Consider the following 60,948-nt stretch of genomic DNA (forward strand, 5'->3'; position numbering starts at 1 on the left):
GTAAGCTGATATAAATTATTGGAGAGTTTGGGAAGGTAGCTGGTTTGAAAATTAATAAAGATAAGACAAAGTTAATGACTAAAACTATGCTGAAAAAGCAGAAAGAAGAATTGATGGAGATCTCCAAGTTGCAGGTCACAAACAAGGTAAAATATTTGGGGATACAATTGAGAGCAAGGTGTAGCTGACTTAAATAAAATCATTATAATAAGCTTAAGCAACAGATAGGACAGGATTTGGTGAAATGGGGAAATATGCAGTTATCTTTGATTGGTAGGATTGCAACTATCAAGATGAATATTTTGCCTAGAATTCTGTATTTATTTCAGACAATTCCAGTTAAATTGGATAAGGTTTTTTTGCAGATTTGAATAAAATGATTTTGAAATACATTTGGCAGGGAAAGAAAGCTAAAATAAAACTTAAGCTGCTAAAAGATGCTAAAATGAGAGGTGGTTTTGGCCTACCTAATTTTGAACTTTATTATCAAGCAGCTAGTTTAATGTAGATTAAAGAATGGATATCTTTGAAAAATACTAGACTATTGAATTTGGAGGGACATGATTTATTGTTGGGATGGCACACCTTTTTATCGTATAAAGGAACTAAAGCACAGGGATATTTTCGAAGATATCAGTTACGGGAAGCCTTATGGTTGAATTGGGAGAAGATCAACATATATCACTATTTGAAGATTCCAGTCTGGGTATCTACAATTGAAGCTTTTTCATATCCAGTGACATTTAGAAGGGAACAAATTATTAGATATAGGGAATTATTGGATGAAAAGGGTGAACTCAAATTAAAGCAGGAAATAGAAGAACAAGGATGTAAGATGGATTGGTTTTCATATATGCAAATATTTTCTAGATATCGAGAAGATCTCAAACAAGAAGGTTTTTATAATGCTTTGACTAATTTGGATAAGATCTTATTTGGTTCTGATGATCATGTAATTAGAAAGTTATATGGATACTTGTTGGAGGTAAAATTGGAAGATGAACAAGTTAAAGAATCAATGATAGTGTGGGGAACAATTTTGGCTTTGGTATTGATTTAGAGAAATGGCAAAAATTGTGGTCACATAACTATAAAATTTATTTTATTTATTTATTATTCGAATTTCTATACCGCCCTTCTCCTTTCGGACTCAGGGCGGCAACAGCCAAAATAAAAACATTTATACATAAATACAATTAAAAATAGATTTAAAATATTTAGATTTGGCCCATAGTTTAAAATTTATCAATTTAAAATCCATATCAAAATTTAAAACCAACCATAAAATCATAAAATCAAGAGAGACCGGCTAACTGAAAGAGATGAGTTTTTAGGGCCTGACGAAAGGTCCGGAGGTCGAAAATCACTCGTATCTCTGGGGGTAGATTGTTCCAAAGGGTAGGTGCCACCACAGAGAAGGCTCTCCTCCTGGGGGTCGCCAGCTGGCATTGTCTAGCCGACGGCACCCTGAGGAGGCCCTCTCTGTGGGAGCGAACTGGCCGCTGGGAGGCTATTGGTGGCAGAAGGCGGTCCTGTAAGTACCCTGGCCCTAAGCCATGGAGCACTTTAAAGGTGATCACCAACACCTTGAAGCGCACCCGGAAGTCCACCGGAAGCCAATGCAGCTCGCGCAGGAGAGGAGTCACATGGGAGCGCCCAGTCGCTCCCATAATCCCCCGCGCATCCGCATTCTGCACCAGTTGGAGCCTCCGGGTGTACCCCAAGGGGAGCCCCATGTAGAGAGCGTTACAATAGTCCAGACGAGAAGTGACGAGTGCTTGAGTGACTGTGCATAGGGAGTCCCGATCCAGAAAGGGGCGCAACTGGCATATCAGGCGAACCTGATAAAAAGCCCCCCTGGCCACGGCCGTCATATGCCCTTCTAAGGACAGCCGTGCATGATAATGTTTGCCGCCTCTAAGGAGAATTTGTATAAGATGTTTTACAGGTGGCATCTACCCCTGATGAGGATAACAAGGATGTTCCAGAATAATGCCCAGAAGCAAAGAGATATCAGACTAAGATACACACGTGGTTGGAAAAAATGATAAAGAGACATATTGACTTGAAACCAGAGATATTTTTATTAGGGATCTTACCAGAGACATATAACAAAGACTTGCAATATTTAATTGTGAACCTTTTAACAGCGGCTAGAATTGTATTTGCCAAAAATTGGAAAGGAGAAAAGATCCCTATTGATAAAGAAATTATTAAGAAAATGATGGAATGTGCTGAAATGAGCAAATTGACATTAGAAATAAGAGAACAGGAAGATAAGCAATACTATTTGATATGGGACTTATTTTATCAATGGATGGACAACAGAACTTGGAGATAATTATGAAACTATTTATAATTTTAAATAAGTGGAAACTGAGATAAAATAAGTGAAAAAAGTTATATGGAAATAAGTTGAGATGTTTAGTGATACTGTGAAAAGAGGAGGAGCACAAAAATGTTACCAATCGACATACTGTCTATAATTGTTTGAAATGACAATGTTTTTATGTTTTGTTTTTGTTTTAAAAATAAAAAAGTTGATATTTAAAAAAAGGTATAAATATGAACATGGACATGAATGAAGGAAATGAATACAAATAAATGGGGACAGTAGGACAGGGATGGTAGGCACGCTGGTGGGCTTATGCAAACCCCCCTTACGGACCTCTTAGGAATGGGGTGAGGTCCAGGGTAGACACTTTAAGGTTGAAGCTGTGAGGGTTTGAGGATGTAACAACGGAGTTGGGTAGAGCATTCCAGGCGTTCAAGAATTTTTCATGTCTGTTGCTGCAATTTAAAATTATTTTAGCCATAATGATAAACGTCAAGTGTGGATCATGGTGGGAGTAGATAAAGATTAGACCTCAACAAATAAATATAAAAAACTGTCTTTTGAACTTTTAAAAGGAATGGCAACAAAAGCTCATGGGCTGCAGGATTTAAATCAATTCATACATATTTTATCTTGTTCTTGGTTACTTATTGCCTACTACTCTGATTAGGGCTCAGAATCATAATCTAGCATTAAAAAATAGATTAAGGGAACATTTTTAGGTTCTGAAGTGAACTTACAATTATTGCTTTGTATGTACCAATTAGGTTTCATTCAAGGGATATGGTGTTATAATCAGTTTCATTTTTTCATTAGTTGCTCCTTCTTATTCAGATTAGGTCTCAGAACAATGATAAAGCATTTGGGGGAAAATATGCACCCCAGTAATCCAGCTGCTGAAGCCAAAATGGAGAAGATCTCCACAGCCACCATGTATTTTCCCTTGGTACTCAAATAGGTGGGAACAAATGACACCCAGACACTGCAAAAGACCAACATGCTGAAGGTGATAAATTTGGCTTCATTAAAGGTGTCAGGCAAATTCCTGGCTAGGAAGGCCACAGTGAAACTGACAGCAGTCAAGAACCCCAGAAAGCAAAGCATTGTATAAAACATGGAAGTGGAACCTTCATTACATTGTAGAACAATTTCTTCAGCCATGGAGTGCATGTCGGAATCTGGGAAGGGAGGAAAAATTGTGAGCCACACTACACAAATGCAGAATTGTGTCAGGGAGCAAGATAGGACAATAGAGATAGCCAGCCTTTTCCCCACCCATTTTCTTATTTTGGATCCGGGTTTGGTGGCCATGAAAGCAAGGACCACTATGATTGTTTTCCCCAATATACAAGAAAGAGCTACAGAGAAGATGATGCCAAAAGCAGTTTGTCTCAAGAGACATTTGACTTGGTCAGGTTGCCCAATGAAGAGCAAACTGCAAAGAAAAGAGAGCAGGAGAGCAGCAAGAAGGCTATAAGTGAGGTTCCTATTATTGGCTTTCACAATAGGTGTGTCCTGATGTTTAATGAATATCCCGAGCACCACAGCTGAGATGACAGAAAAGGAGATTGCAATAACTGCCAAAGAAATCCCCAAAGGTTCTTGATAAGTTAAATAAATTATATGTTTTGGAAGGCAACTATTCTTATCCTTGTTTGGATGTTGATGTTGATCCTCTGGACAAGGGAAACAGTCATCCAAGTCTGAAAAAGAAACCATTCATAGAAACATTATGTCATCATTTCATTTTAAGCGTGCTCCAATTTTACAGCATTCTGTAGACTTAATGTGATCCCAATTTGATTACTGGTATGCCCTTTATGTGGTGCTGCCCTTGAAGACCATTTCAAAAGCATAAGTGGTTTGCAATGCAGTGGACATGCACTCAACTCACCTAGTTCAATTACTATGCTTGAGCTATACTGGCTCCTAGTTGCTTACACTATACCAGTGATGGTTAACCTTTTTGGTGCCGAGTGCCCAAAGCGCGCACATGCATGTGTGAATGCCAGTGGTGAGTTCCTCCCGGTTTCGTCTGGTTCTGCCAAGCCAGTAGCGGTGACCGAACCGGTTCTCCCCCCGCCCTCCCACCCACCCCCACCCCCCATGTTATTCTTACCTTTTATTTGGTCCCACCCTCAATCTATTGCTGCCTCAGAGTCCCAGCTGATGACTAGAGGGAAAAAAACTGTTTAAACTCTTGCCGCGGGGCTTCAAAGGGCCGTCCTACAGCTGATCGGTGTTAAAAGCAAACAAATGAGTCGGGTCGTAAGTGCGAGGACTTGTCGTAAGTGCGAGGACCTTCCAGAAATGACTCTGACCAGCTAGCCATGCCCACCTAGTCACATGACCTCCAAGCCACACCCACAAAATAAGCCACGTCCACAGAACCGGTAGTAAAAAAAATTAGAACCCACCCCTGTGAATGCATGAGCGTGTGCCCAAACCCCCAAAATGTAATGTGAGCACCCCCCCTGCACAAGCGCCCCATCCATGCATGCGCCCTGCCCCACGCATATACGCATGTCCCCCACGCATGAGCCCCAGCTGAACCCCGTTTCCCTGCATGTGCGGCAGAGACCCAAAGATCACCATCACAGCTCTATAAAATTCAATTTTCTGATTATCACCATTGTCTGATAGATGTGCATGCTCCAGATCTTTTGTGTTAAATGTTGTCATCTGAGAGTTCAGTGTTGTATCTGGTCTTTAGTATCCAGCCTTTTCCAATACTTTTCCATCTAAATTATCCCTAACCTTTTATCCTTATAGCAGGTTTGGAAAACTTTATTGTACCCCTAAAGTATTAGAATACAATGGGAGTTGACTCAGGAGTCTGATTTGTCTGATACCTGGTGGCAACAGTGGTTTTTTAAATGATTGTGTTTCTAACTATTGTGGTAAGCCACATAGGTTTATTATGTGAGATAGGCAACCATATACATTGCAGAAGTCAATCAGTAAATTAATCAATAATCTGGGTAGAAGAGGAGGTAAAAACTTATAGAAAACATTGAAAAAAAACTTACCAATTCAAAATTACCTCTATTTCCAATAATAAGGAACAAAAGTTTCTGGAAAAAATTGTTTTTAATTTTTGAGTAAAATATAACAAGGAATAATTGAAATCTGAGACATCTACCAATACTCCAAGTTAGAATGAAGTGATTCGTTTTATCATTAAGTAGCTCATTGAAATATGGAAAGAATTTCAAACGTCTCATTGGTGTCAATATGTTGTAAAGCTCAGCCCGCATTTATGTTTATTGTATCATTGATACATTTAATATATGACTTAGAGCAGTTCATTAAGTAACTGTTGGACATTACAATGGCTCTAAAAAAAGTGACTTATGGCCGTTTTTCACACTTACGATCATTGCAGCAGCCCCATAATCACATGTCAAAATTCAGAACTGACTTGTTTTTTTATATTTACAGTGTCCTGGGATCATGTGATCACTTTGTGAGACCTCCTGGCAAACAAAGTCAATCCAGATTCCCTTAACAACTGGTTACAAACTTAACAACTGCAGTGATTCCCTTAACAGCTGTGGCAAGAGAGGTTTTAAAATAGGGCAAAACTCACTTAGCAAACATCTCATTTTGCAACAGATGTTTTGAGATCAATTGTAGTCATAACTCTAGGACTTCTTTGCTTACCCAGTTGGTCAGCTATCTTCCCTTCTGGACATGGTTTACAGTCATAGCAGCAGGATAATTTTCCTTCCACTTTTATCTTGCTATGGCCAAGAGGACATTCCTTGTTACAGATGGAAAGAGGTAATGCCTGCTCATAAATAAAACCAGAATTTACATAGAATTTATTTTTTGTGATTATTCTTTTCACACACAAACTCTTCCTATTTAATCCAAACATCCATGTGGCAATTTGCAGTTTTCTCCCTGAGGTAAACTCCCTGCTGTATCTTTAACTGCTTATTTCAAACCTATTACATTAACCAATTGATTAATCATTCCCAATAATTGTATTCTAAACATCAGTTTGGGGCAATATACCAGAAGCTGATTTGGGAAAATCTTTAAATCTGGCTCCCCTCTGAGTATGCCCTCCTTGAGGTCCCATTTTGTTGTGGTGTCAAATCAAATTAAATATCTATATTATGGTCTTTGAACAGGCTTGATTAAAAAAAAGGGAATGCTGTAAAATGGATAGTTTAACATAGCAAAATTATTAGGCCATGAAAAGGGAAAAATGAGACATACCTGGTTAAACATGAGAGGCCAAATGGCTTCCTTGGCAGAAATGGTGAGTAGCTTTTCTGGGGGAGCCTGAGGGTCGATCTTTCCAATTTGGACTTTCAGAAAGGACTTGTTTGGAAATGTGGCCCAGTTGAGAATATCAAATCCAGTTTCTAATTCCCCATTGGGGCCAAATGAAACCTGTTCTCCAGCACTGTTGTTAAAGGAGACTTGTTGCAAAAAATGGTGGAGCTAACGGAAGAAGAAAAAAACAGAAAAGTTATCAGGATTCTTTGAAGGGAATGTGAAAATTTCAATTTGTTTCCTTCAATTTGGCCTAGGCTTAATGAAAATTAAGCTGTTCAATTTTGCATCAGTCCACAAAATTTCCACCAGCAAAAAAATAGTTTTCATCAAATGCATTTTCTATTTAGAAATGAAAAACTGTCAGATGAGAATTCCAAGAGAAAATGAAGAAATTGATAGATCTGAGAAATCACTGCTTTGATTGAGCATTTCAGAAGTTGTGAATTCAGTTTTCTGCCATAAAGAATAAGCAAGATATAATTCACTGAGATAGACAATTCTAGGAGAAGATCGGTTTTAATTCCATCAAGGGGTGATTCCAGGTGTTGCTTTTGAAAAAAAATAATAAAACAAACTAAACTTGAAATTTTCTTCATGTGATCCACTGACAACTTTTACTTGATAATTAGATTTATATATATTTTTTTACTTTCTTTGATACGAAAATTTCTATTTTGGTCTCTATATTTAAGCATTAGATTAATATCTATTTTTTTTATTTTCTTTCATATGAAAATATCAAGTACTTCCATATAGGTTTCAAAAATATCTGTAAAGCATTATAATTGTTAAAGCAAAAAATGACAAAACAAAAAAAAACCCAAATTATATTTGTTTTTCCCCAATTTTTCATTACACAACATTACTTGCCACGGTGCTTGGAGGAAGAGCTTCCATCTCCTCTCATTCAGTTTTCGACCCCCTTGGAGTTTGGAAGAGCGCATGGCCTTCAGAGCATGTGCTACAGTATAGACTGCATTGTAGACACTGTAACTATGTCCATTCATGGTGGTGTCAAAGACAGAATTAGGAAGAGTCTCCAGCTTCTCTTCTCCAGTGCAAATCCTTTCAGCATTCTCATCTCTAATATTACTGAAGAATGAGCATTCAAATGCATCTTTCCAGAAATCCTTAATAAACCCATCACCTTTTTCTAAGTTTGGGTTTCTCTTCTGCATAAATTGTTGGAATCCGGTCAGCTCCTTTGAGTGAATTGCAAAAGAAAGTGCACCATGGAGAAAATCAATGGGCAATGGTCTTTGCATTAGAATGGATGTGAATTCCATCTGGGCTGTCATGATCCAAACTTTGTCCTTTCTCTCCTTTGAATTATTATCATAATTGAAAAAAGACATCATTACTCTCAAAGGCACCAAGCCTGCACTTAAGACAACTGCAATTGCTGTACTATCCATGATCACTTTGAATATTTTACCTGCATTTTCTATCCATTCAGCAGCTGCATTACCATATATCATCTGTGGAAGACATTCTATAAAGTCAAAGCAGATTCCTCTCTCAGAAAACATGGAAAGTCTCTTCTGAATGAATCTGTCTCTTTCTTCCTCATACAGTGAAACTAACCCAGCCCAGGTCCATCCAAAATGCAACAATAAGTGCACTATTGCTTTAAAGTGATGGGTTTCCTCTGGGAACATCCATTTGACAAACATTGCTGTTTCAGTATTTACCAAAGGAGCGGATCCATATGAGATCTAAATGGAGAAAGTCAGAAGGACATAGGAATGAAGAATCTCTTCCAAAATAAAAATGAAAATAAAAACTAATGCATGTGTATTTATTTAATCCAATTTCTGGGTTTGAGTGAGATACAAAAATAGGGTGCTTAAAAATTAGTTTTACATGATATCTGCAATATTGCTCATCAAGCAAAAAGGGACAGTCCTTTTTGTCTCACCTGGGGAAATTTGTAGTTGGATAGTGTGATTGCCATGTTGAGACAGGTGTTACTACGGGGTCCTCCAATGAAAGCTACTGTGTTGGTCTGGTCATTGCATTTGTAGTTGGGTATAAATTTATCCTTTGTAGATAGAAATTCCATTGTCAAATGATAAGTTGTAATTTCCACAGTATAGTGAGTAGCAATATGGAAACCAAGGCTAACATTGGGTAAAATCCCAGAATCTTCATTGATCTCCTTTACAGCAAATGCCAGAGCCAAAGTGTGCTGGTAATTTTGAGTGACGAACCTTTAGCGAGACGTAAAATCTGTCAATATATTTCTGTTCCAGAATTTGACAGCTGTTTTAATGTATACATATACATATTATACATACATAAAAATATAAATTAGTGCTTATGGTTTCTTCTGGACACCTGCAATTTGCTTACTAAGAAATAACCCTAGATTGTATCAACTGGGAAACTTAATGCATAAATTAAGCTTAATGCATTGTAAGCCGCCCTGAGTCTCCGGAGAAGGGCGGCATATAAATCGAACTAATAAATAAATAAATAAACACTGACCTAGTTGTGACTACTTAATGTTGAGCTAAGGTAGCATTTAGTCATACCATATTTGAAATACTGTGTTCAGTCCTGGAGACGTCACTTTAAAAAATGTATCGATAAGATTGAGTGAGTCCAGAGATGGGCAACAAAAATGGTACAAGAGCAGAGAGAAAATACATTAGAAAATATTAGAGGAAGCGAATATATTCATCCTAGAGGGCAGAAGGAAATGGGGTACATGACTGAAACCTTTAAATGAATTAGAGAGTGTGAATAAGGTTCTAGAAGGCAGTATTCTCAATATTAATTACAACATAAGTACATGGGGGCATAATCTCACAGTGACAGAAGGGAAGTTCAGAACTAATTTTATTATTTCCAGAAAGAGTACTGGAACCATAACAAACTTCCAGAGGAGCTACTGGTTCAGTCATCAATAACTGAGTTAAAACTTGCTGAGGAGAAATATATGACACCAGACAAAAAGATTCTGCCATCAGTTTGCTATGTCTCTATTTGATTTCAGCATTATCTCTATCTTACCTATATTTTCTGAGAGAATTAAGCCAGTTCTCTTTTCACACCCTAGATGAATAATAGCCTAAAATATGCACTAGGGGGTTCCTATTTTATATCTGGATGAAATGAAAGGCAAAAAAGCTCAAGATTAACTAGAGAGCTTCTGCAATATTTTGATTAGTCAAAATTTTTACTTTCAACAAGGGACTTTGTTGAATGAATGAAGTTTCCTGAAGGGAATGAAATTCATATACTTATGGTTAAAATAATAATATTCATCTCAATTTCAACATCAGTATTAGGGTAGGTCTAGAGTTAAAAAATGACTAAATACGATCACTGGAACAGGTCATAACAACTGACATTAGCATTAAGCATAAAAGTGAAAGAAAATGCAGCTTCAGGTGGCAATGTGGGGGAAGAGGAGATGCTTTATATGTAGGAGGAGAAGTAGTAGGATACTTACAGGTATTGATCAAGGACATCACAAGAAGGAAAGCTTTGAAAAGTGATCTCATTTGTAACAAAGAACACCTGAAAAATAAGAGCAGCAATGATTAAATCTCCAGACTGATAATATTTATGAACAATTGGAGAAGGACTACTAAGTTTGCAGGTGTAGGGTGGAGAAATGGTCATCATAGTTGGGGAAAAAAGTAAAATTAATGTTCTAAATATACAAATTTATATAAATTCTTTGTAATATGTAGTCATTGTACACATCAAACAGTATCTCCTATGTTACCGTTCAACTAACTCATTAACTGTATCTAAAGTTAAGATAATGAACTTTATCTAAAGTTAACAGAATAACAGAGCTGGAAGATCTAATGAAATATCCCAGATGAAAAACAAATCCTTTTTTCCCTACATACATGTCTGTATTTCTAAGCAGATATTAATAGAATGCAATGTCTTAATCCAAGGTCTAGTTTTTACAGTGTTTGCTGGAGTTCCCTTAAGAGTTGGAGAAGAAGGGACAATAATTATGCTTAATTTCTAATCACTACCATTCTTTGCAATGATGCTTTGAGAAATATCAGAAAGAAACATGTTTATCATATCTTATTAGAAACTGCTGCACTGCTATGAACTTTTGAAAGACATGAAATAAAAATGGGGGAATGAGAGTTCAAGTGCTGAGAAGAAAACAAAATAGAACTATAGAAAAGAAAATAATGGAAATAATTCTGTTGGGGTCATTTTTCTCAATAATAATAATAATAATAATAATAATAATAATAATAATAATAATAATAATAATTTTATTTCTATACCGCCCTTCTCCCGAAGGACTCAGGGCGGTGTACAGCCAATTTAAAAACACAAGACACAACAATAATTAAAAATTAAAATAATTAAATAGATTTGGCCAATTTAAAACCCCAAATATTAAAATACCCCAATTTAAAATTATTATATTGACAGCCCTGCCTGGCGGAACAACAGGGTCTTCAGTGCGCAGCGGAACACCCGGAGGTCGGAGATCTTACGTATTTCCGGGGGCAGTTCATTCCACAGGGTTGGGGCTCCCACAGAGAAGGCCCTCCCCCTGGGTGTCGCCAGCCGACATAACTTGGCTGATGGCACCCTGAGGAGACCCTCTCTTTGGGAACGGACTGGTCAGTGGGAGGCTATTGGTGGCAGAAGACGGTCTCGAAGGTACCCGGGTCCTGTGCCATGGAGCGCTTTAAAGGTGGTAACCAATACCTTGAATCGCACCCGGAAGACCACTGGGAGCCAGTGCAGCTCGCGCAGGAGGGGTGTCACACGGGCACAACGAGGTGTGCCCATAACCACCTGCGCAGCCGCATTCTAGACCAGCTGGAGCCTCTGAGTGCTCTTCAAGGGGAGCCCCATGTAGAGAGCATTACAATAGTTCAGCCGGGAGGTGACAAGGGCATGAGTGACCGTGCGCAAGGCGTCCCGGTCCAGAAAGGGCTGCAACTGGCGGATCAGGTGAACCTGATAAAAGGCCCCCCTGGCCACGGCCGTCATATGCTCTTCTAAAGACAGCCGTGCATCCAGGAGGACACCCAGATTGCGAGCCCTCTCTGTGGGGGGCAGAGATTCACTCCCAATAGTCAGCGATGGCACCTGCTGACTATATCGGGACGCCAGTAGCCACAGCCACTCGGTCTTGGAAGGGTTGAGTCTGAGCCTGTTCCTCCCCATCCAGACCCGCACAGCCTCCAGGCAGCGAGACATCACATCAAGGGCATCGTTGGGGTGGTCTGGGGTGGAGATGTACAGCTGAGTATCATCAGCGTACAGGTGACAAAAATAATTTTGTTATTAACACTTTGCTGAGTACAACACTTTGGTTTTTAAAAAGCAATCTTAAATTGTTCTGGTTTTAAAGCTTCATTTTATTGATGAAACTGTACGCTGCTCAGAAGTGCTCTCTGAAGGTGATAGGAAGTAAAGAAGTGTGAAATTAATGAACAAATAAATAAATAAATAAATAAATAAATAAATAAATAAATAAATGATCTACCTTGAAAAAGTGTACTATAATCATTATTCAGGCTCTAAAAAGACATCATCTTGGACTGTGAAAGATGTAGTCCATCAGAAATGAGGCTCTGGGATGGGAGTTGAGCCTTTTATGGCAGACGTATGGTTCCTGAAAAAGTAGATGAGCATTTTCTGAGTGCTCCTTCTGCTATCTCTTTTTCTCAAGATCCTGTAGCAATAAGCAGCATTTTTATTTTTATTTTATTTTTTAAGAAAGTTTTTTATTAATAATTCAAATTAAAAACAATGGACATGGTTTAACGTCACTGGTTTTAAACATTGTTGTCAAATTTAAGCTAATAAATGATATATTTCTTTATCTTTGTACAAATTTTCATTACTTCTTACATGTCTAGTATGTAGGTTGATTCCTCTTAGTAGTTGATTCCTACATCCATATTAAATATAATCATATCCCTCATACAAGTTTAACATACATTGACCTATCCACTTCTAGACATTCATTACTTCATCTTAGCATTCCTCTTCCTGTCCAACCATTCATAAAACTTAATCCAGATTTCATAATACACTGATTCAGTTTTATCCTTGAGCTCCAAGTCTCTCCATTTCTACACAATTAAAGATTTTAGTTAGCACTTCATCTTCCGAGGGGGTTTCTTTGCTCTTCCATTATTGGGCAAAAACTATTCTTTCTGCTGTTAATATATGTATTTAATATGTAATATCAAATAAATTGTATTCTTATTATATTTGCTCTCTATAATGCCTAACAAGAAAAATTCCAGTTTAACTTCTATTTTTAATGTTAAGATCTCTTCTAACCAACACCTTATTTGATGCCAAAATTTTTTGGCCTTAACCACCACAGATGGTTAAAAGTTCCTGGAACTACCTCACATTTCCAACACATTGAAGAGTATTTTTTATTTATTCTTGATAATCTTTGGATTGGAAATGCCACATGTAAAACATCTTATATAACTTTTCTTTGTATGATGTTGTTAAAGTAATTTTTATGTTTTTTTCCCCATAAGTTCTGCCAATTTTCCAAATCAATACTATAGCTGAAATATTTGCTCCAAATTATCATGGTGTCCTTCACTTGCTCTTTTAACATTTCCTGTTCTAATAAATAGTGATATAGCTTTCTTATGGCCTTCTCCCCCGTACCTAGTAGAATTTTGTCCAGTTCTGTTAATTCTGTTTTTATACCCCATTCCTTCTTGTTCTTCATATATTTAAATTGTATTTGAAGCAGGGGTGAAATCTAAAATTTGTTACTACCGGTTCTGTGGGTGTGGCTTGGTGATGGTGGGGTAATGTGACTGGGTGGGCGTGGCCAACTTTTTTTTTTTTTACTTTTAAAGGCATTTTTTTTCTACAACCTCTTCGGCCGAATCTGAAATGCAAAATCCAAATCCAAAATAAAAGCCTCTCCCATCAGAAATCCAGCAAAGAATCATCCCCGAGAGAAATCATCCAGATGCCCCAAGCTCTATGGCCTCCCCAAGATACACAAAGAAGGAACACCACTCACACCCATAGTCAGCTCCATAGGCTCACCTCTACAGAATCTTGCCAAATTTCTTGCCAAACAACTTCAGCCCTACGCAGAATCGATCACCTCACATGTACAAAACTCATTCCACTTCATAGAAACAATAAAGAAACAAAACCTACAACCCGGCGACCTACTCGTGAGCTTCGATGTCATATCCCTCTTCACCCAAATTCTTATTAAAGAAGCCTTGACAGCTATCCAAAACAAATACAACCCCCCTAAGCACATCCTAGATCTGACCAACCACTGCCTAACCAACACATACTTCATCCACAATGGACAAAGATACAAACAGATAGAAGGAGCACTTATGGGATCACCCCTCTCACCCGTCATCGCAAACCTATACATGGAACACTTTGAAACCAACGCTTTAGATAAATCTGAACACAAACCCAAACTCTGGTTTAGATATGTAGATGACACTTTTGTAATTTGGCCACACGGAAAAGAAAAACTGGACAACTTCCTCACACATCTCAACAGCCTACATCCCCAAAATACAATTTACTATGGAAATAGAAGCTAACAACCGACTCCCCTTTCTGGATGTCCTAATCTACAAAAAACCCAATGGCTCCCTAGGACACACCATCTACCGGGAAAAAAAAAACACACCAATCACTACTTAAACGCACAATCACATCACCACCCTGCACAGATCAACTCCATAGCCAAGACTCTCATCTCCAGAACCAAGCGCCTAGCCGACAAAGACCACCTGAAAACTGAATTACACACTCTCACAAATGTATTAATTTCTAATGGATTCCAAAGAAACACTATCACCAACCTAATCCAAAGGGAGACATCCCCCAAGAACCGAGACACAGAACAGGACAACAGCATCGCCCTCCTCCCCTACATCAAAGGCACCACAGATAAAATCAGCAAAATTCTCCACAAACACAATATCAAGACAGCCTTCTGCACTGACCAAAAAATAGCCAACATCTTAAGAAACCCCAAAGACAAGATCCAGCTAGAAAACCAAGGAGTCTATGAAATACCATGCAAAATCTGCCCAGCCACATACATTGGACAAACTAATAGGAGAATAAATGCACGCATTGCAGAACACAAGAATGCAATCAGAAAAGAAGAAAAAACTTCCTCCCTTTTCCAACACCTTAAAACAACAGGACACGAAATTGACTTTGAAGGAACCAAATTAATCTCCAAAACTGAATACTTCAACAAGAGAATAATCATGGAAGCCATCAAAATAGAGAAACACCCCCATAACATGAATAAACGTGATGATACCTCCCGCCTACCGGACATCTGGAAACTAGCCCTAGTCAACAGAAGAGTCCCAGCTACGAAGATTAACACCGGACCCAAGATAACACTTGACACCACCCCCAATCATCCTCACTAGATTCAAACCCAAACCCATCCCATAGACAAAATACAACCACCATCCAGAAGCCAGACCATGGCGGCATCACCAGCTGCTGCACCCCCCTCTGATCCCCACACAAAGCAAACTGACACACGCCATGAACACATGGCAAGACCTCAAACTCGGAGCCAAACCAAAGCCCGGGATGTGGCATCACAGCCATCTGCTCAGGACATTATATTAAAAAACTCAGGATATCACAACACTAGAACTCAGGATGTTAACACACAGCCCATTACCCAAGTCGTTACAACACAAAAGACTAATGGGCACACATCAAGGACCTCACCCACACAGGATGTTATGAAACAGCTGACTAACCTGCAAACATCAACTCCATCAACTAATCAAGATGTAACAACACAGGCAACCAACCTACTCACAGCAACAAAGCCAGCATCCCACACCTCCCTACCAGTATTTATAGAGAGACGGCAGCTCCGATCATGCTTTGCTCGTACAGGCATGAAGCCGAAGGCACCAGATGACGAATGGGACTTCATCAAAACGTCGCCAAGATACTCTCAATCTTACACGGGAAAAGACCCGAATACACCAAAACTTGCATACGTCTTCCCCTGAAAATCTACAATATGTGTGTGTGTGTGTGTGTGTGTGTGTGTGTGTGTGTGTGTGTGTATATATATATATATATATATATATATATATATATATATATATATATATATATATATATATATCTTTTTTCTTTTTTCATAGGCTTTTATGTGCATATTCTCTCTAGCCAGGTTTTACCTATGTAAACTTAGTTGTTCTTCAGCCCTAGGTTCTGTGAAATCTCATTCACAAGTTCTTGGGCCCTTTTTCTGCTGACAAACTGCAACTCTGTGTTTCTCCCAGAAAGCAACACAGAGTTGCAGTTTGTCAGCAGAAAAAGGGCCCAAGAACTTGTGAATGAGATTTCACAGAACCTAGGGCTGAAGAACAACTAAGTTTACATAGGTAAAACCTGGCTAGAGAGAATATGCATATATATATATGTATATGTATATATATATATATATATATATGTCATATATATATATGAATAAGAAATAAAAATCTGATTATTAAAATGCACTAAAAAGACAATAAGTAGAAGAAAAAAGAGTAATTATCCCAAATACAAAATATTAAATGTCAAGAAATGCAAAATCCCCCCCCCCAAAAAAAGGGGGGGAAAGAAAGAAAAATATAATATCCCAATTTTAGCTTTCCACATTTTAGGTTTTAAAGAGCAAAAAATAAATAAATAAAATAAATTAGGAGAAAGGAAGAGAAAAAATCCAAAAATTTGCACTACAGATAGCAAAAATAATATATCAGCAGAAAAAACAATTCCAACAAAATAGTCTTTGAACTTTGAACTATTATTCAGTTGCTAATCTTTTTCCTTCTTCCCCTTCTCCTCTTTTACTCCAACTAAGTCATAAAACAGTTTAGCTCAAATGTTACTCAAGGTCATTTTATCATTCATTCCACTCTTCCCCCCCCCAAAAAAGATTTTTTTTCACCACTAGATGGCACTGTATACCTTCTCAACTTATTTTCACTGATATAAAGTTTATTTCTTCCAACAGATCTTTATTTTTTTTTTATTTTTATTTTTTATTTTTAATTTGATTTATATGCCGCCCTTCTCCGAAGACTCAGGGTGGCTTACAATGCATTAAGCAATAGCCTTCATACTTTTGTATATTTTATACAAAGTCAGCTTATTGCCCCCACAATCTGGGTCCTCATTTTACCTACCTTAGAAAGGATGGAAGGCTGAGTCAACCTTGAGCCTGGTGAGATTTGAACTTGCAGTAATTGCAGGCAGCTGATATTAACAACAGTGCTTTAGTCTGCTGCACTACCAGGGCTCTTTCTGGTTTCTAATTTCTAAAAAATTTTTTTTTAAAAATCCATCTTTCAATCTTATTGCCCACTCTGCTTTCCCTTGTTTTTGCAATCAGTTCATATTCTTTGAAAATATTAATTTTTATATTTGGCCAGCATCTTATAATGCTGCTGGTTCAAAAATGGAGAGGTTGCCAGATAGCTGCTTCCTCCCCTTTCGCTCTTGTTGTTCCTTTTCATTCTAATTAATTTTCTACAGTTCAGGTTATCTCTTGAAAGATAGAAGTCTTATTCCAAGGCAGCAATTATCTCACCCAGATGAAATGCCTCGTTCCTCTTTCTTTCTCTTCACTCGTGACTGCTCCGGCTTTGTGACAGCTCTCAATGGCTGTCTTCCCAGCTGCAGAGTCGAAGGCTCTTCGCTGGTGCTACAGGGAACTTGGGGAATCCCCTGACCACACCAGCCTGTTCCCTCTTTCTTCACTGATCCTACGGATCAGCTATGGTCTCCTATGGACCCCCAAAACAGCTGAGATATCGACACTTACTCTGAGCTCCAGAGTTTGTGTTGTTCTGCCAGTCACAAGCCCCTCCCCTCCCCAATCCTCTAAATCAATAGTATGCCCTATGTTTTTAGCCCATGCAATCATTGGTTCTTTCAAAAAAAAAATAAATCCTTTTTTAACCGAATTGGTATACATTGGAATAAGACTAATATTTTAGTGAAACATTCATCTTAATAGTAGCAATCCTCTCCATGAAGGAGAGTTGTAACTTTTTCCACCTTTCTAAGTCGGTTTTAATTTGTTCAATTAATTTATCGTAATTATCTCCTTTAAGTGTAGTGCATCTTGAAGTCAATTGAATTCCTAAATATCTTTTTTTTTTTTTTTGGTTATCTGAATGTTTATTTTCTCATCCATTTTTTTTTTTTTTTTTGCACTTCGGTCATATTTTTAACTAACATTTTTGTTTTGTCTTTATTTATCTTTAGGCCAACTACTTCTCCATATCTTCCAGTACTTCCATCAGCCTTACACCAAATTGCACAGGGTCTTCAATGATAAAGACAAGATCGTCCACAAAAGCCTGTACCTAAAAGTTTCTTTCCTAATGTTTAAGCCTCTAATTTGTTTATCTTCTTGTATTATTCTAGTCAAGATCTCTAATGATAATATAAACAATAGCAGTGATAGTGGACAACCTTATATTGTACCCTTTTGGATTTGAAGATTTTTTGTTGTTTCTCCATTAATTACAACTTTTGCCTCTTGTTTGGAATAAATTGCTCCTCACATCCCTATAAACTTTCCCCCAAATTCCATATAACTTAATTGATTAAGAATAAATTCCCATTTAACATTATCAAAGGTTTTCTGCGCATAGGCAAATATTAATACCATCTGTTTCTCGTTATGTATCTCATAATATTCTATAATATCTAGTATAGTTCTAATATTATTCCTTATATGCCTTCTGGGCAAGAAACCTTTTTGGTCACTATGGATAAAGCAATCAGCAGCATTTTTGAGAACATCCAAATATCAAAATAACTTTTGGGAGTTTTCTTCTTCTCTTCTCTTCTCTTCTCTCTTCTCTCTTCTCTCTTCTCTCTTTTTCTTTCTAATTGTTTGATTGGTTTTTAATATAGAGCCTGGGACTCACATCATTACAAGAGAGAAGGGATAACCACAAATCTTTTTCAGTTTTGTGAAAATATGGTTATTTTTAAAAAAAATTTGATTTATATGCTGCCCTTCTCCGGAGACTCAGGGCGGCTTACAATGCGCTAAGCAATATTGTATCACTATGGTACACAGCTGCCCCAGAGTTCAGCTAGTCTTGCTAATCCTGGACTCAATTTATTTATCTCAAAATTCATAGCTCAAGATAATACTTGAATCTCTTACATTTGTCATAAAGAAACTAAAATATGTTTGCTGAGTACTAGTTTGATGATCAGCAGGATCACATTCAAGATCAGGTTGCTACCACTTGTTCACATGGGCTATCATTACTCCAGCTTCTGCTGACACAACAGTTTGAAAGCAGGTGACCATGAATAGATAGATGAGTACCAACTCAGTGCGCAACTTATTGAGGACATTAAAGAAGCCTTCAGCTGGATGTCCCCCAGACAATGGTCATATCACCAACCAAAGTTTGCTGTATTTGCAGAATGATCTCATGATATACCCAATGGCAATATGATATCATAGGGACTATCCTTTCCCTCCAAGTACTTATTTTCATAGGACTAAAGGATTGTTGTGTCTTCTTGAAATAAAGGGGTGTGTGTGTGTGTGCGTGTGTGCGTGTAGGAGAGAGACAGAGAGAAAATGATGTGGGGTAGGCATACTATTCATACATCAACTATCAAGTTAAAAACTATGTGAAGAATTGCATGTCCTTAATAAGATGTCATTATCCATATAGGATTAGGGATAGAAAGAGAAGAAATAAGGATACAGAAATACAGAATTGCTAAACAATCTCATGTTTTTAATTTATATAATAAAACTACTTCAGGAGCTAAATGGATTATGTCTAATTACACTGGTTCCAATTCAAGTTGCTGGATCTCACTCTTCAACCTAAGCAGGGCACAGAATATGGTAACTATGGACCAGGTATGAGTTAGAAAGATCTTCCAGGAGAGAGATTAATCAAAAATTGAATCAGTGCACACTAGAATAGGCCAAGGAGAGAGTTTAAAAAACTGAGGTTCCAGAAGAACATAGATCACCCACACTAGAGAATGAATCTGAGGTCGGTACAAATTTTCTGACAAGGTGCAGCTATTGGCAACAAGAGGGCAAGGCTCATTTATGCTGTCGACACCATTCTTTTTCAATATAGAGTCCCATGTGTCAGCTTGGATCTAAATTTCACAAAATGTCCTGAGGCTGTATGTGTTCAAGACCTTGATTCGCTCACTTCTCTTGTGCCTTGTCTGGCTGATAAGAGATAGATCTGAGATTATGTTCACGTAAATTCTTCTGTTTCTCTAGAGAAGCAGAGAAGATGGTGAAATATACAGCCATTTTATTGCTTTCTGTCATGCTTTCAAAGTTGGCAGGGTGAAAAATGGAAATCCTTTGTATTTGTGGAATGACCTTTATTTTTCATGAAATAAATGTGAGAAAAATAAAACAAAGAAAATAACATTACCTGACACATTTCACGAGATGACCCACGAATTATGTTTACAAGACACCTGGAGGGAAATAAATAAAGAAAAAAAAAAACCAGTATACATTCTATTCTAGTCTACATCAATCGTGGTCTAGGATAGATATGGTATGGATGATGACAGAACTTAGAAAGGAAATATGAGAAGTGGAATGGCCAATATGTGGGCAGATCATAATCCAGTAAAAGTAATATGGAAAGGCCAGAAGAAAAGAAAAAGATGAATGTTGAATAAAGAAATATTAAAAGATAAAGAATATATTCAAATGATTGAAAGGGAAATTAACATATTTTTTAGGATAAACACAAAAGAAGAAATATCTCTCCATTGTGGGATACCGCAAAAGCATATATAAGAAGTCTAATAATTGCCTATACAGCAAAGAGAAACAAAAATAAAAACCACGAACGGGATAATTTCTCTCAAAACTATTCTAAAGATGAATTTATTCCTAGCAAAATTGAGGAAAAGATATTCTGAATCTTTCTTATGCCCTGCCTTTGTTTTACTGAGTAATATCTTACTTTGGCAGTGAAGGTCATGGACTTCATGATTTAAATCAACTCATTTTTGTATTCAAGCATATTTTATTCTTGATTAGCTATTGCTTACTATTCTGATTAGGGCTCAGAATTACTATCTAAGATTAAAAAAAGTTTAAGGGAACATTCTAGGTTCTGAAGTGAACTTCTCAGAATTATTGATTTGTATGTCCTATTGATGTGGTGATGGACAGAAAAAGGCAGAACCTCAATTTGGGTAAAAAAAATCCCTATACACTAAAAGCAACCAATTAGGTTTCATTCAAGGGTTATGGTGTTAAAAACAGTTTCATTTTTTCATTATTTGCTCCTTCTTATTCAGATTAGGTCTCACAACAATGATATAGCATTTGGGGGAAAATATGCACGCCAGTAATCCAGCTGCTGAAGCCAAAATGGAGAGGATCTCCACAGCCACCATGTTGGTACTCAAATAGGTGGGAACAAATGACACCCAGACACTGCAAAAGACCAACATGCTGAAGGTGATAAATTTGGTTTCATTAAAGATGTCAGGCAAATTCCTAGCTAGGAAGGCCACAGTGAAACTCACAGCAGTAAAGAATCCCAGAAAGCCAAGCATTGTATAAAACATGGAGGTGGAACCTTCATTACATTGTAGAACAATTTCTTCAGCCATGGAGTGCATGTGAGAATCTGGGAAGGGAGGAGAAATTGTAAGCCACACCACACAAATGCAGAATTGGGTCAAGGAGCAAGATAGAACAATAGAGATAGCCAGCTCTTTCCCCACCCATTTTCTCATTTTGGATTCAGGCTTGGTGGCCATGAAAGCAAGAACCACTATACAAGAAAGAGCTACAGAGAAGATGACTCCAAAAGAAGTTTGTCGCAAGAGACATTTCACTTGGTCAGGTTGCCCAATGAAGAGCAAAGTGCAAAGGAAAGAGAGCAGGAGAGCAGCAAGAAGGCTATAAGTGAGGTTCCTATTATTGACTTTCACAATAGGTGTGTCCTGATGTTTAATGAATATCCCGAGCAGCACAGCTTAGATGACAGTAAAGGAGACTCCAGTCACTGTCAAAGAAATCCCCAAAGGTTCTTGATAAGTTAATTAAATTGTACGTTTTGGAAGGCAACTATCCTTATCCTTGTTTGGATATTGATCTTGAAAACAGTCATCCAAATCTGAAAAAGAAACCATTCATAGAAGCATTATTGTTTTGAAGCATCTTCATTTCATTTTCATTTGCACTGATTTTACAGTGTTCTGTAGACTCAATTAGATTCTCATTTGATTACTGAAATGACTTTTATATGATGCTGCCCTTGAAGAAGCAATGCACTTAACTCACCTATTTCTTTTTTTTTTTAAAAAGTAATTTTTATTGAACTTTTGACTTTTAAAAACAAAATAAAGAAAAATACAACAAAAACAAAAACACATTAAAAACACATAACAAATTTATGTATACATATGATACATACATCATATATTATTTTACAGCTTACTGTATTGATATATATATATATATATATATATATATATATATATATATACATTCTCTATTTTTATTCAATTGTTCATTTACGTACTTATATTTACATTTGTATCTATTTGACACAACCTTCACTGTCAGGTTAATGTTATTCAGTAATTTACACTTCTTAGTTTTAACCCAATTAAATTAACATTCCGAATTATTGTTTTGATTCCTTTTTCTAACCATTCATATAATTTGTTCCACACTCTATAATATTCTGACTCTTCCCTCTCCTTAATTTCCAGTGTCATTTTATCCATTTCTGCACATTGTAACATTTTTCAAATTACTGTTTCCTCTCCTGGTACGTTATTTTGTTTCCATCCATATGCAACAGTAATCCTTACTGCCTTTAAAATATGTAGTATTAGATATTGTGAAGATTTGTCTATTTTTGGGTTGATTATTCCTAATAAATAGAGTTCTGGTTTAAATTCCATTTTTAATTGGGTAATTTCCTCCAACCAATTTTTAATTTTATGCCAATTTTTTTTTTATTTTGCGGCACATCCACCACAGATGGTAGTATGTGCTAATTTGTATCCACATCCCCAACAATTAGGTGATAAATTTGGTAACATTTGGCCAATCTCGCTGGTGCTAAGTGCCATCGATGGAACATTTTATACAAATTTTCTTTATAGGCTACTGCCATTGTTAATTTATAATTTCTGGCCCACAATTTGTCCCACTTTTCTAATTCTATATTGTGCCCGAGGTTTTTTGCCCAACAAATCATCGTTTCTTTTACCATTTCATCTTCCATTTTGTATTTTAATAAGAGATTGTAAATTTTTGTGATCATTTTCCCCCCCGGTCCTAATAGAATTTTATCTATATCCAATTGTTCTCTGTGTATAACATATTGCTCCTTATCTTTTTTTGAATCTAGTTTTTATTTGTAAATACGGCCACCATTCCATGTTTAGACCTTATTGTTTCAAGTCTTGAATTGATTTTAATTCCCCCTTTTCATTAAGTAGTTCTGCATATCTTATCATTTTACTCAAGTCTGTGGTGTTTGGGTGTAATATTGCTTCCATAGTTGATAGCCAAATTGGGACTTTTGTGTAGTGATTCTTCTTGATTTTCTCCCAGACTTGTAAAAGGGAGTTTCTTAATAAATGTCTTTGAAAACTGTGCCAACCAATCTGGAGGTTGTGACCTTCTATCGTTAGTACTCGTTTGTTTTGTAGCTGAATCCATTCTTTAAGCCATGTTAGTGCTTCAGCCTGATAATAGAGCTCCCAATTTGGGAGACCAAAGCCGCCCCTACTTCTACTATCTTGCATTATTTTAAATTTGATGCGAGGTTTCTTCCCTGTCCAAACGAATTTTGATTTAATTTTATTTAATTGTTCAAAGAATTTTTTCTCTAACTTGATCGGTATAGTTTGAAACAAATATAGCAGTCTGAGTAATATATTCATCTTTATCATTGAAACTCTACCAATCCACGATATTTGCAATTTGGACCAAATAAGTCCAGTAGGTGGGCATGTTCCAGCTCTTTTGTGTTAAATGTTGTCATCTGGGAGTTCAGAGTTGTATCTGGTCTGTAGTGTCCAGCTTTTTCCAATACTTTTCTATCTGAATTATGTGAGTTCCCTATCTTTTTATCCTTGTACAATGCTGGGAAGACCTTGTTCACTTAAAATGTTAGGCTAGAATAGGGATTGACTCAGGAGCCTGATTTGTCTGGAACCTGATGGCAAAAGTGATTTTTAAAATTATTATTTGTGTTTCTAAAGATTGTGATAAGTCATTGAGGTTTATTATATGAGATAGGTAACTATATACATTCCAGAATCAATCAATCAATTATTTGGGATGAATAGGAAGTAAAAACAAGTAAAAGCCATGGAAAAATTACCAATGCAAAATTACCTTTATTTCCAAAAAGCAATGACAAAAAGTAATGACAGTTTTCTGGAAAAAAACTGTTTATAATTTTTTTAAAGAAAACGTAAGAAGGAATAATTCAAATCTACTGATGAGCTCCATGTTAGAATGAACTAATTGGTTTTATCAAAAAAAACCCCAAATTTCAATATGATGTGAAGCTCAATATTTTAAAACACTATAATATTTATTTAAAATATTTATTCATTAAAATAAAACCCCATTTATATTTATTATATCATTGAAACATTTAATATAATTCTTTCCTTACCAAATTGGTCACCTATCTTCACTTCTGGACCATTCTTTTTAAGGAGAGAGTCCTTTGTATTTGTGGAATGACCTTTATTTTTCATGAAATAAATGTGAGAAAAATAAAACAAAGAAAATAACATTACCTGACACATTTCACGAGATGACCCACGAATTATGTTTACAAGACACCTGGAGGGAAATAAATAAAGAAAAAAAAAACCAGTATACATTCTATTCTAGTCTACATCAATCGTGGTCTAGGATAGATATGGTATGGATGATGACAGAACTTAGAAAGGAAATATGAGAAGTGGAATGGCCAATATGTGGGCAGATCATAATCCAGTAAAAGTAATATGGAAAGGCCAGAAGAAAAGAAAAAGATGAATGTTGAATAAAGAAATATTAAAAGATAAAGAATATATTCAAATGATTGAAAGGGAAATTAACATATTTTTTAGGATAAACACAAAAGAAGAAATATCTCTCCATTGTGGGATACCGCAAAAGCATATATAAGAAGTCTAATAATTGCCTATACAGCAAAGAGAAACAAAAATAAAAACCACGAACGGGATAATTTCTCTCAAAACTATTCTAAAGATGAATTTATTCCTAGCAAAATTTAGGAAAAGTTATTCTGAATTTTTCTTATGCCCTGCCTTTCTTTTACTGAGGAATATCTCATTTTGATAGGGATGTTGTGAAGCTCATGGGCTGCAGGATTTAAATCAATTCATTTTTCTATTCATGCATATTTTATCTTGTTCTTGATTAGCTATTGCCTACTATTTTGATTAGGGCTCAGAATCATTAAAAAAAAATATTAAGGGAACATTTAGGTTCTGAAGTGAACTTCTCAGAATTATTGCTTTGTATGTCCTATTGATGTGGTGATGGACAGAAAAAGGCAGAACCTCAAATTGGACAAAAAAAATCCATATACACTAAAAGCAACCAATAAGGTTTCATTCAATGGAAATGATGTTAAAATCAGTTTCATTTTTTCATTAGCTGCTCCTTCTTATTCAGATTAGGTCTCAGAACAATGATATAGCACTTGTGGGAAAATATGCACCCCAGTAATCCAGCTGCTGAAGCCAAAATGGAGACGATCTCTACAGCTACCATATATTTTCCCTTGGTACTCAAATAGGTGGGAACAAACGACACCCAGACACTGCAAAAGACCAACATGCTGAAGGTGATAAATTTGGCTTCATTAAAGGTGTCAGGCAAATTCCTGGCTAGGAAGGCCACAGTGAAACTGACAGCAGTCAAGAACCCCAGAAAGCCAAGCATTGTATAAAACATAGTGGTTGAACCTTCATTACATTGTAGAACAATTTCTTCAGCCATGGAGTGCATGTCAGAATCTGGGAAGGGAGGAGAAATTGTGAGCCACACCACACAAATGCAGAATTGTGTCAGAGAGCAAGATAGGACAATAGAGATAGCCAGCCTTTTCCCCACCCATTTTCTCATTTTTGAGCCAGGCTTGGTGGCCATGAAAGCAAGGACCACTATGATTGTTTTCCCCAATATACAAGAAAGGGCTACAGAGAAGATGATGCCAAAAGCAGTTTGTTGCAAGAGACATTTGACTTGGTCAGGTTGCCCAATGAAGAGCAAACTGCAAAGGAAAGAGAGCAGGAGAGCAGCAAGAAGACTATAAGTGAGGTTCCTATTATTGGCTTTCACAATAGGGTGTCTTGATGTTTAATGAATATCCCAAGCACCACAGTTGAGATGACAGAAAAGGAGACTGCAATCACTGCCAAACAAATCCCCAGAGGTTCTTTATAAGTTAAATAAATTATACGTTTTGGAAGGCAACTATCCTTATCCTTGTTTGGATATTGATCTTGAAAACAGTCATCCAAATCTGAAAAAGAAACCATTCATAGAAGCATTATTGTTTTGAAGCATCTTCATTTCATTTTCATTTGCACTGATTTTACAGTGTTCTGTAGACTCAATTAGATTCTCATTTGATTACTGAAATGACTTTTATATGATGCTGCCCTTGAAGAAGCAATGCACTTAACTCACCTATTTCTTTTTTTTTAAAAAAAAGTAATTTTTATTGAACTTTTGACTTTTAAAAACAAAATAAAGAAAAATACAACAAAAACAAAAACACATTAAAAACACATAACAAATTTAAGTCTGAAAAAGAAACCATTCATAGAAACATTATGTCATCATTTCATTTTCAGTATATTCCAATCTTACAGCAATCTGTAGACTTAATGAGATCCCAGTTTGATTACTGGAATGACCTTTATATGGTGCTGCCCTTGAAGACCATTTCAAAAGCATAAGTGGTTTTCAATGCAGTGGACATTCACTTAACTCACCTAGTTCTTTTACTGTGTCTGAGCTATACTGGCTCCTAGAAAATTCAATTTTCTGATTATCACCATTAAATCCCTGGATGTCATTGGGCCAAATTATAGGTGATGTTCCATTTCTTCAATTGTATCTGTCTTTCTCAATAAGTCTGATAGGTGTGCATATTCCAGGTCTTTTGTGTTAAATGTCATTTGTGAGTTCAGAGTTGTATCTGGTCTGTAGTGTCCAGCCTTTTCCAATACTTTTCCATCTCACTTATGTGGGTTCCCTACCCTTTTTGTGAGCCATATTTCTTTGGTATCTGGTGGCAAGAGTGATTTATGTTTCTAAAGATTTTGGTAAGCCACATAGGTTTATTATATGAGATATGCAACCATATACATTCCAGAATAAAATCAATCAATCAATCATTTGGATAGAATAGGAAGAAAAACAAGTAAAAACTGTGAAAAAAATTACCAGTGCAAAATTCCCTTTATTTCAAAAAAAATAAAGACATGGGTTTCTGAAAAAAACTGTTTATAATTTTAGAGAGAAACATAAGAAGCGATAATTAAAATCTGAGGAATCTACTGATACTCCAAGTCAGAATGAATTGATTGGTTTTATCATTAAGTAGATCACTGAAGTATGAAAAAAAATTGAAATATTTCTTTGGTGTCAATATCAATATATTGCAAAGCTCAGCCTCCATTTATATTTATTGTATCATTGATACATTTAATATATGACTTACAGCAGTTCATTTAGTAACTGTTGGAAATTACAACGGCAATGAGAAAAGTGACTTATGACTGTTTTCCACACTTACAACCATTGCAGCATCCCCATAGTTATGTGTCAAAATTCAGAACTGACTTGTTTTTTATATTTGCAGAGTCCTGGGATCATGTGATCACTTTGTGAGACCTTCTGAAAAGCAAAGTCAATCTGATTCACTTAACAACTGGTTACTAACTTAACAACTGAAGTGATTCACTTAACATCTGTGACAAGAGAGATTTTAAAATAGGGCAAAACTCTCTTCACAAATATCTCATTTAGCAAAAGAAGTTTTGAGATCAATTGTAGTCATAACTCGAGGGCTACCTGTATTCCTTTGCTCACCCAATTGGTCAGCTATCTTCCCTTCTGGACATAGTTTACAGTCATAGCAGCAAGATAATTTCCCTTCCACTTTTATCTTGCTATGGCCAAAAGGACATTCCTTGTTACAGATGGAAAGAGGTAATGCCTGTCCTTAAATAAAATCAGAATTCACAAAGAATTTATTTTTGGGGATTGTTCTTTTCATCAACTGTGCACACACAAGCTCTTCCTATTTAATCCAAACATCCGTGATACATTTTCCAGTTTTCTTCCTGATGTAAAGTCCCAACCGTATCTTTGACTGCTTCCTATTTCATACCTATTACATTAACCGATTGATCATTTCCAATAATTGTATTCTAAGGATCAGTTTGGGGCAATATACCAGAAGCTGATGCGGGAAAATCTTTAACTCTGTGTATGTGCTCCTTGAGGTCCCATTTTGTTGTTGGTGTCAAATCAAATCATATATCTAAATTATGGTCTTTGAACAGGCTTGATAAAAAAAGGAGTGCTTTAAAATGGATAGTTTAACATAGCAAAATTATTACACCATGAAAAGGGGGAAATGAGACATACCTGGTTAAACATGAGAGGCCAAACTGTTTCCTTGGCAGAAATGGTGAGTAGCTTTTCTGGGGGAGCCTGGGGGTCGATCTTTCCAATTTGGACTTTAAGAAAGGACTTGTTTGGAAATGTGACCCAATTCAAAATATCAAGTCTAGTTTCTAATTCCCCACTGGGGCCAAAAGAAACCTGTTCTCCAGCACTGTTGTTAAAGGAGATTTGTTGCAAAAAATGGTGGAGCTAAAAATAAAAGAAAAAAACAGGAAAGTTATCAGGACTCTTTGAAGGGATATAAAAATATCAATTTGTTTGTTTCAATTTGGCCTAGGCTTAATGAATTGTAAGCTGTTCAATTTTGCATCACTCTACACAATTTCAACCTGGGAAAGAATATAATTGTTATCAAATGCATTTTCTATTTTCAGATAAAAAATTGTTAGATGAGAATTCAAACAGAAAATCAAGAAAGGGGTGGATCTGAGAAGTCACTTTGTTTTGATTGAGCATTTCACAAATTGTGAATTCAATTTTGTGCTATAAAGCATAGGAAAAATATAATTCAGTGAAATAGACAATTCTAGGACAAGAATTTAATTCCATACATGGGGAATTCCAGTTGTTACTTTTGAAAAAAAAGAACAAATTAAACTTGAAATTTTCTTCATGTTTTTTATTGACAAATTTGCTATTCCCTTGAAGTAATACTGTTCATATTTTCAGAAGATTTATTATTATTTTATTATTATTATAATTCCCTTGGAATCTTAATGTCTAAGGAGATTCTCTCTCATTCAAGCATTGGTTGTCCCTAAGGTCTTTTTTTTCAAAAGGCAACTGGACTTTCTTTGTTTTTCCTTACAGATGTTTTCCTTCTCATCCAAGAAGCTTCTTCAATTCTGAATTGAAGCAAAACACTTTCAAGGAAAAACAAAGTTTAGTTCACTTTTGAAAAAGCACCTTTGCGACTTTTGAACCTTAATAACTCCAAAATTCAACTGGTGAGTAATAATAATGCTATTCAGTAGCAAAGTAGTTTTCAGGTTTCTACATTAAAAATTGTCAAATATAATGGATTGAATAAGATTCTGCACATACTATTTTAGACATAAAAGAAAGTTGGCAAGTTACATATTTCTAACTGTCTCTATATTTAAGTATTATATTTATATTTTATTTTATTTCATATGAAAGTATCAAGTACTTCCATATAGCTTTCAATGTATGTATGCATTATAATAGTTAAAAGAAAACAAAATAAAAAACTAAAACATTCTTATTCTTAATTTTCCCCAAATTTTTCATTACACAACATTACTTGCCAAGGTGATCAGAGGAAGAGCTTCCATCTCCTCTCATCCATTTTTTGACCCCCTTTGAGTTTGGAAGAGTGCATGGCTTTCAGAGCATGTGCCACAGCATAGACTGCATTGTAGATGCTGTAACTATGTGCATTCATGGTGGTCTCAAAGACAGAATTAGGAAGAGTCTCCAGCTTCTCTTCTCCAGTGCAGATCCTTTCAGCATTCTCATCTCTAATATCACTGGAGAAGGAGCACTCAAATGCATCTTTCCAGAAATCCCTTATAAACCCATCGTCTTTCTCTAAGTTTGGGTTTCTCTTTTGCATGTATAGTTGGAATCCGGTCAGCTGCTTTGAGTGAATTGCAAAGGAAAGTGCACCATGGAGAAAATCAATGTGGAACTGTCGTTGTATCAGAATGGAGGTGAATTCCATCTGGGCTGTCATGATCCAAACTTTGGCTGTTCTCTCCTTTGGAATATTATCATAATTGAAAACATTGATCATTACTCTCAAAAACAACATGCCTATAATTTCAATACTCAAGATGACTGCAGTGACCGTCATCTGACGGTCCAAATGACTTTGTATAATTTTTCTCCATTTTCCATCATTTCACCAGCTTCACTACCATACATTATTTGGGGATAACATTCTATAAAGTCAAAGCAGATTCCTCTCTCTGAAAATGAGGAAAGTCTCCTTTGAATGAACCTGTCCATATCTTCTTCGTACATAGAAACAAACCCAACCCAGGTCCATCCAAAATGCAACAATAAGTGCAATAGTCCTTTAAATTGGTGGTTCTCATTTGGGAACATCCATTTGACAAATATTGCTGTTTTCGTATTCATCAATGGAGCTGATCCATATGAGATCTAAATGGAGAAAGTCAGAAGAACATAGGAATGAAGGATCTCTTCCAAAATAAAAATAAAAATAAAAATAAAAACTAATGCATGTGTGTTTATTTAATCCAATTTCTGGGTTTGAGTAAGATACAAAAATAGGGTGCCTAAAAATTAGTTTTACATGACATCTGCAATTTTGCTCATCAAGCAAAAAGGGACAGCCCTTTCAAGATATTCTTACTTGTGGTTTTGCTCAAATTTTCATTTCACCTTTTGAAATGAAAATGACTCTCCTTTTGAATATAATAAATAGCTGGTGAACTTCTCATATTGATCCATTTTTGTGTCTCACCTGGGGAAATTTGTAGTTGCACAGAGTGATTGCCATGTTGTGACAGGTGTTACTTCGGGCTCCTCCAATGACAACTACTGTGTTGGTCTGGTCATTGCATTTGTAGTTGGGTATAAATTTATTCTTTGTAGATAGAAATTCCATTGCTAAATGATAAGTTGTACTTTCCTCATTATAGTCAGTAGCAATATGAAAACCAAGGCTAACATTGGGTAAAATTCCAGAATGTTCATTGATCTCCTTTACAGCAAATGCCAGAGCCAAAATGTGCTGATAATTATGAGTGACAAACCATCAGTGAGAGTTAGAAACTGTCAATATACTTCTGTTGCAGAATTGGACAGCTGTGTTAATTTATACATATGTTTAATTTGTAGATATAATAATAACTTTATTGTCATTGTACATTTATACACAGTGTACCCATACAACGAAATTCACTTAACACCCAAAAACCAGGTCCAACACATATAACATAACAAACCCCAAACACACTCCCACCCACCACAATTCCCCACCCCTAAACCACCCAAATATCCATACAACAGACCAAGTAATGCTGTCCAACAGCTCACGGATGGTGGTCCATTGTTGAGTGCAATTATAACTCTGGGATAAAAAGTATTCAGAAAATGTGAGGTCCGACTTTTAATTGTTCTGTATCTTCTGCCAGAAGGCAACAATAAATTATACTTACATAAAGATATAAATAAGTGTTTATTTTTTGTTCTGGACACCTGCAATTTGGTCACTTACAAATAGCCCTAGATTGTATCAACTAGGAAACACTGACCTAGTTGTGGCTACACGGTGGTGCAGTGGTTAGAGTGCAGTATTGCAGACTATTTCTGCTGACTGTTGGCTGCCTGCAATTTGGCAGTTCAAATCTCACCAGGCTCAAGGTTGACTCATCCTTCCATCCTTCCGAGTTGGTAAAATGAGGACTCAGATTGTTGGGGAATATATGTTAACTCTGTAAACTGCTTAGTGAGGGCTGTAAAGCATTGTAAAGCAGTATGTAAGTTTAAGTCTAAGTGTTATTGCTATTGCTACTTAACATTGAGCTAAGGTAGCATTTAGTCAGATCCTATTTGAAATACTTTGTTCACTTCTGGAGACATTACTTAAGAAAATGGATTCATAAGATTGAGTGAGTCCAGAGATGGGCAACAAAAATGGGGCAAGAGCTGAGAGACAAAACATATCAATAAATATTAGAGGAAGTGAATATATTCAGCATAGAGGAAAGAAGGAAAGGATGACTGAAACCCTTAAATATATTATCAAATTATTATATCTGTCAAGAGCTATGGACATTAGTGTGAATAAGATTCTAGAAAGCAGTATTCTCAATATTAATTCAAACATAAGAACACGGGGGCATAATTTCACCATGATAAGAGGGAAGTCCAAAAGTAATATTATTATTTAACCATAACTAACTTCCAGAGGAGGTGGTAGATCTGTCATCAAAAACTGAAATTAAACTCACTGGGGATAAACATATGACAAAAGATTTTTGCGATCTGATTTCAATATTATCTATATCTTATTCATTTTCTGAGAGGATTAAGCCAGTTTGCTTTTCACACCCTAGATGTATAATAGCCTAAAATATGCCCTAGAGGATTTCTATTTTATATCTGGGTGAAATGAACGGCAAAAAAGCTCAAGATTAACAAGAGAGCTTCTGCAATATTTATATTTGTTGTCATTGTTAGTTGCGAAGTCATGTCCGACCCATCGCGACCCAATGTACAATGTTCCTCCAGGTCTTCCTGTCCTCAACCATCCCTTCATATCTCCAATTTTCTTGAAGAGATCTCTGTCCTCCCTATTCTATTGTTTTATTCTATTTCTTTGCACTGCATATTTAGATTAGTCAAACTTTTTACTTTCAACAAGAGAATTTGTTGAATTTGTTTTCTGAAGAGAATGAAATTCATATACTTTATGATTAAAACTAATAATATTCATTTCACTTTCAACATCAGTACTAGGATAGGTCTAGAATAAAAAAAAAGGATTAAATACGATCACTGGAACAGGCCATTACAACTGACACGCAGCCAATACCTTTAAGCATAAAAGTGAAAGAAAATGCCGCTTTTAGGTGGCAATGTGGGAGAAGAAGAGATGCATTATGAGGAAGAGGAGAAGTAGTTGGATACTTACAGGTACTGATCAAGGATGTCAGAAGAAGGAAGGCTTTGAAAAGTGATCTCATTTGTAAGAAAGAACACCTGAAAAATAATTGCAGCAATGATTAAATCTCCAGACTGATAATATTTATGAACAATTGGAAGAGGACTACTAAGTTTGCAGGTGTAGGGAGGAGAAATGTTCATCATAGTTGGGGGGAAAAGTAAAACTAATGTTCTGAATATAACAAATTCATTATAATATATAGTCATTGTAGACATGAAACAGTAACTCCTATGTTACCATTCAACTGAGGACCACTTATTAACTGTATCTAAAGTTAAGATAATGAACTTTATTTAAAGTTAACAGAATAACAGAGTTGGAAATGACTTTGGAGATATTCTAATGAAGTATCACAGATGAAACACAAATCCTCCCCCCCCCACATGCCTGTCTGTATTTCTAAGCAGATATTAATAGAATGCAATGTCTTAATCCGAAGTCTAGTTTTTACAGTGTTTGCTGGAGTTCCCTTAAGATTTGGAGAAGAAGGGACAATAACAATCCTTAATTAGTAATCAGTACAATTCTTTGCAATGGTGCTTTGAGAAATATCAGAAAGAATCATATCTCATCAGACACTGCTGCACTGCTATGAACCTTTGGAAGATGTGAAGAAAAAATTGGGGAATGAGAGTTCATGTGCACAGAAGAAAACAAAACACAACTATAGAACAAAGTATGGAAATACATCTGTTGAAGTCATTTTTCTCAACAATTTTGCTTAAGACTTAATACTTTACTAAATACAACACTTCATTTTTTTAAAAAAGCAACCTTAAATTGTTCTGGTTTAAAAGCTTCATTTTATGTGAAATTGTACAGCACCCAGAGTGCTTCTCTGAAGGAGATGGGAAGTAAAGAAGTGTGAAAGTAACAAACAAAGAAAAATTAAATAAATAAATAAATGAATAAGAGATCTACCTTGAAAAGGAGTACTATAACAATTATTCACGGTCTAGAAGGACATCATTTTGGAATATAAAAGATGGAGTCCATTAGAAATGAGACTCTGAGATGGGAGTTGGGCCTGTAAGGTTGATGTATTTATATTTATTTGTATTTATTAGTTTGTCAAACATGTACAAGATAGCAGGTATAAATATAAACATGGATATGAATGAAAGAAATGAATATAATTAAATGTAACATTAGGACAGGGAAGGTAGGCACACTGGTGCGCTTATGCACACCCCCTTTACGGATCTTTTAGGAATGGGGTGAGGTCCATGGTAGACAGTTTAAGGTTCAAGCTATAAGGATTAAATGATGTAACAACTTAGTCGGGTACAGCATTCCAGGCATTGACCACTCTGTTGCTGAAGTCATATTTTCTGCAATTGAGTTTGGAGTGGTTTAGCATGAGTTTGTACCGATTGTTTGCCCGTGTATTATTGAGGTTGAAGCTGAAGAAGTTGTTGACAGGTAAGACATTGTAGCAGATAATTTTGTGTACTGTTCGTAGATCATACCACAAATGGCGCAGTTCCAAATTGTCCAAGCCTAAAATTTGAAGTCTGGTGGCATAGGGAATTCTATTGTGAGTAGAGGAGTGGAGTACTCTTCTTGTGAAATACATCTGGACCTGCTCAATCGTATTAATGTCCGATATACAGTGTGGATTCCAGGTGGATGAGCTGTATTCAAGAATTGGTCTGGAATTTGTATGCCCTAGTTAGCAATACAATGTTACCGGAGAAGAAGCTTTGTAAAATTAGGTTAACAACTCTTAATGCCTTTTTGGCAATGCTGTTACCGTAGGCTCTGGGGCTTAGATCATTTGAGATGCATACTCCTAGGTCCTTGACAGAGTGGGTAAGATTACCCACAAAGTGCATTTTTTAGTTCCTAGAAGACCTGCACAAAGCAACACCAGAGTTGATTGTCTGGATAGCTGAATTGGACATCCAATTATGAAGCCACTGTGATATCCCATATATGTTTTGTATATAATTATGTGGCTTGTCTGTATATGTTTACTGCTCTTATGTCATGTTCTCATCATAAACTAAATAATAATAGCCATAATGGTAGGATTCCACAGGATCCTCTCTCCTCCTCTGGCCCCAATATTGTGAACCCATCCAGGAACACATTCAGCTGAGATTAACCTAATAGATTCCAGGACAATATATCATTGCAGATCACACCAAATTTCCAATTCCTTTTTTAAAAAGACACATCCAGATGAATGAAATAATGAATTGGATGTCTATAATAATTGCCTTCACCATCCAGCTTAACCCAAAATAATCAAGGCTCAAGGCTCTCTTTATGCATTAATCTCAGTAGGGCAGAATTAGATCTCATCCAAGCACTGTAATAATAGTGACATCATAATTAAGTAAGAAGACAAAGGTGGGACAGTAGTCATTATGAATAAGAGAAGTTTCTCGGGGAAGCTGAAAAGCAGTTCTCCAATGCCATTTTCTTCAAACATATCTCCCCTGTTCCACAACAACATTTCTTTTAGACTTTCATGGCTAAAAGAATAAGAACACATTGTCCCCCTGTTTTTGACCCAGCACCTTACCTGCTATACCAAAGTGACTCTCAAACTTTCAAAATTGTGGAAAAGGATGTTAATTTAGATTTTCCAGTACTTTAAAAAAGGATTACAGGGAATACGGAGGAGCTTTGAGTGGTAAATAAGGCACATGTTATCCCTAGTTTTCTTCTTTATTAACAGCATCTTAAAACACCCAAAAAGATGACAAACCTTTGCCTTCACACATACCAGGGATGGTTTTTAATTTTATGAGTGATATAAAATAGGCATTTTTAAAAAAATTTGATAGGGATATTGTGAAGCTCATGGTCTTCAGGATTTAAATCCATTGATTTTTACATTCGTGCATATTATATTTTCTTCTTGATTGAAATGAAATTCAGTGTAAAGAAAAGTAAAGTCTTACACTTAGGCAAGAAAATCCAAAAGTAGACATATAGACTGGATGAAATCAGGTTTAATAGCAGTAATGTGAGAGGGATCCTGGGGTCTTAGTGGACGACCAATTAAATATAAGCCAACAGTGTGTGGCGGTAGCCAAAAAAGGCAATGCAATCCTAAATTGCATTAACAGAGGGATACAATCAAGATCAAGTGATGTATTAATACCACTCCATAAAGTCTTAGTAGGACCATACCTAGAATACCACATCCAGTTTTTGTCACCACACTATAAATAAGTTATTGAGACTCTAGAAAGAGTGCAGAGAAGAGCAACCAAGATGATTAAGGGATTGGAAGCTAAAACATACGATGAATGGTTTCAGAAACTGGGCATGATTAGTCTAGTGAAGAGAAGGACTTGGGAAACATGATAGCAGCGTCCCAATATTTGAGTGGAGGGAGTCAACCTATTTTCCAAAGCACCAGAAGGCCAGACATGAAACAATGTACGGAAACTGAACAAGGAGAGATTCAACCTGGAAATAAGGAAAAATTTTCTGACAGTGAAAGCAATCAACCAATGGAACAGCTTGCCTTCAGAAGTTGTGAGAGCTTCATCACTGGAAGCGTTCAAGAAGAAACTGGACTGCCATCGGTCAGAAATGGTGTAGGGCAGGGGTGAAATCTAAAATTTTTTGCTACCGGTTCTGTGGGCGGGGCTTAATTAGTGGGCGGGGCTTGGTGGTAAGGTACTGGGAGGGCGTGGCTTGTTGGTCAGGTGGGTGTGGCCAAGTCAATGTCACTTCTTTGCCCTTTTTTAAGCTACAAAACACAACACAACACAACTGGCTCACCCACAATGTAAAAGCAGCTGTGCTAGACCCAAAATGGCCCTTGCAACAAGCAGGAACCTCACACAGCCACAAAAAGCCCAAAAAACCACCTTTCACACTTTACACACACAAAATTCCACATACAGCTTTGTGAGATTTTGTGTGTTTGTGTAGTTAGAATGAAACACTACAGAAACACACTAAATCTCAGAAAGCTGCACAAATATTATTTTATTTTAATTATTTATATTTTTATATAAAAGCAGCTAAATTTAAAACTTCCTAAACTTTAAATGACTAGGTCTAAAAAAAGAACAACTAACCTCCCTCCCAATTAACTATTTTTTTAAAGCTCCCAAAGGGGAAAAAAACTTACCCAATAGAACAGGGGTCTCCAACCTCAGCAACTTTAAGACTTGTAAACTCCAACTTCCAGAATTCCTCAGCCAGCTTTGCTTTGCTGGCTGAGGAATTCTGGGAGTTGAAGTCCACAACTCCCTGCCTGCTTGATTGCAGGCAGGGAGATTCAGTTGCTTGCCGATGCAATGGATTTGCAATGGGATTACAGCAAGGCGTTGCGACCAGCAGCTAAGGTAAGCAAGCTGAGGGGGAGAGGGGGAGGGATTTTTGCTACGAGCCATTTAAAAGAAAAAAAGTTTTTTTTCTTTTACATGGCTCTGGCGATCCAAGCTGAGTTGCCTGATTAGCAGGCAACTCACCTGGGATCGTCAGAGCTTGGCTGGTCAGAGCCATTTAAAAGAAAAAAAAGTCTCTGATGATCGCGCAGCTCAGCTGGGAACGGGGGGCGGGGGCAGGGATTTTTGCTACCGGTTCTCTGAACTGCCTGCCACCATCGCTACCTACTCGCCCGAGCCGGTTCCGAACCAGGAGCATTTCACCCCTGGTCTCCTGCTTGGGCATGTGGTTGAATAGAATAGGATAGAATTCTTTATTGGCCAAGTGTGATTGGACACACAAGGAATTTGTCTTGGTGCATATGTTCTCAGTGTACATAAAAGAAAAGATACGTTCATCAAGAATTATAAGGTACAACACTTAATGATAGTCATAGGGTACAAATAAGCAATCAGGAAACAATATCAATATAAATCGCAAGGATCCAAGCAACAAAGTTGCAGTCATACAGTTATAAGTGGAAGAAATGGATGGTGGGAACAATGAGAAGATTAATAGTAGTGCAGACTTAGTAAATACTTTGACAGTGTTGAGGGAATTATTTGTTTAGCAGAGTGATGGCATTTGGGAAAAAACTGTTCTTGTGTCTAGTTGTTCTGATGTGCAGTGCTCTGTAGCATCGTTTTGAGGTAGGAGTTGAAACAGTTTATGACCAGGATGCGAGGGGTCTGTAAATATTTTCCCAGACCTCTTTTTGACTCGTGCAGTATACAGGTCCTCAATGGAAGGCAGGTTGGTAACAATTGTTTTTTCTGCAGTACTAATTATTCTCTGAAGTTTGTGTCTGTCTTGTTGGGTTGCAGAACCAAACCAAACAGTTATAGAGGTGCAGATGAGAGACTCAATAATTCCTCAGCAGCTCCTTGGGCAGTTTGAGCTTTCTGAGTTAGTGCAGAAAGAACATTCTTTGTTGTGCTTTTTTGATGATGTTTTTGATGTTAGCTATCCATTTAGATCTTGTGATATGGTAGAACCTAGAAATTTGAAGGTCTCTACTGTTGATACTGTGTTGTCTAGTATTGGGAGAGGTGGAAATACAGAAGGGTTTCTCCTAAAGTCTACCACATTTCTACGGTTTTAAGTATGTTCAGTTCCAGATTGTTCTGGTCGCATCACGAGGCTAGTTGTTCAAACTTCCATCTGTATGCAGATTCATCATTGTATCGAATGAGACTGATCACTGTTGTGTCATCTGCAAACTTCAGTAGTTTAACAGATGGATCGTTTGAGATGCAGTCATTGGTATACAGAGAGAAGAGAAGTGGGGTGAGTGAACAGCCTTGCGGGGCTCCTGTGCTAATTGTACAGGTATCTGATGTGATTCTGCTTAGCTTCACCTGCTGCTTCCTGTCTGTTAGGAAGTCTGTGATCCACTTACAAGTTGGACTAGATGACCTATAACGTCCCTTTCAACTCTGTTCATCTGTTAAAAAAGCTATTGCCTGCTGTTCAAAAAGAAGCTACTCTGAAAATCTAAAGAATCAGTTCTCAACAAATGAACCAGCAAACATGTGGAAAACTCTTCAAAATATCACCGGTTATGGCAAACCTCCTTCCCAAGTAGAAGGAAATCAACAACTGGCAGATGACCTGAACATGTTTTACTCCAGGTTTGAAAGGAAACTACAGCCACCTATCTCTACAACCCCCATCTCTGACACACTAACAACAGCCAAGCCTCCTACAACTGACCCCATCTCAGACACACCAATGACAGCCAAACCTCTAAAACTGACTCCATCCCATTGGGTTCACAATCCCTAGTGATTACAGAAAAGGAAGTGCAAGACCCATTTCACAGGAAAAAGCCAGGAAAAGTTCCAGGCCCAGACAAGATAACTCCTTCTTGCTTAAAGGTCTGTGCTGACCAGTTGGCCCACATCTTCACCCGTATCTTCAATAAATCACTAGAGAGGTGCTATGTTCCTTCTTGCTTCAAATGCTCTATTATCATCCCAGTGCCGAAGAAGCCCACCATCAAGGAACGGAATGACTACAGACCAGTTGCTCTAACATCTGTAGTTATGAAAACTTTTGAAAGACTAATGCTGTCTCATTTGAAAACCATCACAGATCCCCTACAATTTGCATAGTGAGCAAATAGATCAACAGATGATGCTGTTAATACGGCTCTGCATTACATCCTACAACATCTTGAATCTCCAAAGACCTACGCAAGGGTCCTCTTTGTAGACTTTAGTTCAACATTCAACACCATCATTCCAGACATTCTTCTAACTAAGCTAAACCAGCTATCAGTACCTGAACACACTTGTAAATGGATCATAAGCTTCCTAACAGACAGAAAGCAGCAGGTGAAGCTAAGCAGAATCACATCAGATACCTGTACAATTAACACAAGGGCTCCACAAGGCTGTGTGCTCTCTCCACTTCTCTTCTTGCTATATACCAATGACTGCATCTCAAACAATCCATCCGTTAAACTCCTGAAGTTTGCAGATGATACAATAGTGATCGGTCTCATTCGAAACAATGATGAATCCGCATACAAACGGGAGGTTGAACAACTAGCCTCATGGTGTGACCAGAACAATCTGGAATTGAACACACTCCAAACTGTAGAAATGGTGGTGGACTTTAGGAGAAACCCTCCCATGCTACCACTTTTTACAATACTAGACAACACAGTATCAACAGTAGAGATTTTCAAATTTCTAGGTTCTACCATATCTCATGACCGAAAATGGACACCTACATCAAAAATATCATTAAAAAAGCACAACAAAGAACGTTCTTTCTGCACCAACTCAGAAAACTTAAGCTGCCCAAGGAGCTGCTGATACAGTTCTACAGAGGAATTATTGAGTCTGTCATCTGCGCCTCTATAACTGTTTGGTTTAGTTCTGCAACCCAACAAGACGACACAGACTTCAGATGATAATTAGAACTGCAGAAAAAACAATTACTACCAACCTGCCTTCCATTGAGGATCTGTATATCTGTATATCTGCTCAAGTCAAAAAGGGGGCTGTGAAAATATTTACAGACCCCTCACATCCTGGACATAAACTGTTTCAACTCCTACCCTCAAAACGATGCTATAGAGTACTGCACATCAGAACAACTTAACACAAGAACAGTTTTTCCCGAACGCCATCACTCTGCTAAACAAATAATTCCCTTAAAACTGTCAAACTAGGTACTAAGTCTGCATTACTATTATTCTTCTCATTGTTCCTATCATCCATCTCCTCCCACTTATGACTGTATGACTGTAACCTTGTTGCTGGTATCCTTAAGATTTATATTGACTGTTTCCCTATGACTATTGTACCTTATGATTCTTGATGAATGTATCTTTTCTTTTATGTACACCGAGAGCGTATGCACCCAGACAAATTCCTTGTGTGTCCAATCACACTTGGCCAATAAAGAATTCTATTCTATTCTATTCTATTCTATTCTATTCTATTCTATTCTATTCTATTCTATTCTATTCTATTCTATTCTATTCTATTCTATTCTATTCTGATTAGGGCTGAGAATCATTATCTAACAATCAACAATTATCTAACAATTAAAAAATGATTAAGGGGAATCTTTTTTTAAATTTTGAAGTTAACTTCTTAGAATTATTGCTTTGTATGTCCTATTGATGTAGTGATGGAAGGGAAAAGGCCAAACCTCAAACTGGGGGGCGGGGGGAACCCTATATGTTAAAAGCAACTAATTAGATTTCCTTCAAAGGGTACGGTGTTAAAATCAGTTTCATTTTTTCATTAGTTGCTCCTTCTTATTTAGATTAGGTCTCAGAACAATGATATAGCATTTGGGGCAAAATATGCACCCCAGTAATCCAGCTGCTGAAGCCAAAATGGAGAAGATCTCAACAGCCACCATGTATTTTCCCTTGGTACTCAAATAGGTGGGAACAAATGATAGCCAAACACTGCAAAAGACCAACATGCTGAAAGTGATAAATTTGGCTTCATTAAAGCTGTCAGGCAAATTCCTAGCTAAGAAGGCCACAGTGAAACTGACAGCAGTCAAGAACCCCAAAAAGCCAAGGACAACATAAAACATTGTAGTGGAACCCTCATTACATTGCTGGATAATTTCTTCAGTCATGGCATGCATGTCAGAATCTGGGAATGGAGGAGAAATTGTGAGCCACACCAAACAAATGCAGAATTGCATCAGGAAGCAAGATAGGACAATGGAGATAGCCAGCCTATTCCCCACCCATTTTCTCATTTTGGATCCAGGCTTGGTGGCCATGAAAGCAAGGACCACTATGATTGTTTTCCCCAATATACAAGAAAGAGCTACAGAGAATAGGATGCCAAAAGCAGTTTGTTGCAAGAGACATTTGACTTGATCAGGTTGCCCAATGAAGAGCAAACTGCAAAGGAAAGAGAGCAGGAGAGCAGCAAGAAGACTATAAGTGAGGTTCCTATTATTGGCTTTCACAATAGGTGTGTTCTGATGTTTAATGAATATCCCGAGCACCACAGCTGAGATGACAGAAAAGGAGACTGCAATAACTGCCAAAGAAATCCCCAAAGGTTCTTGATAAGTTAAATAAATTATATGTTTTGGAAGGCAAGTATTCTTATCCTTGTTTGGATATTGATCCTCTGGACAAGGGAAACAGTCATCCAAGTCTGAAAAAGAAACCATTCATAAAAGCATTATTGTTTTGAAGCATCTTCATTTCATTTTCAATATGCTACAATTTTACAGTATTCTATAGACATAATGATATCCCAATTTGATAACTGGAATGCCTTTTATATGGTGCTGCCCTTGAAGACCAATTCAAAAGCATAACTGGTTTGCATTGCAGTTGACATGCACTTAACTCACCTAGTTCTATTATTCTGCATGAGCTGTATTGGCTCCAGTTTTCTGATTATCACCATTAAATCCCTGGATGTCACTGGGCCAAATTATAGGTGAGAATACCTTTCTTCAATGGTATCTGCCTTTCTCAATAAGTCCAATAGGTGGGCATGCTACAGATTTCTCTGCTAAATGTTGTCTCTGTGAGTTCAGAGTTGAATCTGGTCTGTAGTGTCCAGCCTTTTCCAATAATTTTCCATGAATTATTTGAGTTCCGTACCCTTTTATCCTTGTAGCAGGTTTGGAAAACCTTATTGTTCCCCTAAAGTATTAGGCTAGATTGGGGGTGACTCAGGAGCTTGATTCATCTAGTACCTGGTGGCAAGGGTGATTTGTGTTTCTAAAGATTTTGGTAGGCCACTGAGATTTATTATATGAAATAGACACCGATATACATTCCAGAATCAATCAATCAATCAATCAATCAATCATTTGGGTAGAATAGTACAAGTAGTACTATTAAAAACCATGGAAAAATTACCAATACAAAATTACCATTATTTCCAAAAAATAATGACAAAGGTTTCTGGAAAAAAAACTGTTTATAATTTTTCAAGGAAACATAAGATGGAATAATTCAAATCTACTGTTGCTCCAAGTTAGAATGAACTAATTGGTTTTATCACTAAATAGCTCACTAAAGTATGAAAAAAAATCAAATGTTTCAATATGATGTCAAGCTCAATATTTTCAATTACCATAATATTTATTACAAATATTTATTTATTAAAAATAAACCCCCATTTATATTTATTATATCATTGATAAATTTAATATATTCCTTTGCTTACCCAATTGATCAGCTATCTTCCCTTCTGGACATAATTTACAGTCATAGCAGCAGGATAATTTTCCTTCCACTTTTATCTTGCTATGGCCAGGAGGACATTCTTTGTTACAGATGGAAAGAGGTAATGCCTGCTCGTAAATAAAACCAGAATTCACACAAAGAATTTGTTTTTGGTGGATTGTTCTTTTCATCATTTATATATATGCAAAGTCTTCATATATAATCCAAACATTGGTGTTGCAATTTCCAGTTTTATTCCTGGTGTAAATTCACTATTGAATGTTCAGTTGCTTCTTATTTCATACTTATTCATACTCATTCTTATTTCCATCCTTCTGAGGTGGGTAAAATGAGGACCCAAATTGTTGGGAGCAACATGCTGGCTCTGTAAACCACTTAGAGAGGGCTGTAAAAGCACTATGAAGCGGTATATAAGTCTAAGTGCTATTACTATTACATTAATCGATTGATGAATCCCAATAATTATATTCTAAAGATCAGTTTGAGGCAATGTGGAAAAATCTGTAACTCTGAATCACTCTAAGTATGCCCTCCTTGAGGTCCCATTTTTTGATTCGTGTCAAATCAAATCAAATCAAATATCTATATTCCTTCCTTCACTGACCAGTTTGTAATTTATTTTTAGAAAAAAATTATATGCATCCTCTTCTTTAATAAATTTTGTATCTTATTTGAAATGCTGCTGCATTATAATTACATAATTAAGTAATAGATAAGAGAGATAAAGAGACAGAATTCTCAGCAGAAATTCTTTGTTTTTTAATCATATATTAATGTGTGTGTGTGTGTGTGTGTACAGTTAATATTTCGGGTTTCTTCCCGTGTAATTGTGAACATATCCCTAAAAGGGTAGAAGCAACATTTCGACAGAATCTCATCTGCCACCATCAGGCTTATGTTTGGGGTCTTTTGCAGTAACTGCCGTTACTATTTCAAATCTGGTGCTGGTAGTCTGGGATGGCTCCACCTTTTCATTCTGATTGGTTGGGAGTTCCAGTTTGTGTTTATTGGCTTGGTTTCGGGTATATGGTCGGTTTTTCTCCACCAGGTGGCAGGGCTTCATCTTTGTGGCTGGCTGGAATGTGATTTGGCTGGAACTTGTGGCAATACAGGCCTTTTGATTAACACTTGATCTATGTTTTAGATAATATATAAATATAAAAATATATATTTTTATATATATCAAAATATAAAATATAAAAAAATATCAAAATATAAAACATAGATCAAGTGTTAATCAAATGTCTTATCAGTATTTTTCTCAAGGTGGTAGAAATATAATGTATTACATTCACCAGTAGATGGCGCTTTCTGTTTAACTTCAATGTTGCATATATTCTAACACGTTCTGTTTGTATTTTCAAACAATCAAAATTCTGACAAGTAATTCCAGCATTTTAAATGGCTTATTGCCAATAAAAATTAGAGATCCAATCTTTCTATATTTTTAAAGGTTTTGTGCCCTCTTCTTAATATGCTTTTTCTTTTTTCGTTTTCTTTTGGGTCTATGATTTTTCTCTCTGTAATTGTTAAGAGTTTGCTTAAACAGACTCTTCAAAGAGTCCCTTTTCCAGAGTTTATTTTCATTAGGGTAGGTTTCAGGTAAAAAAAATGTCACCTCACCCAGTTCCAGTCACTATTTTTTTTGAAATTTTATTTATTTATTTTTAAACATAAAACATAAAACACATCTTTTTAGAGCAAGCATTTGATCCGGTATAAAATAGGTACAAGATTCAAATTTCATCCATTAACATCTTAAAGAAAAAAAAGAAAAAAGAAAAAAAAAAGAACAAATCTAACCCAACTTTTATCATTCAGTGTAACATCTTATTCTAGAATTAGACATTCTACTATGTATCACCCTAAATCTTAAACTCCAAATCTAAACAGCTCTTTATAATATTCATTTATCATTTTAACAATCATGGCTTAGGACCGGGGTATATACGAAACTGCCTTCTGCCACCAATAGCCTCCCACCGGCCAATACTCTCCAACAAGGAGGGGTTCCTCAGGGTGCCGTCGGCCAAACAATGCTGACTGGCGACACCCAGAGGGAGAGCCTTCTCTGTGGGGGCACCAGCCCTCTGGAATGAGCTGCCCCTAGAGGTTCGTACGATCCCCGACCTGCATACCTTTCACCATGCCCTGAAGACCCTTCTGTTCCAACAAGCCAGACTGGCCTAATATGAATTTTATAATGGGTGTTTTTAATTTGTGGCCCAAATTTTCTATATATTCAATTTTAAATTGTTTTTAAATTTTGTAAATTTATATGTGTTTTAATATGGCTGTACGCCGCCCTGAGTCCTTCAGGATAAGGGCAGTATAGAAGTCCAATAAACAATATAACAAACAATCAGTATTTCATATATTTTCCTTACTTCAAAGACCCAAATCAAATCAATGTTTCTTTTGAATCACATCTAATGACCAACATAAAATATTTTACTCCTCTCTTAAAAACATTTCAAAATCAATTCCCTCTAAAATTTATTCCACATTTCCACCTATAATTTATTATACCCAAAATATTTATGTTTTTGCTAATTACAAGCTTCTTCTCCATTACAACTAATTCTAATGTTTAGATGGTTCATAACTTATATAGCTATTCCCCAACAATATTTTCCTCCACTTCTATCAATTTGGCTTTAATTGTTCTTCAAAGATATCTCCTTCATTCCTCCTCGGTTTATTTTTGGCTGGATTACAGTTTAATTAGCTGATTTCCAGAAATGCTTTCCTCCACTCCTAACCTTATTTGTTGGCTGGATCACAGTTTGGTTTTAACTGCTCTCCAACATTTTCTCCTCCACTCCTCCTAGGTTTATTTTTAGCTGGATAAACGGCTTAGTCAGCTGTTTTCCAGGGATGCTTCCCTCCACTCCTAACCTATATTTAGCTGGTTCACAGTTTGGCTTTAACTGCTCCCCAGCATTGTCTCTTCCACTCCTCCTAAGTTTATTTTTGGCTGGTTCACAGCTTAGTTAGCTGTTTTCCAGGGATGCTTTCCTCCGCTCCTTACCTTATATTTAACTGGTTCACAGTTTGGCTTTAACTGCTCCCCAGCATTGTCTCCTCTGCTCCTCCTAAATTTATTTTTGGCTGGTTCACAGCCTAATCAGCTGTTCTCCAGGGATGCTTTCCTCCACTCCTAACCTTATATTTGACTAATTCACAATTTAGCTTTAATCATCTAATCACCAAAATCATACTGCCTTACCAATTTAAAATAATAATGCATTTTAATATATATCTTCTCTCCTACTCTTTCCTGAACTATTAATTTTCTTTAAATTTCTCCCCTTTCCTATTTGTTTCTTGTTTTTCTATAAAATGCAACATTTTAAACCATTTTGGAAACCAGTTTACCATAATTATAAAATCTATAAACAAGTCTTATTAATATTCCAAAAATTCATTCCCATTCTCTTATTTACTATAAAAAAACAACATTTTAAACCACTTTAAAATCAATTTTAAAGTGGCTTAGGACCTGGTTATTTACGGGACCGCCTGCTACCACCAATAGCCTCCCACCGACCAGTATGCTCCCATAGAGAGGGGCTTCTCTGGGTGCCATCGGCCAAACAATGTCAACTGGTGGCTCCCAGGGGAGAGCCTTCTCTGTGGGGGCACCTACTATCTGGAACGAGCTCCCCCTGGAGGTACGGAGGATCCCGGATCTGCGTACCTTCCGTCACACGCTCAAGACTTTCTTGTTTCATCAAGATGGCCTGACGTAAGTCTTTCCCCTTTTTAAATGGAAATTTTAAATTTGTTTTTAAATTATTGGCATTTTAAATTTGCTCAGCCAAATTATTTAATTCATTTTATTTTATTTTAAATTTTGTATTTATATGTTTTATTCTATGGCTGTTCACCGCCCTGAGTCCTTCGGGAGTAGGGCAGTATATAAATTCAATAAAATAAATAAATAAATTTTCTGTAACTGTTAGAACTCTTATTTGTATTTAAAAAAAATCTTTCAAAGTCTTCACATTTTTTTGTAGTTTTTCTACAATGACATTTCTCGCTTTAAGAATAATCATAAAATATATAAACAATTCTTGTTAATAATCAAAGCTTCATTCACGTTTTCTTATTTTCTATAAAGAAACCATATTTTAAACCATTTTAAAGAAACAATTTTCTATAATTGTTAAATCTATCAGCAATTCTTATTAATAATCAAAAATTCATTCATAATCTTCATATTTCTTATAGTTTTTCTATAATCACATTTTCTCCACCTTGAGAATCACTTCTCTCAATAATAATAATGAAAAGTAAAAAAAAAAGGAAAGAGAAAGGGAGAAGAAAAAAAAGAATAAAAGTATGGCAAAAGAAATCAAAAATAAAGATTCAAAGAAAGAAAGAGAAAAAAGAGAGGAATAAAATAAGAAAATAAGAAAGAAAAGAAAGGGGAAATGAAAAAATAAAAAAGAGAGAGAAAGAAGAAAGAGGAAATCTCCTCCTTACATTATTTAGACATCAATTACATAGAAAGCATTTACATCCATTTTAATCAAACTGTAGTACTTTTCTCATCTTGCTACCCAGTATATTCCAGTTTTTTCCTTTCTCCAATCTGTCCAAACTTTTTTTTCTGTTCAGTTTCAATATCAGTAAGGTTATAAAGACTAAAGGATTTAGTTCTTTTGTGTTCCATATATGGTATCATCATGTCTTCTTCTGTTGTTACACCCTTCCCTTTTGTTGCCACACCATTAATCAGCAATTTTAATTGTTCCAATTAATTTCTTCTTTCCAACTGTCCATAAGTAGTCCAAAGACAGATTAAGTACATCTAAAATCAAGCCTCCTTAGTTTTTCTTCAAAATAATTCAATTTGGGAAACAAGAGACAAAGTTTCTTCTTTAAATAGCAAGCAACCCACAATTTGCCCTTTCACTTCTTCTCAGCAGGCAACCATTTTACCTTCCTCCACTTGTTATTTCTCATAGCTTTAAAAAGACATTCTGCTTATTTCCTCTTCTCCTTCTCCCTCTTCAAAGATAATCCATTCTCATTAAGAACCAGGAAAATATCAAATTTTAAATCCATCTAAAGAAACATTAATTCCAAAAGCAATCAATAGGTACTATTGTCCTTTAATGGGTCTTCTCTTTGTTAGTTGTTTTGAATCCTTTGTCCAAATAGTTCTTAGCCGCTATTAGGGCCAGGGCATTATTTGTAACCAATTATTTGAAGGCTGTTCCTGCCTGGGCTAGTCCTACTCACCCGGCATTCAAACACCTTCATCTGCATCTCCTGCATCTCCTCCTGCACTTTGCTTGTCCTGGTTGCCGCAGCCTTGGGGCAGCCACCATGGCTGCTGCTCCCACCACCGCCGACACAGAGGGCAATCCTCTGGACCCGAGGAACCTGCTCATTCCTCTTGGCCATCCAAGGGGTTCCTCTCTAATCCCCTGTCCCTTCAGGACAGGGTAGGTGCCGGCGGCGGCTTGACAGGTGGGGTTTTTGTGGGGCTCCGAAGAGCCCCGCTATTTCCCCGTCCAAATCACCAACTGGAAGTCCACCCAGTTCCAGTCACTATTCATCCACACCGCTCCAGCACAGTCTTTGTTTCTTCAGCTACCCCAGCTTCACAGCAGCCATAATGGCTGCCTCTCCTCTTTGTCATTGGATGAGGGGGAATTAGCCCTGGATCAAGCAGGAAAGCCGCCGCTTTCTGTAACCTGTAGAGCACCCCTTTTCTGTTTGTCACCCCTATAGGTAGCTCCTTTTGGGGCCCTCCAACGAAGGGATTCAGGACGAGTTCACAGAGCCCCACTTTTCGTGTCTGATAGTGCTGCAATATCAACTGTAAGTCCTGGATTATCCATTTTTTAAATCATTGAAACTACAGATCAAAAATGAATTTTTTTCCTTTTTTCATGCAAAAAGTGTTGTCACGGGTTTCCAGACAGCTATATACCATATTTTTAGGCATATAAGACAAACCTAAATTTACAAGACTAAAAAAACAAAAAAAAATAGTTTTTTGCCTCCAACATCACATTTTCAGCCTCCCAGGCCCCAGAAGCACTCTGAAGTGTTCTGCACGGCCTGGGCTCCCAAGCCTTCTGTGCATTACGTTTTCACCCTCCCAGATCCCCATGTTCTGCCCCAGCTACGGACCACAAAGAACACAGCACACACGAAGTCTGTACAAACCTTAGTTTACTAATTAAGGACTACTAATGAGCTTTCTTAATAGTTGTTCAAACACAAGTATTGAACAACACATTGATTTAAACACAAGTTTAAATCAATCTTTTCTGAAAAAGGGCTGTTAATTTAACTTAATTAACAGCCGACAAGAGTCCAAGAAATAATAACTCAATTCTGAGATACAGTCTTTCAAATAACTGTAAGCTTACTGTGGTTGGCAGAATGCCCAGAAGCAATTTGCAGGAAAAATGACAAGAGAGAAGCAAGAGCCGATCAGACATTTCTGGAGTCAATACGCAAAAGAATATGAACAAAGTTGTTTTCTGCAAATTGCCTCAGTTGTCGTCATTCCTTAAATAGGCTAGGGGAGTGGCCAATTAGCCCCAAGCCTTACTCTCGAGAAGACCTCTTTCTGAGGAGCCATTCCTGCCTTTTGGCAGTTCTGCGCACCTGTGCATTCAGAAGAGGCTCCTCCTCCTCTTCCTCTTCATTTCTGGAGGTTCTGAAGGCCCTGGCTGAATCCCCGCCTCTGGCACCAACTCTTCTCCAGCCTCCTCATTGTCTGACTTGGGTGCCAGCTGCACAGGCTTCTGGCAAATCACAACACCAGCCTCCTCACTGTCAGAATCAGCTACCACCTGCACAGGCTACTGGTGGGCCACAACACCCCAGAAGAACTCTGCAGTGGTCCTTATGGCCCGTTTTTGCCAAAAACACACCCATTTTTGGCCTGCAGAGTTCTTCTGGGGGCCAGGGAGGGCAAAAACGAGAATCGTGGAGGGCTTGGGAGCCCAATAATGGGCCCATTTTTTGGGTGAAAATGGGCCATGCAGAGCATGGCAGAGTGCTTCTGGGAGCGAGGGAAGGCAAAACCACAACGCTTGGAGGTGTCAAGAGGCCAAAAATGCCCGTATTCGGTCTATAAGATGCACCTAAATTTTCACTCACTTTTAGGAGGAAAAAAGGTGTGTTTATAGTAGATACTATATATTCTCTAATCAAAGAATTTGATCAACCATCCCCAATTTCAGAGGATGTTATTAAAAAGTTAATTCTAAAGTATTGAACTAAGCTAAGATCCTAACTCTCTCTTCCTTCTCATCTTGTCAATCTTAAATCAATTTCATGTCAATGTCAATATTTATTTTTTAATGTTTTACAATTACAAGCCACCTCTATGTGAGATAGGCAGCATATACGTTTAATAAATAAAAAATAATACATGTAAGTCGAGCCCAATATGAGCCCAAAATTTCTGTTGCTAAATGTGAAAGTTGTTAAGTGAGTTTTGCTCCATTTTATGACATTTCTCGCCACAGTTGTTAAGTGAGTCACTGCAGTTGTTAAGTTAGGAACACAGTTGTTAAGTGGATCTGACTTCCCCAGTGACTGGCAAAAGGTGATCACATGACTCTGCGACACTGCAACTGTCATAAATATGAGTCATTGCCAAGCATCTGAATTTTGATCACAAGACCATGAGGATGCTTGTATGGTTGTGAGTGTGAACACTATTAATACATATACTTTTTTCAATGTCATTGTAACTTCAATGAATAATATACAGTATGGGCTGCTAAATGCTTGCTTACTCCAAATGTTACTGTGATTTTGATTGTTTAATCATTTATTCCACAGGTATCAAACTTGCGGTATCCCTTGCCGCCTGTTGTGGCCCGCCAGCGGCCTGCGCAGGTCGTGGCTGATCTCGACGATGAGGAGGCTGGTATGGTGTTGTGTCAGCAGCCGGCGCAGCTGGCGCTCGCGTAGGACAGCAAGGAGGCTGAAGAGGATGAGGTGCCAGAGGCAGAGACTCAGCCAGGGCCTTCAGAACCTCCAGAGGCTCCTTCAAGTGGAGAGAGAGAAGTGGAATAGCCTCTTCTCAATGCTCGAGCATGCAGGGCTGCCAAAAGGCAGGAGTGGCTACTCAGGAGGAGGAGGAGGTCTCCTTGAGAGTAAGGCTTGAGGATAATTGGCCAATCCCTTAGCCTATTTAAGTCACACGCCGTTAGTAAGTTTCTTGCTGGAAACAACTTGTAATTATCATCAGAGCATTTTTGGAAAAGTCTTATCATATCTTGTTTTCTGGGCTGGTTGCCAACCTTTGCCGGACTTTGGTTTATTCTTGCTACTTAATAAATTTGATAAGGACCGTTGGTGTGTGTCAATATCCTCAGGAATCCAGAGCTGGGGCAGAACACCGCCACGTGACGTATCGTTGATGAATGGTGGGGTGAGCGTGACCTGCATGTGACACACCTGGCCTGCGGCTGCCAGTTTGGCACCCCTGATTTATTCCATCAATTAGTGGTAATAAGTTCAGGAAAAGGGAAAAATGAGACATACCTGGTTAAATATGCAAGGCCAAATGGCTTCCTTGTCAGAAATGGTGAGGAACTTTTCTGAGGAAGCCAGGGGATCGATCTTTCCAATTTGTTTTTTCAGAAAGGACTTATTTGGAAATGTGATCCAATTTAAAATATCAAGTCCAGTTTCTAATTCCCCATTGGGACCAAAAGAAATCTGTTCTCCAGCACTGTTGTTAAAGGAGACTTGTTGCAAGAAACGGTGGAGCTACAGGAAGATGACAAAAAAGAGGAAAGAAACAAGAAAGTTATCAGGCATCTTTGAAGGGGATGGGAACATTTCAATTGTTTCTTTCAATTTGGCCTAGGCTTAAAGAAAAGTAAGATGTTCCATTTTGCCTCAATCAAACTATTTCAAACTGGTAAACAAAATATATTTTTATCAAATACATTTTCAACTCTCAGCTGAAAAACTGTCAGATGAGAATTCCAACAGAAAATCAAGGAAGGGACAGATCTGAGAAATCACTTTGCTTTGATTGAGCATTTCAGAAATGGGGAATTCAGTGTTCTGCCATATAAAAGGCAAGATAGAGAGTGGCATGTTAACAGTGGCCAGAATTGTGTTCACACAACATTGGAAGGGCGAGGAGATCCCCACAGAAGAAAAGATAATAACAAAATTTTTAGAATGTGCAGAAATGAATAAACTAACATTTGAAATTAAAGAAAAGGAAGACACTAAATATTTTAAGGCATGGGATCTGTTTTATCGGTGGTTAAATAAGAGAAACGGGAGTTGGAATCTTGAAGATTACAAGAGAAACATTAATCTCACTACTAGGGTTGTTTATTGTAACTTATTAATTTTGATTAATTTTGATTAGTGTTAATAAGTATAAATGTTATGAGAGAAAAGCACTGTTATTATGAAACTATGATTAGAGGATACTATTTTTATGACTATGACAAATATTACTCCAAAGAACTGTAACCAGGCAACACACTGTAGATATGGACATGTTGCTCTTTTTTATCTATATTATTAAAAGAAAAGAAAAGAAAAGATAGAGTGGCATGGTGGCATAGTGGTGAAGACCCTTGCATCCCATTTGTCCTAATCAGCGAGAACTGTTTCTCCATGAGGCTACAAAGAGAAAATATCTGCTGTGAACTCTGTGTGGCATCAGGAAGGGCAACCGGCCAGTAAACATTCAAATCCATTCAGTTGCCCCAACTCTACCTTGAATTAAGGGATTACAGGGTCATAAAAAGAGACTTAGTGTAGGCAAGGTAGAATTTTCTGAGACAGACAATTCTAAGACAAGATGGCTTTTACTTCCATCCAGGGTAATTCCAGATGTTACTTTTGAGGAAAAAAAAATAAACTTGAAATGCAATTCATTGACAACTTTGTTATTCACTGGAAGTAACACTAAGTATAGTTGCCTTTTGAATCTGTACCTTTGAAACCTTTGAATCTTAGTAACTCAAGTTGGTGAGGAATAATAATGCTATTCAGTAGTAAAACAGTTTTCAAATTTCTACATAAGATTGTCAAATAAAATGGATTGAGTAAGATCCTGTACATACTATTTTAGACATAAAATGAACCTCATATGTTACATATTTTTGTATCTTTATCTAAGCCTTAGATTTATATTCCATTTTTCATTTTCTTTCATATGAAAATATCAACTACTTCTATATAGCTTTCAAAGCTATCTATAAAGAATTCTAGCTGTTAAAACAACACAACAAAACAGAACACAAAGCACTTTCCTATTCTGGTACTTGATGATTAACACAAATTTTGTATTAGTCAACATTACTTGCCAGGGTGACTGGAGGAAGAGCTTCCATCTCCTCTCATTCATTTTTTGTCCCCCTTTGAGTTTGGAAGAGCGCATGGCCTTCAGAGCATGTGCCACAACATAGACTGCATTGTAGACACTGTAACTATGTCCATTCATGGTGGTGTCAAAGACAGAATTAGGAAGAGTCTCCAGCTTCTCTTCTCCAGTGCAGATCCTTTCAGCATTCTCATCTCTAATATCACTGGAGAAGGAGCATTCAAATGCATCTTTCCAGAAATCCCTAATAAACCCATCATCTTTTTCTAAGTTTGGGTTTTTCTTCTGCATAAATTGTTGGAATCCGGTCAGCTCCTTTGAGTGAATTGCAAAAGAAAGTGCACCATGGAGAAAATCAATGGGCAATGGTCTTTGCATTAGAATGGATGTGAATTCCATCTGGGCTGACATGATCCAAACTTTGGCCTTTCTTTCCTTTGGAATAGGATCATAATTGAAAAAATAGATCATTAGTCTCAAAGGCACCAAGCCTGAAATTTCAGCACTTAAGACAACTGCAATGACTGTACTTTCCATGATCACTTTGAATCTTTTACCTGCATTTTCTATCCACTCAGCAGCTGCATTACCATATATTATCTGGGGAAGACATTCAATAAAGTCAAAGCAGATTCCTCTCTCTGAAAACGTGGGAAGTCTCTTTTGAATGAACCTGTCCCTATCTTCTTCATACTTAGAAACTAACCCAACCCAGGTCCATCCAAAATGCAATAATAAGTGAAGTATTGCTTTAAATTGATGGGTTTCCTCTGGGAACATCCATTTGACAAACATTGCTGTTTCAGTATTTACCAAAGGAGCTGATCCATATGTGATCTAAATGGAGAAAGTCAGAAGAACATAGGAATGAAAGATCTCAATAATAATAATAATAATAATAATAACAACAACAACAACAACAACAACAACAACAACAACAACAACAACAACAAACCACCATACAGGATGAAAATCCTCCTGTGCAACAGCTTGAAAGTGTAGAGCTAAGTGATCTAGCAAAAATGCTGAAAGAAAAGATTGAAAACCACATCAAAGAAAACACAGAAAGAAAAAGGCTACCTACCATTCGCGAAGTGCATAGCAAACGAGTGAAAGATCTACTAATAGCCGTGAACAGCATTTTAACATCCATCCCATCCAGCACACCATATGAAACCAACCAACTAATGTATAACACAGCCGCCATTATAACTGCAGAACTGGGTTATAAAATGCCAAAAACAACAACAACAACAACAACAACACTGGAACACCAAAGTGGAAAATTCGACTTGAAAATAAAATTAAAAAACTACGAGGGGATGACACCAATCTGAACTACTTGAAAGAAGGAAAACTAAATAACAAAAAGCTGAAAAATAGTTTACACAATAAATACAACCTGGAGGAAAAAACAATAACTGAAATCATAGAAGAACTAAAACAACTTGTAATAGCAACAGCAAAGAAAATTGAAAGATACGAAAAACGAATTAAACAATATCGTGAAAATGTCCGGTTCAGAAAAAACCAACACCTCTTCTACCAGTCCCTTGATGAAAACCGAGTCCAAACTAATGTTCACCCTTGTAGAGAAAAAACTTTGAACTTTTGGAAAGAACTGTGGGAAAACCCAGTGGAACACAACAAAACTGCCTCCTGGATCAAAGATATTCAACAACAAACAACACGAAACAAAATGGAAAATATTGCAATAACAACTGACATGGTTGCAAAACAAGCAAAGAAAGTCAAGAACTGGAGTGCACCTGGCCTGGACGAACTGTATGGATATTGGCTAAAACACCGACCAGCCTCCATTATCGCATGGCACTCAATTTGATCAAATGCTTCAAAATGCAACAAGTGAAGAATGGTTAACAGCTGGTTGAACATATTTGATAATGAAAGATCCAGAAAAGGGGACAGAGCCAAACAACTATCGCCCAACAACATTCAAACTTTTTACAAGAATACTGGCAAATTCAGTATTCAATCCTCTGACGGAAAACAATTTGTATCCCGTAGAACAAAAGAGAAATTATAAAAAATCAAGAGGAACAAAAGATCAGCTGCTCATTGACAAAATGGTACTAAAAAATGCAAAACAAAGAAAAAATTTAAATATGGTATGGATTGATTACAAGAAGGCATTTGACTCATTACCCCAAAGCTGGATTACCACCTATCTGGAAAACTTTGGAATCAGCAAAAATATTTGTACATTTTTGAAAACAAATATGCAAAAATGGAAAACAGTTCTAACAGAAAATGGGGAGAACATTGGTGAAGTCAACATCAGACGAGGAATCTTCCAGGGGGATTCACTTTCACCACTACTGTTCAACATCACATTAATTCCATTGACAATAATCCTACGAAACACAAAACTGGGATACCAAATCTCAAGCCAACATGGCAAGATAAACCATCTACTATACATGGATGACTTAAAAATGTATGCGAAAAGCCCCACTGAACTTAAATCAATACTCAACACAGTTCAACTGTTCAGCAGCGACATCAAAATGAACTTTGGACTTGAAAAATGTGCTATATTATCCATACAGCAAGGAAAAATGAAAAAAAAAAAAGAAGGAATAGAACTGGGAAATGGAAACACAGTAAAAGCATTAGCAAAGGATGATTACAAATACCTAGGCATATTGGAAGCAGATAACATCTTGAATGGAAAAGTCAAAGAGTCAACGCAAAAGGAATACATCAGGAGGGTCCACAAAATATTAAAATCAAAGCTGAATGCTGGAAACATAATTAGAGGCATTAATACATGGGGAGTTCCGGTGATACGCTATTCAGCTGGAATCACTAACTGGACTTTGGCTGAACTGAAAAACTTGGACCGGAAAACACACAAACTTTTCAATATGTACCATGCTTTACATCCACAAAGTGACATTGACAGGTTATACCTGCCAAGAAAAATAGGAGGCAGAGGGCTATTGCAAATCCATTAAACTGTAGAAGAAGAAAAACGAAGTTTGAATGATTATGTGAACCAAAGTACAGAAAAATTGCTGCAGGCTGTGAAAACAAGAGAACATTATAAAAAGAACAGAAACAATGGCAGAATATAAGGAAAAACAGCTGGATGACAGATTAAATAGATGGAAAACCAAAGCTTTGCATGGACAGCACTTGAAAAACATTGAAGGAAAATGTGATGACAACTTTACATGGGCATGGCTTAAGATGGGAACCATCAAGAAAGAAACGGAAGGTTTAATACTCACTGCTCAAGAACAAGCACTACAAACTAATGCCATGAAAACAAAGATACAAAAATTCACCGACAATCCAAACTGCCGACTTTGCAATAACAAAGTCGAAACTGTTTCACATTTAATATGTGAATGCAGCCAAATCACACAAACTGATTACAAAGCTAGACACTACTGAGTTGCTAAATTAATCCACTGATCATTATGTAAAAAATAAGTGGAAAAAGTTATAGAAAATGAGAAGGTGAAGATCTTGTGGGACTTTCGAATACAGACTGATCGACACTTGGAACACAACACGCCAGATATCACAGTTGTTGAAAACCAAAATGTCCAATTTATTGGTACATGTACAATTTATCTCCGGTACCAGGAGATGCCAGAGTCGAAGAAAAAGAACTAGAAAAAATAATAAAATATTGCGACCTGGCCATTGAAAATACACGGCTATGGATGAAACATGTAACAGTATACCCATTGTCATCAGAGCACTTGGTGCCATGTCCAAAAATTTTATAAGATACATCAACAAATTGCAGCTTCCTGCAATAACACCAGCGGAACTGCAAAAAACTGTGCTACTTGGAACATCATACGTCTTAAGAAGGTACTTGGTTGATACCTAGGATGCTGGCAGCAACCCGTATCAACCATTAGCACCAGTCAATGTATTTGTGATGCATTTTTGAATGTTCAGTTGACTGAGTTTCATGTTTAATGAATAAAGTAAATAATAATAATAACAACAACTATAACAATAAACCAATGCATGCATGTATATTTAATCAAATCTCTGGGTTTGAGTGGGATACAAAAATAGGCTGCTTAAAAATTAGTTTTATATGACATCTGCAATTTTGCTCATCAGGCAAAAAGGGACAGCCCTTTTAAGATGTTCTTAGTAATGGTTTCGCTCAAATTCTCATTTCAGTGACCCACCTTTTGAATATAATTAATAGCTGGTGAACAACTCATATTGAACCATTTTTTTGTCTCACCTGGGGAAATTTGTAGTTGCACAGAGAGATTGCCATGTTGAGACAGGTGTTACTCTGGGGTCCTCCAATGACAACTACTGTGTTGGTCTGCTCATTGCATTTGTAGTTGGGTATAAATTCATCTTTTGTAGATAGAAATTCCATTGATAAATGATAAGTTGTACTTTCCACAGGATAGTCAGTAGCAATACGGAAACCAAGGCTAATATTGGGTATAATCCCAGAATGTTCATTGATCTCCTTTACAGCAAATGCAAGAGCCAAAGTGTGCTGGTAATTATGAGTGACGAACCTTCAGTGAGAGTTAGATATTGTCAATATATTTCTGTTTCAGAATTATACATACAGAAAGATATAAATTAGTGCTTATTGTTTGTTCTGGACACCTGGAATTTGGTCACTATCAAATAATAGCCCTAGATTGTATCAACTAGAAAGCACCAATCTAGCTGTGGCTACTTAACATTGAGCTAAGGTGGCATTTACTCAGACCCCATTTGAAATACTGTGTACAGTTCTGGAGACCTCACTTTTAAAAAAAAGACATTAATAAGATTGAGCGAGTCAAGAAATAGGCAAGAAAAATGGTGCACAGTTTGAGGGACAAAACATATAAGGAAATATTAAAGGAACTGAATATGTTCAGCATAGAGGACAGAAGGAAAGGGGGACATGAGTGAAATCTTTAAATATATTAAAGAGTATGAATAAGATTGTTTAAGATAGTATTCTCAATTTTAATTAAAACATTAGAACATGGAATCATAATCTCTAACTGACAGGAGGGAAGTTCAAAACTATTGTTAAAAGGTATTAACTTCACAGAAAGTGTAATAGAACCTTGGAAACAACTTCCAGGGGAGGTAATGGATCAAACACCAGTTTACTGAGTTTAAACATGAAACACATCCGTTTTCTATGTTTCTATCTGATTTCAGTATTATCTATATCTTATCTATATTTTCATAGAGAAGGAAGACAACTCAGACTTAAATGTATAATAGTCTAAAATATGCACTAGACAGTTTCTCTTTTATATCTGGATGAAATGAAAGACAAATAAGCTCAAGAATAACCAGAGGATATCTGCAATATTTAGATTAGTCGGTTTCTTGAGGAGAAAAAAAAATCATGCAGTATTATTTATATCCTATCTGTATTTTCTAAGGGAGGAACCAGCTTCATTTTACACCCTAAACATATTATAACCTAAATTATGCACTAGAGGGTTTCCTGTTTTATATCTGGATGAAATAAAAGGAAAAAAACACCTCCAGATTCAACAGAGAGCTTCTGCAATATGTAGATTAGTCAAACTTTTCTTTACTTTCAACAAGGAACTTGGTTGAAGGAAGGAAATTTTTGAAGAGAATGAAATTCATATACTTTACGATTAAATCTAATAATATTCATCTCAATTTCAACATCACTGTTAGGACAGCTCTGAAATTAAAAAAGACTAAATATGGTCACTGGAACGGGTCATATCCACTGACTAGTAACCAATACTTTTAAGCATAAAAGCGAAAGAAAATACATTTAGGTATCAATGAGGGCAAAGAAGAGGTGTGGGATGAGGAGGAGGAGAAGTAGTCAGATACTTACAGGTACTGATCAAGGACTTTATAACTGGGAAGGCTATGAAAAGTGATCTCATTTGAAAGAAAGAGAACCTGATAAATAATACCAGCAATGATTAAATCTCCAGACTGATAGTATTTATGAACAATTGGAAGAGGACGACTAAGTTTGCAGGTGTAAGGAGGAGAAATGCACATCATAGTTGGGAAAAAAAGGAAAACTAATGTTCTGAATATAACCCATTGACTATAATATGTAGTCATTGTAGACCTCAAATAGTAACTCCTAAGTTACCATTCAACTGAGTAGCTGATCATTCATTAATATTATCTAAACTTAAGACAATGAATTTTATTTAAAGTTAAAAAAATGAAGTGTCACAGATGAAATACTAATCCTACCTACATGCACGTCTGTATTTCTAAGCAGATATTAATAAAATGCAATGTCTTAATCCGGGGTGATCATTTTTACAGTGGAAGCTGGAATTCCCTAATGATTTGAAGAAGAAGGAACAATAACTATCTTTAATCAGTAATCAGTATTATTCTTTGCAGCAGTACTTTCAAAAATATCAGAAGGAAACATGTTTATCGTATTGCAATAGTCCTTGCTGCATGGTTATGAACCTTTGGAAGTAAGGCATGAAGCAAAAAAATAGGGGAGTAAGAGTTCATAAAATGAAAACACCACTAGAAGGGGAAGAAAAAGAATAGAAACATACCCATTGAGGTCTTTTGGCCCACCAATTTTGCTTCATACATATTACTTTTTAAAAAAATATTTAATACTTTGCTTTAAAATAACTTAAGTTATTCTGTTTTTAATGCTTAATTTAATTGTATACCACCCAGAACGGCTCTCTGAGGGAGATGGGAAGTGAAGAAGAATGAAATACACATACATACATACATACATACGTAGAATCTCCCTTGAATCCTGTAATATTTATTCAAGTCCTAGAAGGACATAATCCTGCAATTTAGAAGATAGATTCAGTTGGAAATGGAGCTTTGGAATGTGAGTCTACCCTGTTATGGTAGAGTTATGCTTCCCAACTAACAGATGGACATGTTGAGAATGGATCTCAAGATCTTGCAGCAATCAGCAGAACATTTAATAATAATAACAATAACAATAACAATAATAATAATAATAATAATAATAATAATAATAATAATAATTGCTTGCCACATGCAATTCAAATTGCTGGTAATCAGCATTATATCTCTGAATGTCAATGGGCCAATTTATATGTGAGACCACATTCAATGGTATTTATCTTTCTCAATAAATCAGATTGATGGGCATGCCCCAGATCTTTTATGTTAAATGTTGTCATATGGGGGTTTGGAGTTTTTATATTTTATTTATTCATTTTTATTGATTTATTTTGTCAAGCATGTCTTAGATAACAGCTATAAGTATAAAAGATGATTATTAATACATGAAATGGATATGAATTAAAGGGGACATTAGAAAAGTAGGTACATTGGTGTGCTTATGCACACCCCTAACAGATCTCTAAGGTTAAAGTTTTGGGGGTTTGGGGAAGAAACTAGAGTCAGGTAGTGCATTCCAGGCATTGACCACTCTGTAGCTGAAGTCGTATTTCCTGCAATCAAGTTTGGTGCGGTTTACCCTAAGTTTGTATCAATTGTGTGCTCG

The 60,948-nt window shown here is 36.7% G+C and overlaps 3 protein-coding genes and 1 pseudogene across 3 annotated transcripts; all 4 read right to left on the bottom strand.

Moving 5' to 3' along the window:
• Positions 1 to 3,136: 3,136 nt before the first annotated feature.
• Positions 3,137 to 4,054, bottom strand: LOC148113784 (vomeronasal type-2 receptor 26-like). Its single transcript, XM_087893385.1, has one exon. The coding sequence runs from the start codon at positions 4,052 to 4,054 to the stop codon at positions 3,137 to 3,139; it is 918 nt and encodes a 305-aa protein (XP_087749511.1).
• A 1,882-nt stretch (positions 4,055 to 5,936) lies between these two features.
• On the bottom strand, positions 5,937 to 23,351 carry LOC148113785 (vomeronasal type-2 receptor 26-like). The gene is made up of 7 exons (XM_087893386.1): positions 23,152 to 23,351; positions 20,077 to 20,122; positions 10,083 to 10,150; positions 8,544 to 8,835; positions 7,492 to 8,340; positions 6,563 to 6,790; positions 5,937 to 6,125 (listed from the first exon to the last, which is right to left on the bottom strand). The coding sequence occupies exons 1-7, from the start codon at positions 23,349 to 23,351 to the stop codon at positions 5,937 to 5,939; spliced, it is 1,872 nt and encodes a 623-aa protein (XP_087749512.1).
• A 5,993-nt stretch (positions 23,352 to 29,344) lies between these two features.
• On the bottom strand, positions 29,345 to 31,937 carry LOC148113786 (vomeronasal type-2 receptor 26-like; annotated as a pseudogene).
• A 9,235-nt stretch (positions 31,938 to 41,172) lies between these two features.
• Positions 41,173 to 42,084, bottom strand: LOC148113787 (vomeronasal type-2 receptor 26-like). Its single transcript, XM_087893387.1, has one exon. It carries the CDS (start codon positions 42,082 to 42,084, stop codon positions 41,173 to 41,175), a length of 912 nt encoding a protein of 303 aa, XP_087749513.1.
• Positions 42,085 to 60,948: the final 18,864 nt, after the last annotated feature.

The sequence above is a fragment of the Pantherophis guttatus genome, chromosome 4 (genome assembly GCF_059756535.1).
Source record: "Pantherophis guttatus breed Tessera chromosome 4, ASM5975653v1, whole genome shotgun sequence".
Lineage (NCBI taxonomy): Eukaryota > Metazoa > Chordata > Lepidosauria > Squamata > Colubridae > Pantherophis > Pantherophis guttatus.

Bases quoted from the DNA above. Each gene is read 5' to 3' on its own strand.
- LOC148113784 (XM_087893385.1), bottom strand. From the start codon at position 4,054: ATGGTTTCTTTTTCAGACTTGGATGACTGTTTCCCTTGTCCAGAGGAT.
- LOC148113785 (XM_087893386.1), bottom strand. From the start codon at position 23,351: ATGGATTCAGCTACAAAACAAACGAGTACTAACGATAGAAGGTCACAA. The intron at 20,123-23,151 runs GTAAAATGATAA...ATTTCCCTCCAG, and splicing joins CCCAAACACCACAGACTTGA to GTGTCTTGTAAACATAATTC. The intron at 10,151-20,076 runs GTAATGTTATTT...CTTATTTTTCAG, and splicing joins CATCTCGTGAAATGTGTCAG to GTGTTCTTTGTTACAAATGA.
- LOC148113787 (XM_087893387.1), bottom strand. From the start codon at position 42,084: ATGGTTTCTTTTTCAGACTTGGATGACTGTTTCCCTTGTCCAGAGGAT.